We start from the raw sequence: 70,102 nt of genomic DNA, 5'->3' as shown, positions 1-70,102 counted from the left end.
GAGAGAGAGAGGGAGAGAGAGAGAGAGGGATGAGAGAGAGCGAGAGAGAGGGAGAGAGAGGAGAGGAGGAGAGCGGAGAGAGAGAGGAGAGAGAGAGAGAGGAGGGGGAGCGACGAGAGAGAGAGAGAGAGGAGAGAGAGGAGAGAGAGAGAGATGGAGAGAGAGAGAGAGGAGTGAGAGAGAGAGAGAGAAGAGGAGAGAGATGAGAGAGAGAGGAGAGAGGGAGAGAGAGAGAGAGAGAGAGAGGTGAGAGAGAGAGAGAGAGTGGAGAGAGAGAGAGGGGAGAGAGGGAGAGAGAGAGAGATAGAGAGAGAGGAGAGGAGAGAGAGAGAGAGAGAGAGAGAGAGAGGAGAGAGAGAGAGAGAGAGAGGAGAGAGAGAGAGAGAGAGGAGAGAGAGAGAGAGAGAGAGAGAGAGAGAGAGAGAGGAGAGAGAGAGAGAGAGAGAGGAGAGAGAGAGAGAGAGAGAGGAGAGAGAGAGAGAGAGAGAGGAGGAGAGAGAGGAGAGAGAGAGAGGAGAGAGAGAGAGAGAGAGAGAGAGAGAGAGAGAGAGAGAGAGAGAGAGAGAGAGAGAGAGAGAGAGAGAGAGACAAAGAAAAAAGGTATGTATCTTAAATATCAAATTTATATTTCAAAAAATTTACGTCTTTCAATCTCTTCATCTCTTTGTTTTATTTCCTTTTTATTTCATTATATGGGTTTTATATTATAGTATGATGATATCTTATTGACTTTCTGTCTTTCCGTTAATTTTGGACGAGCCTTGACTAGGCACGGCGATATTTAACGATTAATATTTGGATCTCAGAAGATTGGACGAACGAAATGGAAGATTACAAAATTGTAATTATAAACATTAATTAATTAATTGAGTTTTATTTAATCTTGCAAAACGTATATTTTGTGGGTGTAAAATAAGATTTCTTTTAATAATATTTATATTTTTTAAATAAATATATATATGGTATTCAGTACTAGAAGACGGTCAGAATGATCTACTGCTAAGAGCAGCACTAAATTATGAAATGGCGGAAGCTGCAAAGGCCAAAAAAAATCAAGACATGGAAAAGCGTGGTAATCAGCAAGAAGAAAGAGATATTAAAAATCAGACACAGAAGAAAAAGAACAAAAATAAGAAAATATAATATTAATTTGGAAAATTATAATGTAAAAGATTATTTGAGAAAAATAAATAAACTTTTTTAAACAATTAGTGTACAATTATTACAGTTTATAAATAAATAATTATAAGACATATATACAGACGTTAGGTACTTACATATATAGATAGGGATAGAAAGAACTAAAAAATGTAATTGAATTAGAAAAATTGCTAATAGTAAAGGAATTTACGAATCCTGTTAAAAAAAAATGTACGTGATTGCTCCAATTTCCGCAAACTTTGAGATATCAAGCTGAATTTCTTTTATGGATAATTTTTATGGATGATTTTTCGTTACCGATTTTTTGGAAACCGCGTTGGAAATTATTCAAATTTCGAGAAATAATAAGTATTAATTGACCGATTTTCTTAAAACCAGTGCCAACATTTTTTTAATTTTTGGAGAATAAGTTTAATTTTTCATTAATGGATAATTTTTTATTAATGGATCGATTTTCTTGAAACCGGTGCCAAAATTTTTCTAATTTTTGGTTGATGATTTTGATGAAATTGGTACCAAAAGATTACTAATTTTATGGGGATGGCTATTATGGGGTTAAAAATTGGTGGTTTTATGGGATTCTATTCGTGCTCTTAATTAATGGGTGAGTTTGGGGAGAGTTGAATAGATTTTTAGCCCGCGCGAAGCGCGGGCGAAAAATCTAGTATATTAATGATACATTGTAGGAGAGAGTGGGCACCCTTGAACCACGTTTTTTCAAATCACATTAAAAATTGTTTTTCATAACTTTATTATAATATAAATGAGATTATTCGATGTTTAATATAATAAAGTTTGTTTGTAAATGATTTAAAAAGTAAATTTTCAGAAATATTTTACAAAAATAATGATATTTCGAAATGCTGCGTTTGTCACAATGGCCTTCACGCGTGGGGTCGATTGAGCCATAGCGTAGGGTACACTGTGACATGTAATGTGAAAGGTAGGGTACCCTGTGACCCCTCCAGGGGGTGGGGGAGTCCTTCCGGAGCCTCTAGGGGCCCGGGGGAGCCCCCCACTACGGGTTTGGCGAACCCGGAGTGCCCGAGCACACCAGTACCGTAATCCACGGCGGTCCTACGGGTCCGTCGTGGACCGGGGAGTCCCTCCGGGGACTCGCGAGGGAGGCGCCCTCTATAAAAAGTTTGCTCGGACCGGACGGTGCCGTGAGGAAAGAGCCTAGGCTCTCCCAACCGTCCTAAGGGAAGGAAAACCCTGACAGAAAACCGGGGGACCGGCTGCTCCGCTAGGAGTCTGGGTCTGGCTTCGGCCACCCAGTCTCCAACAGCCGGTAGGGGATGGCGACCCTGACTTCAAACGCCCGGTCGGCCGGGACCGTTAGGGGCTTTTGGTGCTTCCACCGGCAACTGGGACGGGGTGGGCCTTCCTCCATCCATTGCACGCCGGTGCTCCGGCAGGATGGAAGACAATCTCACGGTCATTGCACGCCGGTGCTCCGGCGGACCGTGGGATTGCGGGCTCACCGGGGGCGGTCCGGGCCGCTCGGAATTGATCCGAGGTCGGGGCCGGGCAGCCCTGGGAGAGGAAACGCGTCGGGCCGCCAGGACGTTTCCTGGTTAGGGCCGGCGTTGTTCCCGCCGCCGGACATAAGTGCCGGCGGGGTGCCGTAAGGCCGCCGTTTGGCGATCCACTGGGAACATCCTGTGCCCTGTCCTCCTGTGGGCGGCGGGGGGCCACGCTCGGCCGGCTTCCTCGCTCGGCCCGGGGGGAGTACGGTGGGGGTTCCTGGGGACGCCATCAGCGTGACGAGTCGCCTGGGCCGCTCGGACGTACTCCGAGGCCGGGGCCAGGCGACCCGTGTGAGAGACCCGTCGGGCCGCTCGAAATTATTTCGAGGTCGGGGCCGGCGGGTCTAGCTGTCGGACGCAAGGGCCGGCAGCGTGAGGGAAGCTCGTCGGCGGGCGACCGCATCACTTGGGGGGGCTCCTGGGCCCTGGCCTCTCGCGGGCGGTTGGGCGGGGGGACCGGGATCGGGCGTAGCTCGGCCGGATCCGCCCGCTCGGTTTAGCGCGCGGGGGGTGTATGGTGGGGGCTTCCCCCTACCCTAAGTCCGTCGACGAGCAAAGGAGGGGTCGTCGGTGCGGAGGATACCTCGGCCGACGACCCAGAAACTTAAGCTGGCACCCCCGTCGGGAAGGGTGATGGAGGAGTTGCGGCCTCCTACACCCCGAACGGCGGGGGGGTCTTTGTCCCCGTGCGTGGCGGCGCCCTCCGCGGTGTCCCCGTTGTCGGAGGCGGGGAACCCCCGAAAACCCGCGGGCATTAGGCCCCTTGATGGGCCGTGCCTGCGGGCGTGTAAGGGGCTGGGACCGGCCCCAGATGCATATCCTGAGGCCATGGTGTAGCCTGCTCCCAGGGGGAACTCGGGGCCCGGCCGGCCCTATTGGGGTCGGTCGGTGAGGGCATGCCCTAGCAGGTGGAGCCGCGGAGGGTTTAGGGGACCATGATTCAATGGGTACCTATGATTCAAATGATTTACAAACGGAGCTAAGGGAGAAAGGAAGGGAGGGGGAAAACTTTCGTGGGCGAGAGTTTAGGAAAGATGTGGCGGAGCAGAGCGTCACTAAAGTGACGAAGGGCAAATCCTCTAGGACAACCAGAGGAAACGTGAAGGGACCAGCGAGCGCACGAGCGAAAGCCAGCCAGCTTCTGCAGAAACGGGCTTCCGCGGACGATCTCTCTACGAGCGAGGGCGAGGAGACCAGCCTCGCAGCTCGCATCCGTAAGAGAGACAAGAAGAATGACGATGCGTTGGCGGCGTCTAAGAAGTTTCTGGAGAGAACGAGCTCCGCAAATCCAGAGAAAAGGTCCAGATCCAACTCCAGGGACTCCCTATCTGAAGGGGATTCCTTCGTGGAGCGTACGGAAGAGGAGGACGACCCCACTGAGGAGATGACTGGTTCATCGATCAAGGAGGTGGGACAGATAAGAGGTGCGAAGAAACGAGTAAGACCCGTAACGACGGGCGAGTACGAGAAAAAGAAGACCCGGAGAGCAAGACGGGCTGCTGAATATGAAAAGCAGAGATTTCTCGACCTCAAAGACCCCTCTGTCCCGGCTAACCTTTCGAAGAAAAGAAAGGGCCGGGAAAAGGAATTATTGGAGGAACTACTTGAGGCCCCAACTGCTGATCTCCCGAACCGTATTCTCGAAGCTGTTCAGGTGGTGGACAAGATCTGGCTCACCGCTGGGAACCTTCGAGGTACGGATCAAGGTCTTTTGAAGGAGGCCGCAGCGACTATCACAGCGGCCACGACGCACATGGTCGGGAGACTAGGACAAGTCACCGGGATAGATATGAACGTCGAAATAGAGGAGCTCCGCCACCAAGTGGCAGCAGTTAAGAAGGAAAACGAGGTACTCAAGGCTCTTGTGGAAAAGGCGATGAATAAGAGGGAGGAATCCATGGAGGTGGAGTCTTACAACACTCCCATACCGGACCCCCCGGTTCTCGAAAAGAGGACGAGGAATGCAAACCGCAATAGGGTAATTCCCGACTCCTCTGGCGAAGAGGAGAAGGAAAGAGCAGAGGCCGAAGCCAGACGTCAACGCATCCTCGAGGAGATTGTACACGAGGGGATGCCGGCGGTGGTGAGACCAGCCATTGGTGGGAAGAAAACGGTGATAGAGGAGGTCGTACCACCGAAACGCACCGGACAAGTGGAACTGTCGCACGAAACGCTCGAGGAGAAATTAACGAGCAAATTCGAGCGAATGTTCGAGAACCTGGCTAGTAGGTTGCTCGCCAATCAAGCGATAATACCACATGCCACACAGCAAACGGTAGGCAAGGGCAGACAGCTGGTCGCCACTCAGGCGGTTCCCTCTGCTGCCAACAAGGGGAAACCAGCCGATAGCAAGCAGACCACGAGCGGAAAGGGCACGTCAAAGCCCATGTTCGCGGAGGTCGTGAAGGAGGGAGCTAGGAACAGCAGTGGTGTCAAGGGAGCCAAGGCTTCTGGCACCGCAAACACCAAGCAAGCCGGGAAAGCAACCCCTGCCACAAAGGTCCTGCCGAAGAAGGCCACCACAACAGATGGGTGGACTAAGGTGGGGAAGAATGGCAAGGCGGTAGGGAAGAAGGCAGAAGGTAAGGCTGCAGGCAATGGCGAAGCCCCAACGAGCAGGGGCAAACCGGCCGCAGCTAAGACAAATAAGCCAGTCAATCAGGCGAGTATAAATACGGAGACGAATAACACCCCCAAGAAAAGTAAGAAGAGATTGCCGCGTAACGCGGCAATCACGATTACAAGTTTGGAGGGGAACTACCACGACCTCCTGAATGAAGCCCGTACTAAAATAAACCCAGGTGAACTGGGTTTCACATCGGGCTTCAAACCGAGAAGAGCCCAGACCGGGGCTTTGATTATCGAAGTCCCCGGTCAGGATAGCGCAGCCAAGGCGGATCTGCTTGCGAACCATCTGGCTAAGGTATTCGAGGGACGCCCTGGGGTGAAGATAGCGAGACCCACGAAGACGGGCGAGGTAAGAATCCTCGATATAGCGGATTCAGCCACTCCGGAGGAGCTGGCGGCAGTCATGGCGAGAGTAGGAAGCTGCACGCCGGCGCAAATTCAAGTCGGCCCACTCACCAGAGGGCCGAATGGATTATATACGGCATGGGCAAGATGTCCAATGACGGCAATGAGCGCCATCCAGAAGTCAAGTAATAAACTGACGATTCATCGCTAGGGTGCAGCCGCTCGAGACACGCCCCCTACAATGCTTCAGGTGTCTTGAGGGGGGACACGTGCGAGCGGCATGCACCAGTGAAGTGGACCGTAGCACTCGGTGCTATCGGTGCGGAGACGACAACCATCGGGCCCGAGAATGCAGAGCCCCCCCCTCCCCCCCAAGTGCCCCATCTGTACAGATCTGGGGAAGCCGGCGGGGCACAGGGCGGGCGGTGAAGCTTGCTCTTCAGCGAGGAGAAAGAGCAGGCCGCCGCTAAGAAGCGCGGGAGTAAAGAAGCCGAACACGTCCTCCTCCCAGGCGGGAACAAGCAGGGGGACGGGAACAGAGTCGGTGTCTTCCAATCTCCGGCCGAGGGTCACTTCAATGGAAAGGGTGAACCTCAAGATCGAGAAGAAGAAGGCAGAGAAGAGAACGGCCTCAGTAGCCGTGGTGGGCAGCGGGGAAGCCGAGAAGAAGGAAGAACCCAAAGCCCAGAGAAAGAGGAGGAACAGAGAATGGGACACGGTGGTGCAGGCGAGCCAGCTGCAGCAACAACAGCCGCAGCAATTGGAACAGCCGCCGCCGCAACCTGTTCTTACGCAAGATCCTGCAAAGGTGCAGGAAGATGATGTGGAGATGACGGAGCTAACGGCAACGCAGCAATTGACCCCACTGCTGGTGCCAGTCCTCAATAGGTTGCCCGAGATCAACGGACAAGTAGTGACGGAGTTGCCGAAGGCAACAGAGTCTCCTAAGGGAGCAGGGGAAGAGAAGGAGAGGGAGGCCTTTGGAGATGACTTCTACTAATGGCTCCCCAGCGTATCTTACAGGCTAATTTGAATCGCGCCTCCGCCTCGCAGGACGTCTTTCTTCACACGATGGCGGAGCGGGGGTGCAGCCTGGGGGTGGCCGCCGAGCCGTACCGGGTGCCGCATAACCACGCGTTGTGGGCGGGTAGTCGGTGCGGCTTGGTGGCCATAACTTGAAGACAGACGCAGGATCCAGTCCCCTGCTCCAAATTTGGAGCGGGGGACGGTTATGTAGTTGTGAAATGGGGCCGTGTCTACGTGGCGGGAGTATACGTTTCTCCCAACGTGGACACGGCCTCGTTCGAGGGAGTGCTAGACAGTCTGAGGACCTGTCTAATGAGAATTCCACCCGCTCATAGAGAAATATTGGTGGCCGGGGATTTCAACGCCAAGTCGGCGTTGTGGGGCTCCCCGGCCGCCAATGCGAGGGGCGGGATACTCGTGGATTGGACGGCGGGCCTGGGGCTTACGTTGCTAAATTCCGGGAACGTACAAACCTGCGTGAGGTGGCAGGGGGGGGTCCATTATTGATTTAACGTGGGCCAGCCCCTCTTTCGCCCGCCGGGTCAGTGATTGGAGGGTGGCCGAGGAAATCGAGACATTGTCCGACCATCTATTTATAGAGATGAGTCTCTCGGCCACCCTCCCGGAAGTCCAGGCCCGCCGTAGGGAAGCGGAGCTTCGCTTCCCGAGATGGAGCGTGAAGAAACTCGACGAGGATCTCCTGAGAGCGTCGATCAACGCTTCGCTCTGGGTCGACGACCTCATAGCAATCGAGGACATGGATGAAGCGGCCGAGAAGATCGGGGAAATAATGAGGGCGGCGTGCGACGCTGCCATGCCCCGATCTCGGCCGCAACCAAGAAAGGCAGCTTACTAGTGGACGGAGGAAATCGCCGAGTTAAGGCGCTCCTCCGTCCACGCTAGGCGACGCTGACTTCGCGCCAGACAAAGAGGCGACCAGCGCCTATTGGATGAGACGGGAGTGGAGTATCGCTCCGCTAAGCAGCTCTACTCCCGGGCCATAAGAGTGGCCAAGGACAAGTCCTAGCAAGATCTCCTGAAGGCCCTGGATGAAGATTCGTGGGGGCGCCCGTATAAAATGGTCCTCAACAAGTTGAGGACCTGGGCGCCCCCGTTAACGGAGTCCATGGATCCCGAGTTTCTCGAGGAAGTGGTGAGCACCCTCTTCCCCGATGATCCCGGGGAGAGGATGCACGGAGGTCCCGCTCCACCCGTGGTGGAGTGGGGTGAGGAACTCGGTGTGTCCATGGACGAGATGAGAAAAGCCGCCAAGCGTTTTAAGGCGAACAAGGCACCAGGGCCGGACGGAGTGCCGGGCAAGGTATGGTCCTTGGTCACTGGGGAACTGGCCGAACGTTTATGCAAGATATATACTAAATGTCTCAAACAAGGCCGGTTCCCCAAGGCGTGGAAGCAAGCGAAGTTGGTCCTCCTCCCCAAACCGGGGAAGCCCGCGGACCAGCCATCGTCATATAGGCCAATTTGTTTGCTGGACAAAGTCGGTAAATTGTTCGAGCGAATTATCGCCGACCGACTCGTCCGGCACCTGTCCCGGAGAGGTGTGAATTTATCCGAGCACCAATACGGCTTCCGAGAGGGAAAGTCAACGATCGACGCAATTAAGCGCATCATGACCCTCTCGGAGGCCGCAACGGAGGCCGGCGGGGTGTTGTTGGGGGTAAGTTTTGACATCGCCAACGCTTTCAACACCCTGCCATGGCCGGTGATAAGGAAGGCACTGCGGTACCACGGCGTGCCCCCTTATCTAGTGGCCATATTGTTCGATTACCTCCGGGACAGGCAATTGGCCTACACGGACCAAGACGGAGTGGTCCGTGTCCGGCTGGTCGTGCGGGGAGTTCCGCAGGGGTCGGTCCTAGGACCACTCCTGTGGAACTTGGGATACGCCCACATTGTGGTGGAGGGAACCCGTGTCCCCGTGGAGGCGAGTATAAAGGTGCTCGGCCTCTGGTTGGACGGTACCTGGAGCTTTGGCGAGCACTTTGCTCGCACTACTCCAAAAACTTTGGGAGTAGCCAATAGTTTGGCGAGGCTAATGCCAAACATGGGAGGGGCGAGCGGGCGTGCTCGCCGGCTCTACGCCGCGACCGTGCACGCCGTGACACTCTACGGCGCCCCAATTTGGGTGTCCGCGGTAGAGGGCTCGGTCCGCTTAAGGGCGAAACTTCGTCAGGTCCAGCGGTCCATAGCCCAGAGGGTGTCACGTGCGTATTGCACGGTCTCCCATGCGGCGGCGACGCTCTTGGCAGGCCTCCTTCCACTGGAGCTTGCAGCCAGGCAGTGCGCCGAAGTCTATCGGCGTACAAAGGCGCTGCAAGCCAGGGGGGAGCCAATCCTGCCGAAAGCGCGCAGAGCCATAAAGCTCCAGGAAAGGACGGTCTTAGTCAGAAGATGGCGAGACTAGCTGGCAAACGCCGAATTTGGAAGAAGGACCGTCGATGCCGTCCGACCCTGCTTGGCTGATTGGCTGAGCAGTCGGAGACACGGGTTATCATATCACGTGGTACAGGTGCTTACCGGGCATGGTTGCTTTGGTAAGTACCTGTACCGAATAGGGAAAGAGGCCACAACTGAGTGCCACCACTGTGACGAGGTGGAGGACACGGCGGAGCACACGCTGGCTGAATGTCCAGCGTGGGCAACACAACGCCGTGTCCTACAGGGGGAGGTCGGGAATGACCTCTCCCTCCCGGCTGTAGTGGCGGCTACAGTCGGGAATCAAGAGAGATGGCGGGCATTGCTTGGCTATTGCGGCCAAGTAATGTCTCGCAAGGAGGAGGAGGAGAGGATCCGCCGCGGGGAGGTGGATCCTCCTCATTAAGCGACGGACCTCTCCTAACAAGATCATCACGGCGGACCAGGGGGGAGAATGGTAGTGGACCCTGTCCCCTTTAGGGGGATATTCCGTGCCCTGTCTCTCCGGTTCCGGTTCCGCCCGCAGCCTGATGACAAAGGGCCGCGCGGAGGAAAGGAGGCTCGGTGTCCTGGCGGGGTAACGGGCGCCGAGCATAACTTCCACAAATAGGGAGGAGTGGCGGAATGGGGTGGTGTCCACCCCGCTACACAAAGAGAATAGATGGCTCAAATGAGCCGATGAGAAATCATCGCGAAAGGAAGCCAAGATCGGCTTATCGCTGGAGCCGCCCCGGAAGTATTGATAGCCAGTTCCCGGGGTGTCTCCAAAACGCGGTGAAGGACACCAGCTGGGTTTTAGTAGGTAAGAATCCCACACTCCCCTCGCTCCTCTCCCCGGAGGGCGGAGGGGTCTTCCCCTCTCCAACATCAGAGGGGGGCTACTGGCCGAAACCTGACCCAAGGGTCAGGGATTCCAGTAACTTAGAAGATTTCCCAGCGTTAAAAAAAAGGGTACCCTGTGACACGTAGAAGAGATCTGTTTAAATCCTGTTTATTACAAATCTTTGGTCAATTGCACGTTATTAAATTGTAAATATAACATCTGTTTTGCGACTAGACTTATAATCTAAGACGTATAAGGTAAAAGTACCAATGACGGACCATGTCCTTTTACCTGGCCATTGACGGACATTTTATTTTTTATTAAGCTATACATAAAGAAAGAGAAATATTTTTACTGATTTATGTTATTTGGTTATTCAGTGTCTTATATAAAAAATTATGCCACTAAACATTTTGTTTAAAATATTTAAAAAATTGTTTGAAATATCGTAGTCAAATGCACCGTGAGTCTTCATAGATTCCTTAAAATATGGCTAAGGAATGTGTAATACTTGTTAAGATGATAATAATAATCATAATATTAGATATTTCTGCATAAATAAAGTTTCTATATAATCTTAAGAATATTTATAATAAATAAAAAATAAAAAATTGCTCATTTAAATTGTTTTTTCAATAAAAATTTACATGGCTATGAATCGGTAACGTGATAATCTTGCCTGCCCGAAAACTAGCCGGCTGTCCAGTTATTGGGCGAACTGTCATCTCAAGTGCTTACTTGTGTGTCCTAGTACCTAGCCGCAACACGCGCTCGAGTTTTTGTGCTTTGTTTTTAAGTTTTCTGTACGAAATTTGTAAGTATATTTATTTGTAAATATTACTTATAATGATAGTATACTAAATTGTATATTTTTTCTGTTTTATGCATTTCTTTCGTTCATTTTTATTGACTTGTAGTATACATAACCTCAAATTGTAAGTTATTTGCCTGTCTGCCTTTGGAACCAAGAAAAAATAACTTTTATCTGACAAATACTCTTGACAGATGTATGTCTAGTAGGTTTAACTTTTGTAAATGTTCTTTCACTTCTCTGAACTAATTCTTTAACTGTTGCTGATGCTCAATATATTGTCAAATTTTGAGCGATTCTTGGAGTCACATCTGGATGTCTACGACAAAAACTTTCCCTACCAGTGTCTGCCTGGTTTATTATCCTTGAAAGGAGACTCAGTGATATGTTTCTGCACGTACTGAAGATGTTGAGATTTTGTTACAGGGAAACCTCTTTGGCTGCAATAGAAAATCCAGTCAACTTCTTCAGTGTGTGCAGAAACTTATCACTGAGTCTTCTTTAAAGGATAATAAAGGAGACATCCAGATGTGACTCCAAGAATCGCTAAAAATTTGACAATGAATTGAGCATCAGCAACAGAAGATATTTTAAAGAATTAATTCAGATAAGTGAAAGAACATTTACAAAAGTTAAACCTACTGGACATCCATCTATCAAAAGTATTTGTTAGATAAAATTTATTTTTTCTTAGTTTCAAAGGCAGACAGTGTATTGGCTTATAAAGGATCAAAGTCTTTATAAAATTGTAGGTACATGATGATGAGAAAGAAAGCATAACTATTTTGTTTACAGTAAATGCTAAAGGTATTATATTACCACCTATGTTACCACTATAATTATGATCCTTTTCTGATAAAAGGACATCAGCAACTATTACAAATAGTCTGTTAAAATGTGTTGTATTAAACTTTTAAAGTTTTAAGTGAGTTAAATCTAATTATTAAATTAGTAGTAAAAATAAATTATTTATTAGATTGTAAAACCATTTTTTAATTAATAATAAGTAAATTTATTTATTTAAAACATTAATAATAAAAATAAATTATTTATTAGATTATAAAAACTTTTTTTAAGACTTTATATTTTCTAAAGCATTTCTTTATCTAATATTTTTATATTTTTAACTTTTCTAATGTTTTTTTATTAACTTATATATTATTTTCTTCTTGCTTTTGCTCTGCAAAATAAAATTCTTTTCATTAAAATTATTTTAATACACTTAAAAAGTCATGGCCAGTTACTAGGACCTCATAATTTGGACGCTGGGACAATCGCATTTTGGCTGGTCATGTATTGGTACATCGATGTCTACTACATTTTTATTTAATTTAAATAAAATACCGCAAAAAATATCACTTTTTTTACTCGTTTAAGCAGAAAATAGTTATAACTTTTTAAATAAAAAAGTTTTTTGTAGCATAAAATTAATTTTATGTATTAGATTTAAGATTTATTTTCTTCGTATCCTTAAATGGCCAGTTATTGGTACTTTTACCTTATATTATGCATTTCAAGTTTAACACGGGGAACGATACTTATATTCTATATTGTTTACTTATATTCTATATACTTATATTCTATATTCTATATTCTATATTACTGCTTAGCAGCAGTTTTTCGAGTCGTTTTTTTTTTTCGATGCAGCCTTAGGCTCAGTCTTAGATTTCGCAGTGAGCGCCGCACTCCTTTTACGCTTATTCTCCTCGATTAATTTTTTTTACGAGTTTGGCATTCATCTCTTCACATAGAGAGTTCTTAACAGGGCTGTCTGTTAATATTGCACTACGGACTCTCTTTCTGTTACCACCCTTTCGTGGTGCAGCTTTCGGAAACGGCTGTACATCCTGAGGTAAAACGAGGTTCTATTTGTTACTAGCTTTTACGCTATCAATTGCGCCTGGTCTAACTTCGCAAGGCATAGGGACTTCCGGGTTTGGTACCAAGACGTTACTAACACCAAGCGTCATGATTGGTAAATTAAGGTCGATCGGCCATCGAAGTATTTAATACAACGTCGTTGGAGTTTACAAGCTGAGCTTTATCATTAGACAATTCGATAACATCGAGATTAGGATCAATATTCCTGTTCAAAGAAAGATTAAGGTCGATCGGCTCCATCAAAGTATTTAATACAATAACGTTGTTGAAGTTTACAACCTGAGCTTTATCGTTAGGCAATTCGATAACATCAAGATTAGGATCAATATTCCTGTTCGAAGGAAGACCGGTATTTTCCGACGCAGTATCAGTAACCGCAGGATCGGGCTTATCCGTGACAGAAGAGCACAGGAAGTCGGAGTCTTTGAATACATTTCGATTCAATTTCCAAATACCGGTCGATTCAAATCCTTTCAAGCCGATTCAAAGCCGAAGGATAAGCGATTCCAAAAGTTCCGCCACTTCATAAATAGAAATTGTTTTGCCCGGATTACTGATCATCCACTCGTTACAAGCCACGTTAAAAGCACTTTTCAAGGACTTATAAACGGTACGGTCAAGTGGTTGCATTTTGTTAGAGATATGCGAAGGCAGAGTCAGAAGGATGATTGCGATTCGTGGTTATCAAGAATGAGTAGAACCTTTTTCTCTACAGACGCACGCGCGTATTTTTGAAAATGCTCCAAAACCTTAACAAACAATTGGCCATTCATCCAACCGCTTTTGGATGCTCCCCCGCTAGAGCCCGGCGGAACCCCTTTCAACATGTGCCCTTTGAAATGTACGCGCGGAAATACCATGTAAGGAGGAATCGAGTTCCCGTTAGCCGCAATAATACCACACGCCGTAACCAAAGTTCCCCGCTCACCCGATGTCACTTGGCCTACTTGTTTTTGTCCTTTAGGAGCGATAACATTGGGTGGATTGTGAACCGTCGATAGAGCAGTTTCATCTAAATTATAGATTGCAGCGGGAGATACTAGGTGCGCAACTAAGTTTCCGGGTTTCACACATAGATGGCACCAATAACACATGTACTCGACTTACATGTCTGAAGTTGTCTGAAGTTATAGCTTGGACATCTGTTAACAATAACCAGTCGTTATATAAACACATATCGCAACGCAAAAATATTTTTTCTAACAACGGAGATGTCGAGTTTTGTGCCAAATAAACAGCATTTGCGGGAAGCTTTGCTTTTCTGCTTTAACTTGAAAAAAAATGCAGCTGAAGCACGTCGTTTGCTTGAGGAGGCCTACGGCGAACATGCACCATCGAAAACTACCTGTGAAGATTGGTTTAAACGCTTCAGAAGTGGCGATTTCGACACTGAGGACAAGGAGCGCTCCGGAAGACCAAAAACAATTGAGGACGCCGATCTGCAAGCGTTATTGGATGAAGATGATACGCAAACACAAGATCAACTTGCGGAGGCATTAAACATGACTCACCAAGGTATTTCCAAACGTTTACATGCCATGGGAAAAATTCAAAAAGAAGGAAAATGGGTGCCGCATGAGTTGACTGAGAGACAGATGGAAAATCGAAGAGCCACTTCCGAAATTTTGCTTTTGCGGCATGAAAGAAAGAGTTTTCTTCATCGAATTGTTACTGGCGATGAGAAGTGGATATATTTAGAAAATCCCAAACGCAAAAAATCGTGGCTTTCACCTGGTGAAGAATCAACATCGACGGCACGGCCAAATCGTTTTGGAAAGAAGACAATGCTCTGCGTTTGGTGGGACCAGAAAGGAATCGTGTACTATAAGCTGCTGAAACCGGGCGAAACTGTCAATGGGCATCGCTACCGACAACAACTGATCAATTTAAACCATACATTGCTCGAAAAACGGCCAGAATGGGACACGAGACACGAACGAGTGATATTGCAGCACGACAACGCTCCGTGCCATCGCAGTTCCATCGTCCAGGACACCATCAAAACGCTGAAATGGGATCTGCTACCGCACCCGCCGTATTCGCCAGACCTGGCGCCTTCCGATTATCAATTGTTCCGGTCGATGGCGCATGGCTTGGCTGGGCTACACTTGACCAATTTCGAAGAAGTGCAAAATTGGTTGGATGAATGGTTTCGGTCCAAAGACGCGTCGTTTTATTGTCGCGGTATTCATGTATTGCCAGAGAGATGGCGAAAATGTATAGCTAGCGAGGGACGATACTTTGAATAAACCATTTTTTGTATTTCTCTTGAAATTTTCCATTTTTTATTGATTAAAAAAACCCGGAAACTTAGTTGCGCACCTAGTAAGTTAGCTCCGAGCTGTTTATACGCAGACGCTAAATTATCGAAAAAAGCGTTAACCGAAGTACGATTGAAACTAGTGGATCGAGCTAAGCTAGTTCCTTCGGGTTTCCTTAGCGAAAGCTGAGAATGCCTTTTCATAAAGCCATAATACCAGTCGACACCGGCAGACTGTTTTTCCTGCCAATTCCGTGGGCAGTCAAGCTTGTTCGCAACAACTAGCTGGTATGCTAATTGCATAACTTGCTTGCGAGTTAATCCATGATGCATTTGGGATGCAGTCATTAGGTATTCTTTCAGATTTTCTTCCATAATACGTGAGAAGATCACTTTTGTTGCGTAGTTCGGTGTGAGCCTCATGCATCTACGCTTCTCCGGTGCAGTCTCCTTATACTTTTTGACATAGCGTTGTGAAGTTGTTCGGTTTATGCCCAAGCTCTCTGCTGCAGCTCGAATACTCCACTCATCATCGACAACTTTGCGAATCCCCAGCTCCATCGTAGCGGCATCAACAGTCTGCCGGTCCGTTTTCTTCTTTTTCTGTCGCGGCATGTTTTTCAACGTAGTCTATTAACTCTTCTTTCTACAAAAAGGAAAAACCAAGACTGTGCTAGAGAACCAATTTATCAATAATCGTGTCATATTTGTTTCATCAGATGACCTAAGAAATTGAAAACTGAAAACAAAGTCCTATAACCTCACTTTTTGTCGTAGCAGAGATCAACGAATATTGCCTCACAGCGACTCGATTACATGTGATCTGTAACTAAAGGGTGAAAAAAAGAGAAAATGAAAATGTGGATATGATTATCGATGGAAATTATTTCATTTTATAGGAAAATTTAGGCACTAACATTTACTATTCCGCGATCAAAACACACTACTACACACTAAATTGATTGGCTACTGCATTGCTTTCTGCAGCGCGGCGTGCGTTTCTGCGTCCTGTATACGGGTTGTTCGTGGCCGATTCGATCCCGAAGAGGAACGTTCAAACGTCGACGGTTGAAGTTGAAAGTGTTGAAACGTTCGCCCGGTTCGCACTTTGCCATATTAGTATTGAAGTTGAAGAAGAACTGAAGAAGAAGAAGAAGCAAGAATAAGATAAGAAGTTTTACGGGTGAACCACGGCTTGTTTTTGGCATCGTTCTGGATCCTGTGTGTACTGTGTAAAAGCTATATCTCAGGCTATTTTTTTGGTATCGTTCTGGATCCTGTGTGTACTGTGTAAAAGCTATATCTCAGGCTATTTTGTTACAAGAAATAAGCACAAAAGGATATATAGATGCAACAAGGATATGAAATGGATAATTTACAAAAAGGTATTATAGTAAATATAACTGCAATTTATATTTTGATTGCGTGCATATATCGTAATAACAAAAGAAACCTAATCCGCGTAAAATTTTAATTTAATAATAATGTTTAACTGATAATACTATTTCGACATTTATTGAAAAATTATATTTATAGATCCTTATATTTTATAGATCCTACTGATCCTAGAAGAAAGCACACGATATATTTTAGAATAAATAATGAAAACCTGCCATTTCCAGTGGGAGGACTGACTGCATCTGAGTACATATCTTTAAAACGTATGTAAATAAAATTACACACATGCATAATTATTTTTAATTGCAGAAATATTATATTTATTTATTATTCCAGATAATGATGAGAAGGCGTATGTATATGTTCAAAATCTGATTAAATCCGGGGCAATCGAAGATGACAAAATAGAGGTACTATATAGATCAATAGATGATGTTGAGTAGTATGTATCAAATCTTTATAACTATATCAGTCATAATCAGTTGTTTATAAAAACATTTTGAAAAGAAAATTAATGTTATCTTTTCAAGTGATCCTGTTAACATTGACACCCAAACCAAACCACAATCGTCAAAAGATAAAGAGTCTGTGATGTCGGATGATTCGAAGAATACAGAGAAAACCAAACGTCAACCTGTAGCGGATTGTCAAAAAAAATCTGATTGTCTGAAAAATCTGAAAAATGTGACTCAATCAAATATATCTGTAACTAAAAAAGGAACGACACGGTATGTTTTTATTCTTTTCTTTTTCTGTGAAAATTGTCTTATCTTTTTTCAATAATTTGCAGGTCAAAACAAGCGAGTCGTGTTTGGGATTTTTTTGAAAGAGTAACTGATTTAATAACTCGTTGTACTGTGTGTGATAAAGTCTGTAGTCATCATGGAAATACAACAAATATGATACAACACTTGGAACGAAAACATTCAGTATTATGGTTTGCAAAAGTAACTCACAGAAAACGTAATTCTAATGATGCTAGTGATGATTCTGTACAAAGTACATCTGATACAGTTGATGAACCTAAAAAAATAAAACTTTGCGATAAGGTAAATCTAATTTATGCATAAAATAATAAAGTAAAAAAAAAATAAACGAGAATTTGAGTATAAGTAACTAAAATGTTTTACAGACAAAGCATACAAAAATCAAGGATGCATTCGAGAGAACAAACTCGTTTATGGGTATGTTTAGAATTAAACACATTTTTATATTTTATAAAAAGTTTTTTATAATGTAACAAAAATTTATTTTAATTATTTTAGATGGTGGACGACAAAGCTGATAAACTAACAAATGCTATTTTATATATGATTGCGGTTGATAAAAATGGCATTGACGACAGTTGAAAATAAGGGTTTTCAATGGGTAATGAAAACAGCTGTGCCCCTTTATAAGTTGCCGAGCAGAAGAACAATAACTAGATTGATAGAAGCCCGATATGGATTATTGAAAGAAGGTTTTATCATTAGAGTTGAAAAAAAGCTATTTGTTATAGCCTCACTTGCGATAATTGGACGGATAATGCTAATCAAAGTTATCTCGGTGTTACTATACACTATTTAACAGAAGAAATCGAAATGAAAACTGGTTGTATTGGTGTTTTTCCCTTGCATAAAAATCATACTGCTGAATATCTGGCTGATTCTTTAAATACAGTTATTGAACAATTTCAATTAGATCGTTCAAAGATTACAGCAATTATTACAGACAGCGCAGCAAATATCAAACTTGCAATAGAGAAGACAATAGGAAAGCACAGATAGTTATCTTGTTTTGCACACATTTTGTCTCATATAGTACCGGATGCGCTAATCAGTATTCCTCATGCACAAGAAATTATTAATAAAGTAAAGAGGATTGTTACAATTGTAAGAAGAAGTGTTGTTGCATCTGATCAATTGAAAAGCTTGCAAATACGTGACGGAAAAACCGAAAGAACTGTATTAAAATTAATACAAGATGTAGCCACTCGTTGGAATTCCACACTTTATATGTTAAACAGATTTCTTGAGCTTGAACAATATATATATATATCCAGCAATATGTAAGTGTGATAATCCTCCAGATATGTTAAAACGTGACGAAATTCAAATATTAAAAGATGTAGTATCACTTATGAAACCGATTGAAAACGTTATTGTTGAAGTTAGTGGAGATTCATATCCAACTTGCAGTGTCATTATACCTTTAGTGCATTGTATGAAATCCGCAATCTATTATACTAAACCTACTACAAGGATCGGAATTGAATTCAAAGAAAAACTTGAAGATGCAATTGAAAATCGATGCAAAAATTTTGAAAATAATGAAATAATGAGCATTTCTACCATACTTGATCCTCGGTTTAAGAAATTACATTTTGAAAAAGCTTTAGCTGCGGCAAATGCGATATCCCAAATTGAGTCGTTATTACAAAAAAATAAAATTCGACAAAATATGACTGAGAAATTGAATGCTGGCATGGTTGATAAAGATTGTGATAACTTATGGAGTTTTCATGATCATCTAGTATCAAAAAATAATACTAATGAAGATTTGAGCGAATTAAGACAGTATTTAAGCCAACCAGTCGTTGAACGTAAGAGCAATCCTCTCCAATACTGGAAATCGGTAAAACATGCTTTTCCGATGTTGTATGAGCAAGCAATAAAGTATGTTAGTGTCCTTGGCACTTCAGTACCATCAGAAAGAATCTTTTCTCAAGCTGGTGATATAAAAACCGATGAACGAAGCAGATTAACCGGTGAGCATTTAAATATGTTGTTATTTCTTAGTTCGCTTGCTTTTGATGATTGGGGATTGGAATAAATTACTTTATTTTCAATACTTGGTATCTTACTTTGTGCTTGTATCTTATCTTTTGTATGTTATGTATACATACCTTTATATCTCACTTTTGTATCTTACCTTGAAACCTACTAAATACGTACTTTATATTTTATACCTTATATTGTAACCTACTAAATACCTACTTTATATTTTATATCTTACTTTGTAACCTACTAAATACCTACTTTATTTCTTACCTTGTAACCTGGTGAAATGATTGTACTATGCGTCGGTATATATCGTTTTTTTATTAAAATAAAGAACGATAAAATACAGTAACAAATATTTTATCTTCTTATCTTTTTTAATCTTTTTCTATTTCAATTTATTTATACACAGTAACAAAACAATGTAAATATGTGATAATGTTTGTACCTTGTAATAATATGCATGTGATTGAGTGAATGATATAAAAACAACAGAAAACTTTTTATTTTGATTAATAAAATTGTAATATTTTCAGCGATATTTTCAGCGATACCACTGGACAGTATGCATTTAAAAAAATATATACAATGCGGATTTAATAAAGAAAACTATCTAATGTAACTAAAACAAAAAAAATTAATATTTTAAGATTTAAAAAAATTAATTTAACCTTTACAGGGGATGGGAATGGGGAGCCACTATAGTGGCGCTGCTGAAACTGTCACATCAAAGGCAAGAAGAAATACAGTGAATTACAATAAACTTTACTCAAGGAAAAGCTGTAATATTTTAAAAATAGACCCCCTCCCCCTAAAGATTAAAAAGTAATTTAAAAAAATAAAACGATTAATCGATTCCTCGATTCTTTTATATATATATATATATATATATATATATATATATATATATATATAATCGATGTTTCTGCAATTTCTTTTCTTTTAATCGATTTTTGAAATATCGATTTGTTTTTTAACATCGCCCATCCCTACCCCTCGATCGCTCCGCTCGGCGCCTCTCGACGTCCATTCCCCCACTCTCGCCCCTCTCACGGACTGACGTCGTGTCTCACGGCGCTCGTACGCGTGATCCTATCTCAAGTTCGCATTCCCGAGTGTTTACCGTTCTCGGTCGATCATTTTTGTACGCATTCCTATATATTCACCTCGGCTGTGTTGATCTGCGGAAATTTCCGCTCGCTGCCGGTCGCACATTCCCGATCCCGCACATTCTTCAAATCCCGATGTTATACATAATTAATTTTCGCGAATCGAACGTTCCCTACGCTTCACACTCTATAATCTCACGTCCGATTTGCGATGCGAAACTCGGTTTACAATGTTCTCGGCTTTCGCTGTCCCTGAACTTGTGGTCGTTACCTCCGGATCTTAAAACTAAATTGCGGTCGATGCGCTTTCGCATACCGGTTCTCTGGGGCGTCCTAAGTCGATATCTACTCGCATCCTTCGCGTCCGATCCCCGGCTCCGTAGTTTCCGGTCCCGGTGTCGGCCGTCGACGGGAATGCCTCCGGCGTGTTCGTCGGCCTCTCCTGAACATGTTTCCGTCGCTACTTCTCGGAGAAGTCGTCGGGTTCGCGTCTTCGCGAGCCCCGGTTTGGACTTTGACGCCGACCCCTTGGTATCGTTCTGGGGACCCCCCTCGGTCCTCCCGTGAGGTCTCTCCCCGTACAAATTGTCGGCTCGCGTTTTCGCGGGCCCCAGTGCGGGCCTCGACGCCGACCTATGCGCGACGCTTATTGGGGTGTCCTTGACCTGTTAGGGTTCCGACTTCTCGCGGAAGTCGTCGGGTTCGCGTTTATTCGACCCGGTGGTCGGATTACTCCGCGGACCTCTCGGCGCGCTTATTACGAACATTCTACATGTGCTCGTGCCGTCATTCACCGGCGCTACCCTTTGGCTCGCGTATTCGCGGGCCGCTATCATATTCGCGTTCCCGGATAGGCGTTGTGCGTTCCCCGATTTCCTGAGATGACTCGCGGTACTTGTATTGCGCAAAACCAAAAGAAATTACTTTACCGTCGGTGAAATTCTAACGTCGGTCAAACTAATGACGCACATTAATTACTAGATTGCAAAAGCCTCTAACTGTAATGAACGTGGTTAACTCGCACTTGTATGAAACGGATATCTGGCTAATATGACGCGCAACTTAATCTATTTATTCTCTATACGTTGTGCGCATCTCTATTTATGTACATGTTGACGGGGAAAGGAAGGAGAAATTTGAGTCAGAGTATTCGGGTAAATCATGAATATATTTCAATATTTTATCAGGTGAGGGAATTATGTGACATCTCGCATCACTACGCTCGCACCTAATCTTATATTCGTGCCCGCCGTCATCGCACTGCCGCTCTCGTTTGTCATTCACTACCACAACTCGGAGGGATGACGTTCCGTAATCACACTCCTTATAACAGCGCAATCAACTATCACGCGAGGGTTCTTGCCTTACGGCGCACGCCCCTTTACCCATCGGGAGAATTAAACATTTATCCTTCCACACAATATATTCTCTCGACCCGGATCTCGCTATTCAACTCGGTACAACTAAAGAGATTCGCGCTTGTATCTTCCTTCGATGCTTGAAGGGTGAGGCTAGTACATTTAGCAAACAATAATTTGAGTATCACGAGGGCAGAAACATTCGATCCGAACAGTATTCTGTGTCTAAATCTATACGTAATCCCGTGGGTCGTCGTTGGGAGATGTAATCGGCCAAAGTAATCGTACTTGTACGTACCACGCAATGCAAAATGTTAAATAACGGAAAGGAAAGAAACCATAACGAAGTCCATCAATGAAAAGAAAGGCACCATTACGGAATGCCATGCGTTACCCCGCAAAAGGAAAAGAACTACCCTAATTTCTTTTATTCCTACGGCCCGCTGGCCGCCACCATTACCCATCGCATGGGTACGTCGCTGTCTCTACTCGCCTTTATCCATCGCTTCGCCCTCGCTCGGCTGAGCGCCATCTCCGTCCGTTTCGCCGCTCCCCTTGGGCCTGCTGTCCTCCAGTCTTGTCACGCACACGACCGGTATGGTCCCGTGGTAAGTCGCGCTGATCCTGGGTTGCTGCCGGGGGGAGGTTGCACCTAGGGTTGCTGCAGCTGACGGCTGCACGGTCCCAAACCTTTTACAATTAGCCAACTCATCTCTTATCCGCATACATAAAAATTAACATCACATTTAACACAGACTTATCCGCATAAACACGTGGCGTTTTTCAGGGACGTACCCAACCCTTTACAAAGCTCCTTCTTGCCCCGACCTGATCATTGCGGCCTTTTACATTTTTTTTTCCCTCCCTCCCTTCCTCGCCTTCTTCCTTCCCCTCTCCCCCCTCTCGACCCCCTACCCTACCCAGCCCTCCCTACCCTTATTTCTCCTCCCATTTCCCTTCATCCTCATTCCACACAATCTCCTTTCCTTCCACCCAAATTCTCCTGTTTTCCACCCTTGTTCTCCTACCCCTTTCTCTCTCCTCCTTTGCCTTCTCCAGCAACCTCCACCTCGCTTTTCTCTCCTCCATGGACAGGTCCTCGTCTACTCCTATCCCCCACCTCTGCCTAAATTCTCCATACCTCCCTAACAGCTCCGCTCTCTCTTTCTCATCCTCCATCTCCACAATCAACACCTCTCTCCCTCCCTCCCCTCTCCTTTCCCAAACCCTTCTGATCTTTGGTACCTTGCCCAGCACCTTCTCCGCCACCCTTTCCATCAGACCCCTCCTTTTTTTGCATCCCTCCCATCCAACCCCCTCCAAACCACATTCCTCTTCCTTTTCTCTCTTTGCTCCCTCTCCTCCTCCAACCTCTTTACCTTCTCTTTCAGCATCCTTGTCTTCTCACCCTCTTCGCTCTCTCCTCTCTCTGCCTCCTTCTGTGTCCCTCTCCCTTTCCTCTTACATTCTACCCTCTCCACCTCCTCCATCTCCCTCCATCTCTGTTCCTCCCCCAGGTCAGCCCCTCCTCTTGCCCCCGCCGCCCTTACTCTTCTTCTTGCCTCCTCCTCCACCCATCTTCCGATCATCTCCCCTCTGTCCCATACTATCCTCCTCTCTTCTTCTCCGCTTTCGTTAACCCCCTTCAACGCCTTCCTTTCTTCTGCTGCAGCTTCCTCCGCCTTTTCACCTCTTCATCCTGCGACCTCTCTTCTCATCTCCTCCTTCCACCACTCTGCCTCACTACTATTTCCCTCTTCCGTCTTGCTTCCCGGCTCGCTCCTTTCACCCGTGCTCTCCTGCCTTCTCTCCTCGGTACTCCCCGCTCCTTCTACCCCCCTTCCCTTCTCTCTAGCACCCTTCTGATCCTCCCTAACTCCTCTGCAATCGTGCTCAGCACCCTCATCAGACCCTCCGACTCCTCCATCTCCCCGCTCTCCCCTCTGCCGCCTTCTCTTCACCCTCCTGATTTCTTCTCAGCTGCGCCCCCTCTCCTTTCCCCGCTCCTGCTTCACCTCTTCAGTCTTTTACCTCGTCCCTCCGCTCTCCTCTCTTCCCTCCGTCCGCTCTTCTATCTCCCTTCACGTACCTCCTCCTCTTGTTCACCTTTCACCTTTGCCCGCTCCTTCTCTTCCTTTCTCCCGCTTGTCTTTACCCTCTTTATTGCTTCACTGCTTTCTTACTTTTCTCGCTGCCGTTTCACACTTTCTCCTCTCTCTGCTGTCACCACGTGCATCGCCGCGCGCTCGCTACGCTCCGTCCGTCGCCCCCGCCTCTCTCGATCTCTCGATCTCCAACAATCGACCCTCTATCGTTGGCGTGTTGACGCGCGTTGCGCGTTCGCCCATTGTCTCTCGCGCCATCTCCTTCTTCACCGGTACCCCCTCTCTCTTCCTTACCGGCCCGCTCCGCACGCTAGTCCCGCCACCAGTCCCGCCGCCCTGCAGTGGTGCCAACCTACCCTTTTGGGGCAGTCGGCATCCCGCTCCGGGCCGGACCGCCAGTGATGTCCGCTTCCACCGTTCTCCTCGCCAGCCAACCAACGTGCCACGCGTCACCACTCCGACCGGTTAGACCCTGCTCCTTGCCACCTCTCCCTCTCTCGATTCTCTCTCCTCTTCCGTCTGCCCCCTTCTCTTCCTGCTCCTCGTTCTAACCTCCAAACTTGCTCCAACTAACTCCTGTCACCACTCTCAAACCACGCCATCCTCGACTCCTCCTCCACTTCCTCACTCTCCTCTGGGCCTCCTCCACCATCTCCTCCACACTGCTCACTTTACGTGCCCTTATCTTCTCTCTAAACTCTTATCTCTCTCCACTCACGCTCGGAGCCAACCGTCCGCTCTGCCCTCCTTTTAACAAGTAGTAATAGATATAGTTATGTATTTGTATATTAACATTTCTTGATATTTTTTTTAGACATCAATGTAATTTGCATTTGTTGACATTTTTAGGGACATCGATATGAGGCAAAGCAGAAAGCTTTAGCCTTAACTTTATATAAGACAGACGATGGGAAAGCGTGCTTATTTGCGTTTGTGGGATGTTTTTCCGCAAATCCCATCGAGACAAACTTTGCAATTGGCACTTGAAAAGATACCTCTGACCGCTGGATTAAACCCTTTCATCCTGCGACATTTGGAGAATATTTCTCTTGAAATGTCTGCTAAGGACAAAGTGTGCATCCTAATGTGGGACGAGGTATCCATACAATCCAATGTCACCTATGATATCCGAAGGGATATCATATGTGGCCTTGAGGATTGGGGCAACAATCGCACAAGTAAAGTTGCAGACCACGTTTTAGTGTTTATGCTACGTGGATTACACACAGGCTGGAAGATGCCTGTTTCTTACAACTTTTGCGCGAAAGCTACGAACACAGCGCAACTAATGAGATGCATAAAAGAGCATATTCATAAGATTACAAAAGCAGGCTTTGTCATCGTTGCCACCGTCTGTGACCAAGGTTCACCCAACGTAGCCGCTATTAAGGAATTATTGTTACGGACGGATATGAAACGAAACTTTGAAAAAAGAAAGCAAGGTAAATTATTATACAATATTTTTTGTAATAGTATAGCAGACACATGCTTAATACATGATGTGTTAACAAAATTAATGGTTGTTATTAACAGCTCAAACTTTTGAAGTGGGAAACGTTGAGATTGTTCCGTTATTCGATCCTCCGCACCTTATTAAAAGTATAAGGAACAACCTTTTGACAAAGGATCTCACGATAAACTGTGACGAAAAAAAAAACGCATAACATCGTGGGATGTGACTAAAACAGCGTGGATAATGGATAAGAAGCTGAATACGAAAGAACATATTCTGGAGGATAAAATTAAGAAAATGCGTGTAAAATATCCCACAAGTACTGAGTGGAATGGTTGCAAGCTGTATTGAGACGTTTTACAAGATCTAAATGTAAGTATTGTAATAATTACACAGAGAAAAGATACATCACTTTAATATAAAAATAAAGGACTCACAGCTGAAGATAGATACTGAAGAAGGAATTACCACAGCAGAAACAGTGCTTTTTTTAAATGATCTGTTTGATTCAGTGAACGGTAGTAAAGTGAGTGAGAATGATCTACGTTCCCCAGTGACAGAAGACAGTGCCCATCATGCATTCTGGACGGACGCAAAAAATCGACTTCGGAAAATGTGCTACGTACATAAGGTAACACACGAAAGTATATCAGTGCCATCTTTGAAAAATTGGTCGTTTACTATCAACGGGTTTGAAAAAATTTGGAAAATAGTACAATCAGTGTTCGGTTTTCAAATTCTAAAAACGCGGTATTGTAATCAAGATCCGATTGAAAATTTATTTGAACAGATTAGAAGTCATGCGGTTCGTAATATTAATCCAACACCTCGACAATTTCAAGATTCATTCATAACTTTACTACTAAGCAACATGAAATCAGTGTCAATTATTCACGGTAATTGTGAAACCGCGGAAGACTCTTTCATGTTGTTTTCCTTAGAAAAGTGTTTAAAGGGAGATCTTGTAAATGCTGAGGTGTGTGATGTTGTTCGCAACAACAGTGGTGATGACAAACCGCATGAAATGTTTAGTGATATAGTTGTTTGCGAAGAATCTAGTTTAGCATATTTCTCGGAACATTTAAGTAAAATTATTGTTGCCATAACAAAAAAATTTAACGATTGCGAAGAATGTCATGAGAGTTTAAGAAATAGTGAATTTCCAATTGTTGCGAGGCAAATAGTATGTAGGATAAATAAATTGTTAGAGACGCGATCCCATCGGCAAAACATTCTCAAGGTACTGTTAGAACATTTTGAAAATTGGAACATTAACGTAGACTGGCATGAGTGCATGGAACATCATAACAACATTTTTAAAACAATAGTACGTGTGATTGCTGTAAATATTTTAACATGACGGTGCAAGCAAAAGAACAATTTAATACATAGTGCAAATGACGATTTTAGTGATGACTTACTTCATGTTGAGAACATTAAAAAAATCAAAAAAGAGCGTGAAGCGTATAAACTTGAAAAAGATAAAAGAAAACAGCTGCTAAGTAATTATAAACATCAAGTAAAAAAGAAAAAAATACAAAAGTTAATGTAATAATTACAAAGAAAAATTTATTCTGTGATGTGTGTGTGTGTGTGTGTGTGTATTATTTGTATGTACCTTTGTATATTTTATTATATTATTATGTAACATGTATGATATGTAGTATTAAGTATGTATGTATGTGTCAGTGGACCGCTCGACGTTTTCGCGATGCGCGCCGTGGAAAGTACAAATGAGTACACAAATTATTCCTCCGTTTTCTCGACGTCGATCAAAAGTGGGTTACACTGGACTTCGCACTCGCGATTTCGCACTCGCTACATGTATCGCGTGCGAGTTATGATGGCTCACTGCCGTCCCGGACGGAGCAGGCGAGGGATCGCGGCCGGAGCTTCGCGTCGAGGAATTCGGTGACGTGAGAAACGCTCGTTGGCTCCAAATCGTCTATTGGTCGCGGTGCTTGCGATCACGCGAGAAACACCTGTGCCGTTTGCTCGAAAACACACAAAAAAGGGGGGGAGGAAACCGTCGCGATTTGGAGCCTTTCAAGCGTTCTCGAATAATGCTTGCTGTCTCGTCGAAGTTCGAGAATTTTCAGCTCGCATTTATTCAATTCTCAACATGCCGCCCGCCTCGCATTCGACGGAATGCGAAACGAACGGGGGTTGACAAGGTCGCATAGAGGAGCGTGGGAACGTCTTGGTTCAAAGCGTTACATACAATATATACATTTGAGAACTTAACCTATTTTTACAATGTCCTTAAATCTAATGAAAAACGAACGAGCTTAATTCTAACGGGATTCCGCGGTTCCCGGCGGACTGATAGACGCGGGCAACCGACAGATCTGGGTTATTGGTCGTTTTAGCTCGGAATTGGCGGTGCGTAATGTGACGACGCGAACGCGACCGTCAAGTCCGGGATGGACCTGCTGAATCCTTGCGAGTTCCCACTTTGAAGGAGGGAGTAGGTTACTCTTAAGTAAAACTAACTCGTCAACCTTCGGATTATCGTGAGATTCGGTCCATTTCACGCGCTGTTGCAATGAATGTAAATAGTCCGACGACCAAGAACGCCAGATCTGTTCGAGCATTAATTGTACGTGTTGCCATCGCGACAACCGATTCGCATTGATTTCGAGGACGGATTCCTCCGGTACGCTCGTGAGCGGTCGGCCGATAAGGAAATGACCAGGTGTCAAAGCGGTATAATCGGACGGATCGTCGCTAAGTGGAGAGATCGGTCGCGAGTTCAAGCAAGCCTCTATCTTACATAAAAGCGTAACGAATTCGGAGCGAGACAGAGTGCGAGCACCAGTCACTCGCCTGAGATGGTGCTTAAAGCTCTTCACTCCCAAAGCCCGCCGAAATGTGGTGCCGCAGGGGGCACGAAATGCCACCGTACGCCGTCGTTAGCGAGAATTTCCTTAAGGGAGGGGTTGTTCACAAGCGCGCGGAAGCTGCGTTGGAGCTCGCGGTCAGCACCCACAAAATTCGTGCCATTATCGCTGTACATGTCCGATGGCAGTCCGCGGCGACTGACAAACCGTTGAAATGCCGCGAGGAATCCATCGGTGGAGTAATCCTCCACACTTTTGAGGTGGATCGCCTTAGTGGCGAGACAAACGAACACCGCGACGTAGTGTTTGCTCCCCTTTTGGCCGCGACCGACAACGGTGGTAATGTTCATAGGTCCGGCGTAATCTATGCCCGTGTGAGAGAACGGAGGAGCAGGATTTACTCGGGGACTCGGGAGATCACCCATTAATTGCGTCGGAGTTTTCGCGGAATGTCGAACGCATGTAACACATTTATGAATGTGAGATTTGATCATGCTTCGCGCGGAAATTAACCAATAATTTTGACGGAGACATCTAAGCGTGAGTTTAGTCCCTCCATGGAGAGAGCGTCGGTGTGCTTGATCGATCAAAAGTTCGGCAATATGATGTCTAGCAAGTATGACGGGGTGTCGCTCATTGTAACTCAGCGCGGAGTTTTTGAGCCGCCCGCCAAGCCGGATTAATTTATCTTTCCCGATAAAGGGGTGGAGAGAGCGTAAGGAACTTGATCGCGATACAGCGGCGTGAGCGTTCAAAGCCTTCAAGTCATCCGAAAAACAAGTCGCTTGTGCCGATCGAAGCCAAAAGACGGAGGCTTCGTGAATCTCCTCTGCGGTCAAGGGAGACTTGACGATCACCGAAGAGGCGACTTTATTTTTTAAGTTCCGAACGAAACGCCGAATGTACGCGGTAATACGAAGAAGTCGGATCCAGCTCGAGCAGGAGGTGGGCAGATCCCACTCAGGAGCTGAATCGACGAGATGAACGGTAGCTTTACGCGCTTCGGAAGATACCGTTTGTAAAATGTCCTTTTCAGTCGGAGTCGGGGGGATCGGCCACGAGGCCGTGGTCGAGCTAAGCCACCGGGGCCCCGACCACCATAATTCATGATTGACGAGATCGGCGGCAGTAAAGCCGCGCGACGCGCAGTCGGCAGGATTTTCCTGGGAGCGAACATGTTGCCAACGTACGGTCGGAAGGCGCGTCTGCACCTCGGAGACGCGGTTCGCGACATAGGAATTCCAGCGGGATGGATGTTGTAGAAGCCAAGCTAATACGATTTGGGAATCAGTCCATCCAAATAAGAGAGCTCGCATCAAGCCCGTGGTGTTTCTTACCCATTCTATCAATCGAATTAATAGAACGACGGCGTTAAGTTCCAAGCGTGGAACGCTAACGGTTTTCAATGGCGCGACTTTCGTTTAAGCCGCGAGGAGGATGACTTGAATGTTAGAGGGAGAATGCACGATTCGGAGGAAAACTACCGCGGCGTAAGCGCGAGTGGAGGCGTCCGCGAAGCCGTGCAATTCAACATCGATTTTATCTTGACGCATCCCTGTCCATCGAGGAATGCGTATTTTGCTAATATTAGGCAAGTCTGAAACGTAATTGATCCACTGATGCAGAAGATCATCGGGGATGGGAGCATCCCAATCAATTTTACGGAGCCAGAGCTCCTGCATCAACATCTTGGCCGCGATGACTATCGGTGACGCCCAGCCGAGGGGGTCATACAGCTTTGCAATAAACGATAAAACGGAGCGCTTAGTATGAACTGTCACGGCGTATGGCGAAATTACGAAACGAAACGAGTCATCGCGCGGAGACCAAGACAGGCCGAGGACCTTGAGCGTGTCATCGTGGTTGATCGGATAGTCCGAGGATTCCCGTTGGTCCTCTGGAATATCCGTCAAAAGTTCGGCTGAATTCGCGGCCCATTTTCGCAGGGGGAAACATCCGCGATTCATTATGCCCACGAGTTGCTTGCGCTTCTCGAGCAGAGACAGAAGGTCGTCTGCTCCGAAAAGAACATCATCGACGTAGGTCGACTCTTCGATTATATGGACCGCGTCGGGGAAGTCTTTACCTTCGTCGCGAGCTAATTGGATAAGGGAGCGCTGTGCGAGAAAAGGCGAAGGTTTTTGCCCGTAGGTCACGGTGAGTAAGCGGTAAAGCCGAATCAACAGACTGTCGGGGGGGCGCCAAAGAATTCGTTGATAGTCCGCGTCATCCCGATGCACGAGTATTTGTCGGAACATTTTAGCAATGTCAGCCATGTACACGTACCGAAAGAGTCGCCAGCGCAGGATTATCGCGGCGATGTCTTGTTGAAGTTTAGGTCCCGCCATTAGAAAATCATTGAGCGAGGTTTTGTCGGTCGATTCGCTAGAGGCATTAAACACGACGCGTAACTGGGTCGTTGTACTCGATTCGCGTAAAACAAAATGATGCGGGATGTATATCGGGGGGTAAGGGGGGCGCTCGTCCGCCCGCACCGACTCCATGTGCCCCATCGATTCGTATTCTCTTAAAAAATCGTGATACTGCGCGGCGATTTCTGGTTTCCGCGCGAGTCGGCGCTCCATATTGGAGTACAGGAAGGAAGCCTTTCGGAATGTGTCGCCGACGCGAGGGGGGCCGTTTTTGAACGGCAAACGCACAATGTAGCGTCCTTGTGAATCGCGAGAATGAGTCGTCGCAAAATGCTTCTCGCAACGTTCGTCCTCTTCGGTGAGAGGAGTTCGAGAGGGGATACGTTCGTCCTCCCAAAAACTTTGAATTAAGGAATTCGTATCCTCGCAGGATACGCAACTCAGGACAGAAGCGGACTCTCCGGCCGGGCGCGCAGGGCCGGCGGGACCGGAGAGGATCCATCCGAAAATTGTAAGCTGGCCCGTCGGAGTGCCGACCGGGCCCTGACGTAGACCGTCGAGTAGCAGAGACCCGTATAAATCCGCGCCGATTAATACATGAATCGGGTGATTACATGAGGGATCAGGATCTGCTAAAGGTAAATCGCGTAGATGTGGCCACATTGCGGCCGGCTTCTGTTGAGAGGCTGTATAAGAAGTGATTCTTTGATATACGTAACCCGAGAAGGGAAATATCGGTCCCTGTTTGTCGCAGGGCGCGAGAGCAAGATTAACTTGTGACCGCGCGACTCCATTAAATTTTTCTCCAAAACAATGTATCTTCAACGCGGCACGATGACGCCTGGTTCGCATCGTCTGACAAAGAGATTCTGATATGAAACTGTATGTCGAGCCTTGATCTAGTAGTGCACGTACTTTAAATGTGCGGCCCTCGATTGTACTTAAACTAACATACGCAGTGGCGAGAAGTACATGAGGCGGTTGTTTCACAAATCTCGAGTAGCATGCACGTTTTGAACGAACGCTGAGGGCGCGGCCGGTGACTCGGAGGCAGCGGCGACTGACACAGCTGACGGAGCTGAGGACGGCGAATTAATCGCGGAAAGCGTACTTTTAGTACCAGTTTCCGTACCCTCGCGGTGAAGCAGCGAATGGTGAGCTTGGTGGCATTGATTGCACCGTCCTTTACTCGGACAATTGTTTGAAAAATGCTCGGTTCTCAAACAATTAAAGCAACATTTATGCTGTCGCGCGGCGAGTCGACGCTGCTCGACCGACAGACTTAGAAATTTATTACACTTTGCAAGACCGTGGTTTCCGGAACAACGGACGCATTTGACGGGCGAAACCGTATTCACCGAAGCACGAGCTCTATTACCGCGCGCACTATTTGACGCAGATTCGGATTGCGAAGGGTAATCCGCGAGACCGCGAATGCGAAGAGTCATGAAGTCATGAATCTCTTTATACGTAGGGTACGCATCCGTGTTGCCTCGTTTAAGATTCCATTCATTGCGCGTTCGCGGACTGAACTTTTGCGAGATAATATAAACTAGGAGGTCGTCCCACATATCGACCGGACGATCGAGATTCGTTAACGCGGCGAGAGATGCGGACACACTATCGCGAAGTTTTTTCAACTCGGTCACGTTCTCGTTTTTCATTTTCGGTAAGTCGGCGAACGAATGGATATGCGCGTGAATAATCGCGTTGCGGTTGTCGTATTCGTCGGTAAGAAGTAGCCACGCTGCCTCGTAGTTCGCGTCAGAAATTTGAATGTTATTAATCAACGACGCGGCCTCGCCGGAGAGGCTCGCTTTCAGATAATGTAACTTTTGCGTTCTTGTCAACGATTCACTGTTTGCTACAAGAGACTCGAAGATTCCGCGAAAATTCTCCCATTCAGCGAAAGCACCAGAAAAGTTCGGAAGCGAGATACGAGGCAGATGCAATGACACTCCGGAGTGCGCGTCGCGATAAGAAGACTCGTTACCTCGATACGGCGCGCTCGGGGCGTCGCTACTTAATTTACCGATGACCTCGTGGAGGTGGTCCGTCGCGTCGAGGTAGGCGTCCTCGGCGGCAAGAAATTCCTCGTCCTTGAAGTAGTGGGTCGACTTCTTCTCCTCCGCCGTAGCCGTCTGCAGCAGCTGGACATGGAGGGCTTGCACCTTTTCCCAGAGACCCTCCAAATTTGTCAGTCTCCCCTTCGTCTTAGGGAGAGTGACCTGAGCCTTGGAAGCTTTTTGAAGTTAATCAGCGACCGTCGTAGCTGGTCAATCGCATTGCCTTGAGCAATGAGTAGATTTTCGAGATCCGAAGACATGTTGAGCAGATGTCTGGATCGTGTAGAAATCTTTCAGACACTTGCGTGTCAATCTTCTTGTCGAGCGAAGACGCTCGTGTGCGACTCCGCGGCGAGTAGCAGGGCGATACTCGCGGGAGGCAGGGACGTCTGGCACGTCTCGGTGCGACTCCGCGGCGAGTAGCAGGGCGATACTCGCGGGAGGCAAGGACGTCTGGCACGTCTCGGTGGTCGACTCCGCGGCGAGTAGCAGGGCGATACTCGCGGGAGGCAGGGACGTCTGGCACGTCTCGGTGCGACTCCGCGGCGAGTAGCAGGGCGATACTCGCGGGAGGCAGGGACGTCTGGCACGTCTCGGTGTGCGACTCCGTGGCGAGTAGCAGGTACTCGCGGGAGGCAGGGACGTCTGGCACGTCTCGGTGTGCGACTCCGCGGCGAGTAGCAGGTACTCGCGGGAGGCAGGGACGTATAGCACGTCGCAAAGCAGGGCGCCGTCGGGCGGCGGATGCGTATCGCAAGGAGCACGATACGTTTGCTGGAGATCCCGCAGGAGCCTCCGAAGCACTTCACAAAATCACAAGGCACCTATCTTTAGGAGAGCGGGTGTGGTGCGCTCAATGTTCGGAGTGAGCCACGGAGTCGAGAACGCGTAGGCGGCGAACTCCGTTTTCGAGCGAGTCGAGCGGGCGCGCCGATTCGTCAATCTCGGCGTAGCACAACGCGAGCACTTTTGAGGCGGTCGAACTGTCTATGCCGGTCTTTTATGTCGATCCGGCTCGAAGGACCATTAAATGTCAGTGGACCGCTCGACGTTTTCGCGATGCGCGCCGTGGAAAGTACAAATGAGTACACAAATTATTCCTCCGTTTTCTCGACGTCGATCAAAAGTGGGTTACACTGGACTTCGCACTCGCGATTTCGCACTCGCTACATGTATCGCGTGCGAGTTATGATGGCTCACTGCCGTCCCGGACGGAGCAGGCGAGGGATCGCGGCCGGAGCTTCGCGTCGAGGAATTCGGTGACGTGAGAAACGCTCGTTGGCTCCAAATCGTCTATTGGTCGCGGTGCTTGCGATCACGCGAGAAACACCTGTGCCGTTTGCTCGAAAACACACAAAAAAAGGGGGGGAGGAAACCGTCGCGATTTGGAGCCTTTCAAGCGTTCTCGAATAATGCTTGCTGTCTCGTCGAAGTTCGAGAATTTTCAGCTCGCATTTATTCAATTCTCAACAGTATGTATTATGTATGATGTATTATTATGTATGTATGATTATGTATTATGTATGATTATGTATTATGTATGATATGTATTATTATGTATGTATGTATTATGTATGATATGTATTATTATGTATGTATGTATATATATACCTAAAAAAAACCAAGTGGTAGTATAATTAATTTTAAATTTAAAAATAAATTAAATCTATTCTAACCTAGGTGGTAGTAGCTTTAATTTTTCTTAACAAAATTATTATATTACAAAATTGTTACTTTATTCAAGCCAAGTGATATCTACCTCGAAAAAACCTAAGTAACAAGTGGTATCTATTTTAAAAAATATATGTGAAATCTTTTAATACTGCGCCTATTACAAAGAGAGAATATATATATATACATATATACCTTAATAAAATTATTATTATATCACAAAATTGCGTTACCAAACTCAATCCAAGTGATACGTATACCAACCTAAGTGGTAGTAGCCTTATTTCTCCTTAACAAAATTATATCACAAAATTGCGTTACTTAATTCAACCTAAGTGATATGTTATTTCAAAAAAATATATCAAATCTTTAAATTGCGCCAACTACAAAGAGAATATATATGTTACGGGCAATTTGATAAATTGGGCATTATGCATAATGGCCGGGCAATATGCATAATTCCCAATTTGTTCGGTCAAAATGATTAATAGAGAAGAATTAATCAAATTGCCCGGTCATTATGCATATTTCCCAATGCTAAATGGTCATTTTGATAAATCACCTTATTTGAGTTAATTTTCCCGGCAATCTTAAGCCCCTTGCACAATAGACGATAGCGATAGCGATAGCGACAGCGACAATGTTGCCAACAAAGGTATAACCTACATAGGTTAGATGACGCGCTTTAAAAGTATTTAACTGTTTAAAGCGCGTCACTAACCTATGTACAAGTTTAGCGACAGAATAGTTGCTTTTTTCAAAGTCATCAGAAAATTTTTTCCACCGAAAGAGAATACAACCGACAATAAGTAATAATTAATCCGTATTTGATAAATAAAAAAACCAAATATCCGAGTTTAGTGTTTTTTTCTTATTTTCTTAACGATATCTTAACAAATTCTAGCGACCCCCAAATTTTATCAACAGTTTTGGATTCGAGGGGCAAAAATACACAGAATTTACCTCTTTTCAATTGATTTCTCGTTGGGGCCCTAATTGTAGACATTTACCGAAAGTTGAAATTACAGACAGACTGCCATTCTTTTTAGAAAGATATTTTAATATGTTAATCACATTTCCCACTTGTCTGTGGGCATTATGCATAATGACCGGTCAGTTTGATTAATTTGAACATTTTGGCTTTTATTATTCAAATGTCCCGAAAGAAGCGGGAATTATGCATATTGCCCGGCCATTATGCATAATGACCGAATTAATCAAATTGCCCGTAACATATATATTGCTTTGAAAAATAATTGTTGTGCTACTTAAAAAAAAATAAAACTCAAGTGGTACGTATCTTTGTATTCCCATTCAAGTGTCTTCCCGTTCCAATCCAAGCTTTAATTTTTTTTATAATATTACAAAGAATCATTTTAATCACAAAAAATTAAAGAGATAACAGTATAAAATAAAAATATTTAATTAAAATAAAATAAATAAATTTTTCTTGTAAAAAAAACTTGGCGCTGCTTTTTTACTCCTGTCGCATTCTTCCCTAAATTATGTTTATTGTTTTTTTATTCAATCAAAAAGTACTTACAAGGGGAACACCAAACATGGCCCCCTCCGATTCCGGCGAGTCTAACATATGTTGTAGTCCTACCCTCCCACTAATTCATGGTAAAGCGATACGACCCAACTCTCAAGCATTTATTATTTTAACAGAGAAATTAATATGTTTTAATTACAACATTTATTATATTTACAAATTATTTAATTAATTTATTTGCTTTGCAATAAAAGTTGTGTAATTGTAAATTATTTAATTATAAGTTTTACTATGCAATAAACATTTAATTAAAATTTATGTATTATACAATAAACATATTTAAATTTATTTTTTACTTTTGCCACGATTTTTATTTTTGTATCAGCAACGAATTTTGACTACAGAGAAAGTTTCCTTCTTGGTACGGGTATCTGCTATTGTGTAATCTGATATACGCGCTACCTGAGAACTTGTTTTCTTTGTGTGGCTGGGGTTGTTGAAAGGTTAGGTTAGGTCGTTAGACCGTTGAGTTCATTCAAATCGAGCAAGAGCTAGCGTTCGGAACATACAGCGTGTAGTGCAAAAAGTGAAAAAATATTGTCAGAAAAATGCAAGAGCCAAGTACTAGTGAAAGTGTAGAACAGAATATATCGGATTCAAACTCGGAAGCAGAGAGCCTTGGGAAGGATGATGATATGAAAAATAACTTGACTAACGCTCTTATATATTGTAAGAGTTTGCTGGAAGCAGAAAATCTGCTAACAAATACACCACCAGCACAAATATCGCACGCTTCTATCGCTATGGGCGAAGCAATTTTTAATGAAATTATGTTTATGTTGGACGATCGCAAAATAATAATAGATGAAGATCTAATAGGTGCCGAAGATATTGACATTGACAATGCAGAAGAATATGAGGAGGTATGTTTGAATTTTTGCTAATATTTTTTGTGTTTTTTTATTTCTTGAGTCAGCGTAATAGATAAAAATAATATAGCATGCAATGCAATTCCTTTGCTTATAGTGTATACCTCGTGAAAGTCCAGAATTCCAGCCAGAATTGCCATTTTCTCGTGATTATGAACATATACCATTATCGTATAAAGAAAAAGCAGTTGCTCTTGCCGAGATGCATCCGCAATGGACTTTAAAAACTTTACAGAGGCAAGGTTGCCATAAGTTAAAAAATAAAAAAATGCTGCGTATATGGAAAGAAGATGTTAAACGAGGAGGAACAAAAATTGACAAATGGAAATACATTGAAACGCAAACATTCGAACACTTTACAGAAGCAAGACAGTGTCTTGAGCAGGTATAATTTTGGAAAATATTTATATTATAAAATATTAATATTATCAAATAACGATTTTAGAAAAGTACATTAACATCAATTTTTAGATAACAACAAGAACTCTACAGCAATGGGCGATGGCGACAGCTTTTCCATTATTAAATGATAATTTCAGTTTTTCTGCCAGCTCTAGTTGGACCGATAGATTCAAACAGAAGTATAAAATTCGGCAAAGGAAAATAACCAGATACATAAGCAACAGAGATCACGCAACCTTGGAAGAAACTTTGGAGGCAGCAGAACGATTTCAAACACAAACGAGGGCAATTATGCCCGAATTTGATTGTAATTTCATTATTAATACGGATCAGACGGGATGTCAGTACCAAATTCCATATAATAGATCGCTTGCACCAAAAGGCTCAAAGACCGTCCTTATCAAAAAGAAAAGCTTGCATAATATTTCTCATTCGTATACTGCACAATACGCCATAACTGCATCGGGCAAAATGTTACCTGTGGTTTTCTTGTGCATGCAGGAATCGACAGGAAAATTTGGTCCGACGGTGCAAAAAAAAGTAGATACATTAATAAGCGAATATAAAAACGTTTTTGTTTCGTGTTCAAAGTCGGGCAAATTAACAAAACATATATATACCGACTATTTAAAATATTGTTTGTCTCCGTATGTTGTAGACAATAAATTTTTGTTATTGATAGACTCGTGGGGAGGTCAAACTGATTTAACGTTGTATGATGATATTTTCGAAGATGAAACAAATAGAGCATCGTGTACTGTTAAGGTGATTCCTCCGAAATGCACCCCTCTTTGTCAGCCGTGCGATGTATATTTTTATCGACAGGTAAAAAATTTTATAAAGCGATTGCAAAATTGTTCATTTTTATTACAACAGCAGCGAGAAATCGGTACTCGCGAGGACGCAATAAAAATACATTCGCTGCTGTTACATCAATTGAGCGCTCACGTTTTTCAACCGATGCTTTTATATGCTTGGTACGCATCAAAATTAATAGAAGAGAGGCCAATATTTTTAAATATAAATGATATTTGTTTTCCCATAACAGTAGTAAAAAAATTGTGCATCTGCAAAAGTGTAGGTTTTATTCAATGTGCTCATTGTAAAAAGATATTATGTTTTGAATGTTTTTATGATAAATACCATCCTAAAACATGTAATCTGTCTCATTGTGAATCTGATTCCGAAGTTGAATAATAAATTTTGATTATTAGAAATAAAATTTTTATGAGTTTTATACATAAAAACAGTCTAATTTTTTTTTGGCTTCCTTTGCATTTTACCTTTCTATCGTACAGTAGTATTAAATGTTTATTGCATAGTAAAACTTATAATTAAATAATTTACAATTACACAACTTTTATTGCAAAGCAAATAAATTAATTAAATAATTTGTAAATATAATAAATGTTGTAATTAAAACATATTAATTTCTCTGTTAAAATAATAAATGCTTGAGAGTTGGGTCGTATCGCTTTACCATGAATTAGTGGGAGGGTAGGACTACAACATATGTTAGACTCGCCGGAATCGGAGGGGGCCATGTTTGGTGTTCCCCTTGTTAGTACTAATGTTTAAATTTTAATGTTTAATTTTCGAAGTCTAGCAGCCATTTCCAAAAATGTATAAAAGCGTGAATCTTCCGCCTCCAATTCGGAGAGTGGAGCGAGCCAAGAAAACTTACATATCTTATACTTGTTCCATCCTCTCACATAAGACACTTGTATCGTGAAGTTCTGCAATAAATACCATACTTTTATATCACTAAGAAAAATAAAAAGATTATTGAATGCCTACCTTCAACGGATTCGAGGAGCCACAACCCACATCGCCGAGGACAGCTAATTATCCTGGGGTTTTACCTCCTTAACCGCAGAAGAAGAACCCATCAACGGAGGCGTTCTGCCGGATTGCGTAGCATCGCATCACCAGGACGTTACAGCAGGCAAAACTCGTATTTACCAGAACGGGTTTTCGTAGTTACGCAGGGGGTCCGACCTGGGTTGCCACATTGGGCGGTTTTTGCCGACTTTTCTCTTGGAGCTTGCCATCTGACTCCGTAATATTCTTTAAAATTTTATATGGCTTTTATTAATGGAGTAACAAAATTTTGTCTTATATAAAAGTTGTTGTATACGATCTGGAGTATGAATTAAAAATATTTGTTGATTGGTTAATAATTTGTTTGTAATTGTTTATAACAAAGGTTCTTGAAAAATGCTAATAAAGTAATTGTTATTTTAATGCGGTAGTTTTCTATAAGTATAAGAGAATGTGTTCCTATAATTGTTTTATCTTCAACTATTTGTTTTCATTTTTATTTTAATTTATTTATTGCGAATCTATATGGTTATCCTCGTCTTACTCATTGTGAAACTCATATAAGACCGGTATTAAACTATCCTAGTCTTTTGTACAGAAGTCGTATGCTAATTTAATTCATGGAGAGGAAGTATTAAACTATCCTTGTCTTTACGTACGTGGCATAAGTCTGTCTCTCTCAGATTCGTGTGTGTGTGTGAAGCGAGTATTCAATTTTCAATCTCGTTTGTTAATTTAATTAATTTAGATAGAAAATCGGGGTTAACGCTATTGACGTTTGAGGGTATAAGAGATTCCATTTCTAGCATAATATTTAGGTGTCAAAATTTTTGTTCGAAAATGAAATTTGTCATAGCCAAAATGTATAAAAGGCTAAGAATATTAATATAGAAGTAGTTCGGTCTTCCTAAGTTTGAATGGTAAAAAGTTTAAAATGGCGGACATGAAACTTTACTAATTAATAACTCGAAAACGGTAAGAGATAGAGAGATGGGGTTTCTTTTATCGTATTCAGGTAATTGAGGACCTTATTTTAGGGTGTTTAAAATTTTTGTATTTTATGGATTTCCGTAAATTTTAATTATATCTCGAAATTGAGAAGAGATACGAAATGGCGGTTTTTGTTAGGTTATTTGACGTGTTCTGCTGAGTGACTGTAGTGATTTTATTGATTATTTTTAATTATAATATTATGATAAATTTTATTGTTAATTTGTTTATTTTAAGAGATGCAAAAATAATTTATATACAAAAGTTGTTTGACCTTTCATGAGGGTTCCAATAGTCATATTTATTAGGTCTGATAATAACACGCTTTAATTGTTTATAATAATTATGTTTGAAAAACCCTAATAAAATAATTATTATTTTGACGTGATAATGTTCTTTAGGCACAAAAGTTATATTCTTATAATTGGTTTGCCTCTAATTGATTTATATTTTATTTCAATTTTATTAATACATCCATATAGAACATACGTTTCTTTCCGTTAGATTCGTGAGTCAAACTGAATTTACATTACATAAAGGATCTTATAAAGCCTGTATTAGCAATGAATAGCAATGAGTAGTTAACTTTATAGATTCTGGGGAATTTAACAAGTAGTTGTCCAAAAGTTTATAGTGTAATTTATGAAAATGGGGCTTAGCATGTGGAGGCGGCTTTAGGCGGCCATCTTCTATAGGCTCAGCCATGTGTCAGCTGTTTTATGTAACTCGTGTGTTGTGACAGTTTGGTTAAAGGGTGATTATATATTCTTGTAATGTTTTTAGATGCGGCATAAGGATAATGGAGAAGAAAAGTTTTATCCGGCGAAAATATATACCGGTGGTGCATCGTGAGATGTGACATCTCCCTCCTTAGGGAAGTTCGGTCCCCGAACTTCTTTATAATTTATGTTTATATTATAGAGAATGTGGGTAATATAGGTGATAAAAAAAAAGATAAATACGTTTATATTGACTCCCCTCAGGGTTGCAAGGCGTTTTGTAGGGACGACTCTATTACAGTCATGCGGCAGGCGAAACAACCAATCGCGCGTCTAGTTTGTATCAACATTTTATAACATCGGCCGCAGTGTAGATTCGTGTGTACAAACGTTCGCGAAATGATGTGTAGTTGACGCCATACGGCGTCCCCCTTATGGAAAAATACACTCAACTTTTGGTGTTAATCGTTAAAAAAACACCATAGAAAAACTCTTAAAGTTGGGTGTGATTTCGGACCGCCAATTGAAGGTTAACCATCATTTGAAGGTTAATCTTCAATTGGCGGTCGAAATCACACCCAACTTTAAGGGTTTTTCTTTGAATGATAGTTAACCTTCAAGTGATAGTTAACCTTCAATTAATGGTTAATCCTTAAAAATGACGGTATAAACCCTAAAAATATAAACCCTCAAATGAAAGTAACAAATATGGCGTCCCAATGAGAATCTCTTAAGGGCTCCGCTTGCTGAACCGGACTCCTCGCCTCGATCCTCCCTCTCGGACGCTAGCTGCCACAGCTCTCCCTTTCCTGGCGGTGAGCTCTCCCTGGTGATCCGACTCTCGCTCGGTTGGTCTCCAGAACACGCGCTGCAACGATCAATCCGTCAAGAAAAAGGTAACGGACTCGACACGTTCAAAGAAACGCAAGCAAGTGCGGCCATGACACCTAACGAGTGAAGAAGGAGGCGGAGGCTCTTTGAGAGTGGCGACTCGCGCGTCGCGCCATCTAATGTGAAACGATCGGGCGTTGTAAAACGCGAAAAGAATTCCAGCGCAATATCTGAACAAATTATTTAATTTTTAATAAGTCCAATTATTAATATTTATTTTCATAATTGAACTTATTTTTTATTTTGATAAATGTAAATACAAATATCTTATTGTATTAATATTTAATATTAATAATTTAATTAGTTGCTTAATTTAACTTCTTGTTTAATAAATGAGCAGATGTAGTACTGAAAATGTACCTATTATATAATATTTTAATTTTCAAAATTGTCAAATTACAAACAGGAATTTTGTTGTGACTTTTACAGTTATAAAGTAACTATTTAATAGAAATGGGAGCCTAAAAAAATTAAATTTGTAACGCAATTATTATAATGCTCAAATAATAAAATATTTACATTATTCATGTCTGCCAATACAATATAATTTTTTATTTATATTGCATTCTATATAATGACAATGTTATTACATATTTGACAGGCAAATCAAAATAGCTTCGAATCGATATCGAAATGATGAAATATCGATGTCTTAACAGAAAATACATAATTTGCCTGTTTAAAGTCTGGCGCGATGAATGTATGTCACAAATATATAATCTCTTCTTTTAAAAAATGTCATATAGCACAAACATCGAAACAAGCTTCAAATTTCGAACATTATTTCGATATGACGTAATATCGATTATTTCGACGTCAATTAGACGTCGATTCGATGGGTCATTTCTCGCTGGGTAGGGCCTAAGTCAAATTTTTTAAATAAAAACCCCTATTTTTTATTGTACCATCTTTCTCTATTAATTAATTTGAACAACTTTTGTTTGAAAAATTCTTTTATTTGCCTAATACTTTTTGAGATATTCAAGGAAAACTTGGTAACTTTTTCAATATTTAGCTTATGATATCTTGATAATTGTTTGCCAGAGGAAAAAGTGGTATAGAGGACTTTTTGACTTGATTTTGTCTTAAGAATATGCTGTTGCAATAGCACTCCAATTTTTTTAAATATTTGTAAACACTCCAAGAAGATGCATACACAAATATTTAAAAAAAATTGGAGTATACTATTGCAACAGCACATTTTTGAAATAAAATTAAGTTAAAAAGTCCTCTGTACCACTTTTTTCTCTGGCAAACAATTATCAAGATATTACAAGCTAAATATATATTAGAAAAGTTACCAAGTTTTCCTTGAATATCTCAAAAAGTATTATATATTATATAAAAGTATTATCTAAAAAAATGGTACAATAAAAAATAGGGGTTTTCATTTAAAAAATTTGACTTAGGCCCTATTGGGCCCTATTGGGCTCAATACAGGCCCTGCCGCAACTTTTGTGTTGTGGTGCATAGCATTGATTGGTTGATCAGAAAGTTTTTATAAGATAGTAACATTGGTAAAATGGTAACATTGGGCGCGTTCAGCAAACAAAGCAGACCAGTAAGCGCTCAGTAATTCTATAATATGATTGGTTCTTGCCTTTAGTTCTTCACTAGATTTAAAGGCTTTCGCACACGAATTGCCATAATAACCATAAACATATAACGTAAACATAAGCTGAAGAACCAATCAGTATATTGTTATTGCTTTAACTTTATGTATTCTAGAAGACGATAGAAATGAGCCGTAAGCAGAAGTAAGTAAGATTTCAACCGGTTGAAATTATTTTTCGCACACCTTGGACCAGAAAAATGGTGTTTCATCGTGACGAAGGATTTTTTGTCAACATCACTAGACGGTTTGGACGGAAGACTACGTTATTATTGAAGTCTTGGATAAAGATCAAACTCAAGGCTATCTCCGCCAATCAACAACTAAGATTTTTGCTTCGCTGTCGAAGATTTGATGTCTTACCTCCACACTTACACCGGCAGCAGTTAAATATCGAATTACATAGTAATAGGGTAAAACACGAGTTTACTCTTTTCAAGAAGCGCATACAGACAAAATTCCTCAATTTTAAAATTAATGATACTAACGTTAATTTATGTTTTTTGCGTTCCAAAATTACTAGAGTGGAGAGCCAACTCCGTGCGCTCCTGCCTGGTCATGTCGTCAACAACTTTTTCTATGCTAACAACGATCATTTTCATACTTATGACCAAAAAATACAAAGAAAACTTATTAATAAATTTAACTCAGTTATAGCTACGCAAAACCCAGTTATTAATTCGTTAATGAACTTTGATCACAAAAAATGGATTATTAATATTAGCAACAAACAAATCCCGGACAGAGTGCTGAGGTTTCTTAGTCTTGGCGACAGGTTCGCTCTACCAATTGACAATAATGACCGGAGGGATCGCATGGATTCGGTTGTTAACGTAATTAAAAATTTTGAATTCAATGTTTACCAGATTTCTGACGATATTGTTGACGAAGCGCGCAACCGTATTTCGAATTCGTTGTTTAAGTTCTTGCGGACTAATAAGCATAAAAATTGTATAGAGAAGTTTATATTGCAAGAATTTAGATTTTGTAAAAGGTTTCTCCGCAACAACGATGATGTCTTTGTTACTAAAGCAGACAAGGGCCAAGTTACCGTGATCATGGAAAAAAGTACGTACGTTAATAAAATGACTGACTTACTTAATGACAGTTCCACGTACAAAAAATTAAAAAGTAATCCTATAAGAAAAATAACATCTAAAATCAACGAAGTGGCAAAGTCTTGGTTTAGCATGGGCATCATCAATGAGCAAGTTTTTAGACATTTGAATTGCACTAATGGGAATCTCCCGCGCAGTTACGGGCTCCCGAAGATTCATAAAATTGGCTCACCATTACGTATAATAGTTTCCACTTTAGGCAGTCCGCTCTATAATATTGCCAGTCGTTTGCACAACACTCTAGAAAAATCTGTTCCTAAACCTGAATCATATGTTAAGGATAGTTGGTCCTTTGTGGAATTGATTAGAGGAGTAAGAGTGGGGGATGGTGACGTTTTAATTTTGTTAGATGTCACTTCTCTTTTCACTAACGTACCTAAAGATCTTGTTTTGAAAGCGATTGAAGAGAGATGGAATTACATCACCACAAAGACTGATCTTAGCCTCCCACAATTCTTGAGTGCTGTAGACTTAATCCTCAGTTCTACCAGTTTTATGTTCAACGGCCAATTTTACGAACAGATCTTCGGAAGCCCGATGGGGTCTCCTCTCTCTCCTATCTTGGCTGACATGGTCATGGAGGATTTAGAGAAGCACTGTATACAGCGGCTTAATTTCAGGATATCCTTTTTCAAACGATATGTAGACGATATTTTCGCGGTTGTTCCCGAGTCGGGTATTAGGGAATTATTAGATAGTTTCAACAATTACCACGATAGACTGAAATTCACTTATAAAATGGAAAGCAATGGTAAATTGAGTTTCCTTGATACCACGGTTATTCGCGAGGGAGACTCATTGCTCACGAATTGGTTCCGTAAACCAACTTTCTCGGGCCGGTATATAAACTATTTCTCAAACCATCCTATGAAATATAAAATTAACATGGTAAGGAATTTGGTTGATCGAGCGATTCTTTTGTCCGATGCGCGGTTTCACAATTCTAACATTAGTGAGATAAAAAAGATCCTTATAAATAATTGTTACCCGAAGAAAGTTGTTGATAAATATGTTAATGTCCGGCTTGGCGAATTGCGAAATCGTAACAACAACGATCCTGTCAGTAGCGAAGTGGCCCAAGATCCTCGAAGGTGCATTACTGTACCTTACGTAAAGGGCCTTAGCGAGAACATTAGCCGTACAATGCGAGACATGAACTTTAGAGTTCTTCACACCATCCCGAAGAGATTGGATTCTGTCATTAGGAAGGGTTAAGATGGGTTGCCGAATTTCAGTCAGACCGAGTTAGTTTATAAGATTGATTGTGCAAATTGTAATGCGGTATATATTGGCCAGACAAAAAGGCATTTAGAAACACGCATCAAAGAACATCGATGTGATATTAGGAAAAATGTAGACAATCATTCGGTTGTGAGCAAACACCGTCTTGCACACAATCATGATTTCAAGTGGCAGCATCCGAAAATTTTACACAAAGAAAAACAATTCAAAAAAAGAGAAATATCGGAAATGTTTTTCATTAAAAAACATGATTGCACAATCAATTTACAAAACGATACTGAGAGCCTACCATCTATTTATAACCGTGTCATTGGTATTACTTAGTCGGCCCTGCACATTCGGTTCTGCTCGTTTTCCCACCAGAGCGCTGTTTGCCATTCGCGGATTACGTTAACAACTTCATTTCGACTTTGACCGTTTTACTGTTCGGACGTTGTACCTCGATATGGCTAGTGACGTCTTGATTGCGCCGTTTGTTTTGGAGCGCATAAGAATTGTAAGCTTTTAACTAGTTTTACAGTGTTAACTGATTTTATTGTTTTTGACTAACGCGATATTACTGATTTTGTAGAGTTTTTCTATTGTTAAATGTATTTTTCTCTCTTTTGTTTAGTTTTGCGTTTGTCTTGACGTTGTCAGGACACCACGTCAACGATGCAATTAATTTCGTTATGCGGATCGGTGTAACTTGAATTAAAGCACTTGATAAGGACCGGAATTCGGTCGAAACGTCGTGCAATTTTGTATCAATTGGCCAGTTGGGTCGAAATAAAACGACTTATTTTTAAAATGACTCATTCATCGTGTGTTACTTGTTGACAAATTAGAAATGTTAATTAATTGACATTATACTTTACATTTATCAGACAAAGAGAAAACGCCGTAATCGGTCAGAACTGGATCTCAATTGCCCAAATAATATAATATTAATTTTTTGAGTGACTTTAAGTACAATTCTTTGCCCTGGTAAATCACGCGCCGTTACTTTCGGACATAACGCAGTCTTAACCAAAGCCAGAATGGTACAATCACATAATTAAATTAATATCAATTTAATCAAATTATAATATACACAAGAAAATTCGGAATGAACAAATATATACATATATCCCGTAATTTTCGCGTGTTCATTCCGAATTTTATTCTACGTATCCTATCCTATATATATATAGGATAACGGTTTCTGCTGATTGGCTAGCATTCGAATAAACGATAGTTATTTCAATTTAAGAGAAATATCGTTTTGAATATTTTACTTGTTAGTATTATAGTTTCTTGTTTAATACATTTAATGTAACTCTTACGAAGTGTGTATTAATACATTTTATTTTGAATTGTATCAACATTTCAATAATTAAAATAAACTCTTATTTTTTAAGTTATATTAACACATAATATTAATTAATTTAACTTAAATTATGCGTAATTAAAACATTTAATTTTAGTAAATTTAATTATTTTGTATGTCAAAGTTTATAATATTTAATTTTTAAATAACATACATAAAGTGTTAAGTTATTACGTTGACATAAATGTAACACATAAAAATGTTAAGAAAATAACAACAGCTGTTTTATGTTAATTAAAATATTTACAATTATACATTGTCATATTTATAAATTTCATATTGCTAACATTAATATTATAAAAATAAACGAACAATAATATTAAAAGAAATGTGTTATGTAAGATAATAGTCAAATTCAATTATATTATAAACTATTTTATTATTATCATGGTTCTAGTAATGATATTGTCACTGCGAAGTTAAGAAACATATATAAAATGCGCTCGAATGAATTAATGTATTATTTTAGGAAATTTAAATCGCTCGCAGGTTAGACTATATGCTTTTCCTATTTTCTACTGGGATCGCTAAGAAAATTAACTCTTTGATTCATTTAAACATTTTTAATAAATCTTAACATTTTCTGCAATGCATACATTTATTGCAACTCGAACAAACATAATTTTCTTTATTTTTATTTGTTTATTTCTTCCACGATTCCTCCCTCGTGACTTCGTTTGCGTTGCTGTGCTCTGATGCAATACTGCTGGTTCTTTATTTTCCTCGGTTTGTGTGGCCTTGTCGATTCCCTTCCAAACGATGGATCTTTGCGGAGAGGACGGAAGAGGAGAAATAATGCGCGGAACCTCAAATACCTCCAAGAGCTTTTCTGTCGAAGTTTCTGGAGATGAGGGCGGAAGATGAGAGGAAAAACGAGGGATCTTGAACTTTTTAAGAAGATCCTCTGCCTCTGGCTTTGGTGTGGAAAATGCTGGAAAGAAGGATTTTTTAATCTCAGGAGTAACCAAAAGAATTGGTCTGCTGGCACCAAGAATTGGTGAATGCTTGACCGAGCGTCCTGCGCCGAATAGCGACTTTGCGCTTAGGTTTATGTTACCTTTGGTCGTCGGTGTCTGGGCACCGGAGGTTAGAGTATCGTCGAGAAGAGGAAGTGATCTCGACTTGGAGCTATGAGAGCTTCCTTTTCGGTGACTAGCTCCAGAGGATGGATCGATTACGATAACCTTCCTCGCTGATTTTTCCTCCACACGACTAGCGCTGGGAGGTGGCTGCTGAATCTTTCTCGGAGGATTCGGGAATAGATCCGTGTGTCCAGCACCGGGAATAGACCGAGCGTCGTTTGCGGGACTGTCGCTCAGGATCACCTTTCTCCTCTTGGTATAGAGGCTCAAAGGGAGAGGCTGAGTCCTGCGTCGCTCTGTCGAGCTCTTGACCATCACTTCCTCGGCGAGCCGGGAAGGGTGCTGGGTTTTATTGGAGCGTGGCGTGGTGAGGCTAGCTCTACTGCATCAGCCGGTTGCTCTCAATCAACCAAATTTTCTCTGCGTTGGCTCTCCTTTTATACCCGAGAAAATCGGCGGCGAGCATCAACAACGGTGGTTGCTAGGATACTTGCGTCTCGTGAAACTCGCAAGCGATCTGAATTTCTCGCTTTCCGATAACTTGAATCTCGCTGCGTTTAATGTCTTGAACATGCTTTTTGTACATCGTAAATATTAACCTGCTTGCTGTCACCACGTGTCAACGGAGCAGAGGTTACCCTGGAGGCTGGTGGCTGACCACCACAAATATTATTAAGTTTATTTGTTTAATTTATGAATATAAGTCACTATGTACCTACACAATATAATCCCAAGATTTATTATAAGAAAGATTTATAGAAGTAGTATTCTCACAGTTCTTACTTTTAAATTTATCCTGTAAAAAAAGGAATTTGTCTGATAGGCAATCCATCTATACAATGCATGTTTCTTTAAATTTTTATTTAATAAAGCTTATAATGTTTAAATCATGTAATTCTCATGTGTGAATCAAGTATAATTTAATTAAGAAACAATAATATTATGTCAAGTAATATTTTATGTTATTACATTGTATACGTAATACATTCAAATTCTCTTTTTATAATAATAAAATTTAAAGATACATTATAGAAAATTATGTGTTTGTATCCCTTGTTACACATGAAATACTTTATACCTATGACATACTGACAAACTTAAGTGCAGATGACTATTTTGTTGTTAAAATTATAGGCAATACGCCGGGCACGCCAAGGATGCTGCTGGAGATTATGTCCATCTTCGATTGTTGTCTCTGCTTATTATCGATGTAACTAAACTCTTTTCAATTTCTGCACCTCTCGTTACGCTATCTATTGTATTCTATATTTTCACCTTATCATGCCGTTGTATTTCATACATTTTAAATGTCTTCTGCATCATACATTAGGTCTACTGCAATTTTGAGAGATAGTTTATAAAATATTGTATTCCTTTAATTCACGCACAAAATATATATCTTGCGAAATATTACTTACTTTAATAAATGTACTTGGAATAATACTTTGATTTCACTTCTTTTTCAGGCTGTTATATTTATTTTTTGTGTTTTTTAAATAATATTACTTGTTCTAATATATATACTTGGAATAATACTTTGATTTCACTTCTTTTTCATGCCATTATATTTATTTTTTTTGTGTTATATATATATGTTTTTATATAAAAAATGTTTTACCGTGATGCAACAGGTGCGTCAGTTGTTGCAGCAGTTATTGCAGGGACAAAGGGAGCAGCACCAACAAATAACACAGCTGCAATTGCAACAACAAAAGCAGCAGCAGCAACAACAGCAGCAGCCGCGTTTGCAACAGCAACAACAGGAGCAGCAACAGCAGCAGCAGCAGCAGCAGCAGCCGCATCCGCGTCCGCAACAGCAACAACAGGAGCAGCAACAGCAGCAGCAGCAGCAGCAGCAGCAGCAGCAGCAGCAGCAGCAACAGCAGCAGCAGCAGCAGCAGCAACAACAACAGCAGCAGCCACAACAATTGCAGCAATTGCAATGGCAGCAGCAACAGCAGCAGCTGCAACAATTACAGCAGCCACTGCGACCGCGCACTTCGCACGAGCGACAAGCAGCGAGACAGAATCCGCGGCAGGCGCGTCCCCAGGGGAAAGTACGGGGCGCACGGGTAAACGGGGCGACCGGAGCAGACAGGGGCGCTTACGCGGAGATCGAACCACGACATTCTCCAGGAATAAAGGTGCAGAGGAGCAGTAGCCGGACCTGGGACACGCGACTACAGGGTCGGCGTCGTCGGCGGAGCATCAGCTCCAAAAGGGGACTTTTTCCCCAGGAACAAAGTCCCGTATTCATCTCTCGAGAACCTGGGACACCCGCCTATAGGGTCGGCGTCAACGGCCGACAACCAGAAACGCACCCGGACGGCCTCTCCAGGGGTGCGTTCAGATTCCCCACCCGGGTGCCCCAAGCCATCCAAGCGCCGTTCAGATTCTTTCTATTTCACCCAGGTGGCGTCCGAGTGTATCGTTCAGATTCCCCGCCAACACACCCGGGTGAGGGGAGAAAGCACTCTGTCTCTGACACAGGGTGCCAGCGGGTAGATTTTGCCGCCGAGAGAAAAGTGCGCGAATAGCAAACTGAACTCTGAAGTGAGGAAGGGTGCTTAATTTTACAATATGAATCGCAAGCTCCTGGTCACGGAGAATGGTTCTCCACTTATTGAGAATAACAAACTGGTCGTATGGAACGATGATGGTAAGTTGTTTACTGATGTGATTTTATTAACGTTCTGAACAACAGGAGGTTATGGTGAATGGTTTCTTCATCTGGGCCACATTCGACATAAGTCCAAGTTTATGTCAACGTACAAAGAAATTCGTTACGTACTTAACGTAACGTAGCTTGTACGGTAGACTTATGCAATTCTTTGTCAATCTTCAAATGATTTATTTTTCTTTATTTCAACAGATAATTGTCCAGTGTACCTTGATTTAACACCTGAAAATCTAGCATCTTTCAATCTGCGTGTTGAAATAAATTCCTCAGGCAAGTTATTGGTTTTACTAACTTCTGTTTTACTAAATATTGTATGTGAGACTATTTTATTCGACGAATCTTTAAAGATACATAATATATTGGTTGTATTTTTTATGCGACCCAGCTGGCCAAGTTTATTATATTCAATTAATATTAAATAATAAATTTCAATTAAATAGTGAATTAAATATTAATAAACTTGGCCAGCTGGATCGATATAAGAAATACAACCAGTTGTTTTTAATTGTTTTCTGATTTAATAACTTATTTCTCAAATAATATATTTATTGGTAAACAGGTGAGACTTCAGTGCCAGAAACAGAACTGTTGTTCAATGAACAGCCTGTTGTAAATTCTGAAGAAAATAAAAAGTCAACAGTTAACATCTCTGGCAAGAAAGGTACGCATTTTTTTATATTGTAATTTTTTTCTTCTTATGCACTTTGTCTGCTTTATTCATTACCAATTCTTTTTTTTTGCCACAGGTGCAGCGTCATGGAAGGATGATTATGCCGTTAAAACTCTCATTGACGAATGGAGAGGACATGAGAGCTATTTCAAGAGCACTACCATTACTAACAAAAAAGTCTGGGAAATGATAGCTAGCAAGTTAAAAAAAGAGAACCCATTCTGGAACTATACCGGACAGCAATGTGAAGACAAATTTAAGGACCTTAGAAAACACTATGTAAAAGCTAGGGATCAGAATGAGAAGGGCAGTGGTCTTCCAGTTGCTACATGCAAGTTTTATAACAAAATGGATGATGTTCTTGGCGATAAGCCAGCTGTGAAGCCTGTGTCCATAGCTTCAACACTAAAGAGGCGTAATGAATTTGATACTCAGAACTGTTCAAGTGCATCTTCTGTACTCATAGGCAGCAGTGAAGGCGACAGTGAGAATGGATGTATTTCTACTCCTAAATCTAAAAAAAAGAAAAGTATTACTGAAAGAAACATCGAAAGACTACTTACCATAAGAACAGAGGAATCTAAGAAAAAAGAAGAGGCGCAACAGAAGAGGCACACTGAGCGTATGGAGCGACAGGATCGTGCCATTGAGGTTTATCAAAGTGCAATGAACCGACTCCTGGAGAAGTTATAGGAGTTGTAAGTGGTGTATAGTTTTTCTCTGTTTTGACAATGTGCATTACTTTCTTTAATTCTTTTCTTGTTTTTTGTTGTAGAGTTCCATATTATTGAAGCACTTGACACTTCCGTTGGCTACTAGAGAGACCAAGAAGGTTTATGACCAAAGATTAAATTAATGTATGATTTCGTTATTTGATACAGTTCTCCAGCTAGTCTGAGATGATTTCCGTTCATTGTGCAATTTTTGTTTTGTTTCTAATTTGCATTTACTTTTAATAGTACTCTTATTATTATTTAGTAGTATTCTTTTTTTTCTATATTAATCTTTAATAGTTTAAGTACTTCAGTCTCTTAAGTTGTAAAAAATCAAACTCACATAATTGTGTGAAGTTAATTGTATATAATTATGGAAGGGTTTGATTTTTTAAGGATTGGTCCTACCTCAAATATTTTTAAGATTTTTTTTAAATATTGTCAGCTTATGTACCTCCTATATTTTTATGTTAAAGGTATAAAAGAATTTAGACATGATTTAATAGTAAGAATGTAGGATATTAATTATCATACAAAAGATATAAGAGTTACATGTTTTTGTGATTGATGCTACCTCAAGTATTATTGGGGTTATTAGATTCATGGCATATGTTGTCAATTCAGGTATTTAATGTGATTTAATGATTAAAGACTGAGAAACACTTTGAGTTATGTTAAGGATTGTGACGTTGCAGTTTCGCTGCCTCGTTGCAGCGCCCCGCCGCCGTCACAAGGCGCGGGTTTCGCGACCTTTCACGCCCGAGGACGGTTCAACGAATCGATGCGAGATCTCCAGGGGCATATTAGTCATTGCGTTACGATATACTGATCCCTTTTATTTTGTATTATTGCGTGGCGCCTCACCGAGCTGAGACTGGAGTTCCTGAGAGGATACAGAGGAAGCGGACGCGGAGTCGACGAGAAGGATAACGGCGAGAGCTCGGACGACGGAAAGCGGATCGAAGCGACCCGCGGGCCGCCGAAAGCGACGGAGCGCAGGAACACGCGCGCGGCGCGTGAAACAGCGGCGGGCGGACCCATAATGGCAGGGCCCCGGGACGCCGGGGCAAAAATCAGCCCATCTGTCCTCCTTACACTGCTGACCGGATTCCGGGATGGATGGCCACCATTCCCGAACCGGTGCGGGAAGGAACACGGAGGCAGACACGTCCCGTCCGCCGCCGGGAAGAATCCCGGAAAAGTTGCCGCGCGAGCGAAGGGCCGTTTAGCGCCCCGCGGAAAGCCGTAATTCACGGCCCTACGCACGAATCCGCCGCGAGCCTGCGAGCTCACCCCTCATTGGTCCGCGCTCCAACGTCGCGGGGCCGCGTACGCCCGGGGTGGGGTGCGCTATCGATTCCGCCATCGAGCGAAATTTCGGGAGCATTCGTAAATCGTCCTCGGTGATCGACGCACGTCGAAAGTCAAATCGCGGTATTGCCTCAACGTTAAGTCGCATTCCGGAGCCGAGTACGACGTCCGGCCGCTATCTCTTTCGACCCTTGGGACGACGGCGAGGACCCTCGGAAGAGAATCGGCCTACGGTGAGGTTGCCTCGGTAACATATTATGTAAAGCCACGACACCGCTCCCCGGGTCGCGCTCTCGCTCGGGAAAATTCGCGATAATTAGCGTATTCGCCGACAAGGCGTATTTAGCGATCGATAGCGAGAGCGAGGGGCACCGGAATGGTCTCGTGGCCGTGGGATCGCGATCGAAGTATACGAACCTCTGGAGATCGCGGTAGGCGCGTCGATGACGACGTTCGATATCGCGAATGCGCCATTTCTCGCGCCCTTCACGTCCACGATCGCGTGTCTCGTTAGGCGTAGTATTTCGCCCGGTCGAGCCTTAGATTCCGTACGCGTAACTAATGGCGTCAGAGGGATATTCGCGTTGGTGTAATTGCGTTACTCACGATTCGCGTTCGGACATTTAGACTATCCTCGCGATATCGGCTGCGTTGAGAGATTATTCGCGGAAGGTTGTGGTTCGCCTTAAGATACCATTCGCGTCGACCTAATGTTGCGTCTCGTTATCCCTCGCGGTAATTCCGTATCTTTCTCGCGTTAATTCGAGTATTTCGCGTTATGCCGAGTGTCTCGGCGCATCATGGTTCGCGTCGGACGATCGCTGACGATCGCGTGTGTTGCGTTTGATCAGAATCACTGGCGTAATCTCAGTTCTTGCGTTAGGATAAATCGGTCATTTCGCGTTCGTTATAATATTGCTCGCGGTACTTCCGTATATTTTCTCGCGTTAGTTTAGTATTTCGCGTTTCGTCGAGCGCCCCGGCGCCTTATTCTTCGCGTGAGGATATCCCTGGCGATATCACATGTTGCGTTCGTTCCTTCTTACGTTGGGACGTTACTCGCGTCGCGTTCGTTGCGTTAGTTTAAGATTATTCTGTGCGTTAGCTTAAGATTACTCTTTGCGTTAGTTTAAGATATTTGGCGACAGAATCCCGGCACGGGTTTGGAAACTTGCGTTCACGCGCTCCAAGCGTGGCGCATTATCATTTCGCGGTATTTCGCGCTATTATTTCGCGTTTATTTCCGTTATGTCGTAGTCCGTCGTAATTTGTACCGATACTTTATGTTATTTGCCCGCGAAATATTCTACTATTATTAGCTGCGAAATTATATGATCTCGAGGATTTTGTAAGTTTAGTTTTCCTCGCGCGTATACTGAGTTAACGTAATTTTCCGTTTATTTCTGGCGTCCGCGTTATCATATTTTGTATTCGAAATTTGACGCCCGCGTTATCTACCACCTGCTATTTGCTTTTGTTTTGAAAGCCCCATTGGCATTTACTGTTCATCCGGGGATCATTACAGAATAAATGTTATTCTTTATTTGTTAATGGCTTGAGTTACGACATTCGTTATTAATTAGGCGTCACCCCGCCGAATACTGCGCTGCCCTTCATCAACCCCGCCCTGCTATTAGGTCGAGCTAGCCATTCCCTCGCACACCGACTTATTCGTTTTGCGTCTCGTTTTTGGTTTCTCGCGATTTCGCGGACGCGAATTTACGCGTCTGGCGCCCAACAAGAGAATCGCTTCGTGAAGTGTCGGAGGTGCGAGAGAATCACCGGAGAGGCCTATCATCCCGCTCTCCTTTCCCCTTTTGATCCGGCACACGTCCCGGACCGCTCCGGGAGTGAAAAAGTCGTGACAGGATATATATATTTTTTATAATATATAATTTTAAATATATAAGTTCTAAGGATATATATTTTCCAAGTAAAATGACATGATTGAAAATAAATACAGTTCTATCACAAATATTTATGCTTTGATTCAATTACTTTAGTTTCCATCAAGAAACCTTGTTTACTGACAAAATAATACATGATTAGAAGTGTTACATTACTATACTAAACTAAACAAGCGTTGCAAGATAATTTCTTTTTGCCACACCACCAGCATCATCTTCATCTGCCACTGGGTCTTGAACAGCATGGACTTCATTTTCCTGGCCTTCTATGATGTATTCTTCTATGTTTTCATCAAGTTTTTCGAGGCAGATGTTGTGAAGAACTGTGCAAGCAATTATCACAAAGGGGATCATGTCCGTTCTATTCATGTCCAGATACTTCAGCCTCCGAAATCTTCCTTTTAACAATGCAAAAGCTCGTTCAATGACTTGCCTAACTTTAGACAGTATGTCGTTGAACCTTTTTGAGCCTGCAAAGGAAAATGTTCTGAATAATTTCATGGTTTGGATATGCAGCAAAAAAATTAAAAAAATGTTTACCATGTGAGGAAGACTAGAAAATGAAAAACTAATATGATTGTATAGATACAAGCACCGAAGATCCAAACAAAGTATTAGCGTACGGTGTACCGGGAAATCTCAGTTGCGCACGGAATAATTCGGACACAGCAGGTTGAAAGAATCGGACACAATAAGAACCCATAGCGGTTAGAATCGGATACAATGCTAATCGGACACAATTTCACATGGGTTTGTAATTTTCTGCGCAAATCGAGATCTACACATATCGACCGGTGCTTTCAATCATTGACGAGATCTATAACTGTACAATTACACATAGGTTTACAACTTTCCGCACGAAGCGAAGTTTGCTTCACCTCGTCGATAGAAATTGTGTCCGATTGGCCTTGTGTCCGATTCCAACCGCTGTTTGTCCGTTTCTTATTATGTCCGATTAATTCAACCTGCTGTGTCCGATTTGTTCTGTGCGTAACTGGGACTCATTCGTATGTACTCACCGCTGTAAGATTACCACGATCACGAAAAGCAGAAATACACCAACGCAAGACAGGGTAAGCTTTGTCACCAATAATGTATTCCTCGTTAGGAAAATATAATTGTCTATCCCTCTGTACTTCTGACCAAAGATCAGAATTCCTAAACACCCTTATGTCACCGACAGATCCTGGGTAACCGGTAAAGCAATCCAGAAACACCAACTCAGAGTCGCATATAGCCTGAAGTATAACAGCATAGTTTTTCTTGTACGTCTTGTAGGACAGAGAGTCTTTCTGAAAAAGAATCATGGCAAGTTTAAGCATATCCGGTATTCAGAGATAACAATGTTATTTTAATTTCAAACCTGCTCAACAAATTTTACGCATAAAATCATGTTATGATTAGAATATTGGAAAAACTCATCAAAAGAAATATTTGCATTGTCTTTTAAACTAAAAAACTTACATGTGGCTGCTTTATGGAAATGTGAGTACCATCCACAGCTCCAATTATGTCAGGTAGCACTGACAACCTCTGAAATTTCTCTTTCAATGTTGCTAATCTGTCTCCTCTTGGCCACTGTACGACATCTCCAGCGATGTCGTTCAAGGCTTGTACAACTCTCATAAAACTGACACTCAGTGAGCTTTTGCCCATATCAAATCTTTCCCCTACAGACCTGAAACAAATATACTTATTTACAGGCAAAGTTCATACTTCATACTCACATAGTTCTAATTTTCTTGGTCGTAAATCACATATCAACATGATACACTTTAAAACCTGTAATTGCATAGTTTTCATTGTCTCTTTAGAAAAATATTTTAAGAGAAACTTACTTGTAGGAGTCTGGTGTAGCCAACAACCAAAGGGTTGCAAGCAATTGCTTCCTGACTGGAATGGGAGGTTTCACACCAATATTTCCTTGCAAAGTTGGTGCCAATCTCTGTTCGAGCCGATTGTACGTTGTAGGTGTTATGCGAAAATGCTGTCTGAACTGTTCATGATAAAATTGTGGGATTGTACGTTCTATATAATCTAAAATTCTTACAGGTTTACGTTGGGGTCCTCGCAACTGCAAATGTATTCGCATATCCAACTCATCGTCAGAGGCATCACTATCATTACTGCTGTCACTATCACTTTCCATTATCTCTTGTAAAAAATTATTGCTAATAGTCACAGCCAATGCTACAATTCCTCGGCGATCCATCTTTAAGGTTAGGTATTTGTTAGACGTTTTGTTTGTGTGGCGCCTTCATACGAATCATACGGCCCCCAGGTGCGTTCAGATTCTCCAGCCTACCGAGGCCACCCGACAGTAGCTCCTCCCACTCCCGGTCCACCCTACCCTCACCCTCAGAAAGAGAGATCTGAACGCACCCCAGGAAGTCGGTCCGGAAACCTGTTCGGGGGCATCTCCAAAGAGGTGCGCATAGGTCGGCGTCAACGGCCGACACTCAAAGTGCACACAGACGACTTCTCCAGGAAGTCGGTCCGGAAACCTGTTCGGGGGCATCTCCAAAAAGGTGCGCACAGGTCGGCGTCAACGGCCGACACCTAAAAGTGCACACGGACGTCTTCTCCAGGAAGTCGGTCCGGAAATATCATCAGAGGGGCACCTCAAAAAAGGTGCGCACGGGTCGGCGTCAACGGCCCACAACCCAGAATACACCCGGACATCTTCTACAGGGAATCGATCTGGAATCATCATCGGGGACGTCTCCGAGGCGGTGCGCACGGGTCGGCGTCAACGGCACCACGAAGAAGAAGGTGAAAACCTGGTGCAGCGGTACCGAAGGAAGGGGACCTCCACATGGTAACTGCGCGTGGAAATTTCCACCCGGGAGCGTCCGAAAGGGGGGCACGGGGACAAGCGTGATAATCACGCGCGGCGATATGGGAGCGCGTGCGAAAACAAACAAAAACCGAAAGAGAAAGTTGTGACGTCACGGCGAACGACGAAAACAACCCGAGAGTAGGGATGGTTCGGCATGGTGGGGAGCCAGCGCGAGATAGGCGGCTCGAGGCAGTCTCTCGAGTATCGGCTTAGCGAACGGACGTGTCTCATAGTAGTTCCGCGTAACGCAAAGATAGAGTACGACGATAGCGGTAGCAAATACTTAACAATCGGGAACTCCCGCGTAATTGCGCGTTAAACGCTCACTCAACAATAGTGAGAGGTACAACGATACCAATTAACATAAATAATCCGGTTCGAACGGATATAACGGCGGCGACCATAAGTGCGTGTCGAGTATACTACTATCGCGGACATCGAGTCTCGCGACTACGAGATATTGTACGAACGGCGTTGTTTGTTATATTTAAACAACCGAGATCAACAAATTCGGCGATTGTTAATCCATAAAGCGCGATCCACACCGAAGCGTGGCGACACCGTGGTAAACTTACTTTATGTAATTGTGAGGCGACTTGTAACATGGATACATCGATCTGGAATTAAAGAATAGTGAATTATAAAACAAAGTCTCAAGATTAATTATATAATTAGTGATACTTACCTTCTACTTACCTTGTCCCTTGGCGATGATCCCTCGTTGTCCAGCGGCGATCCGGTATGCGATGTGAAGCGAGGATCCGGAGACGATCAGCAGCAGCGACGATCCATCCTGGGCGGGGCCTGCAACAGAAGAAGAGTATTAGCACATAATTAATATAAATTATCGAGACGTACCTTTATCCAGTATGCGAATAGGCGAGGATCTGGAGACGGGTAGCAGCAACGGTGGTCCATCAGGGGCATCAGTCTGAAAGAAAGGAATATATTAGCGTCTTGTTAAGAGTCGGGGCGTTGATACGAAATTACCTTCTCGGTAGTCAGAGGTAAAACCGAGTTGCGACCGTTAGATGGGAAGATAGCCGCGAGAATCGGGCCGAACTCGTGCCGTCCGGTCACACCACAACAGGAACAACAGCAGCAGCTGCAACAATTGCAGCCTCAACAACGAAATAATTGTATGTTATTTATTTATTATGAATACAATTATGCACATAATTATATTTAATGTTTGTTATTTGTATTTCTCTCTTTGTCTTAGATTTTCGCCGAGGCACAGGACGTGGCCGCGGACGGGCCCGTTGGTATATGCAACGGGGCCTAGGGTCAAGAAGCTACCGAGGTGGTCGAGGTGGTCAAGGACCATGTATAAAAAATTATTATTTATCTTAAATCTTAATCATTATTGTATTATAAAAATAAAATTATATAAATAGTTAATATGAATTAAAATAATCTTAAAAATTTTTTTTACCCTTCATATTCTCAAATTATTTCTTTATTTTTTTTAAGTTTTAATATTATGTTTACAATATTTTTATTATGTTTTCGATTTTATATCTTACAAATTATCCCTTTCTATTCGTTATTATTCTGTCTTAATACCTTTAATAATTTTTTTTCTTTTTTATTTCGTTTGTTTATTCTTCACTATTTTTTAGTGTATTAATTGTATATTTAATTGGTCAAAACATTATTTTTTATTCTTCTTTGTCTTCTTTTTTGCATTTTTTCATCTCTGTCTTTTCGTTTCTTATTTTAATTATTTTGATTATACATATACATAAATGTTTATTATTTTCTTATTTTTATTGACCTATTAGAACACCGTGACCGCCGGGGCACGAAGCCCTCGGGCACGCGCTCCGCCTAACCGAGTAAGTAAGGAAACGATGATTATTATAATTATTAATTATTTATATTGTATATTTTTTAAAATAATTACATTGTAATGGTTGTTTCAGGGATAAAAGTAAAATTTTTTATGGTAATCTTTCTATATTTTTCCGTATTTTATTTTCTAATTAATTTCTTATTATCCTTTTATAGATATAGTACAATTGTCAATTATATTTATTGGACAAAATAACGCAATACAGATATATAGTTCATACCTACGCAAAATTATTTCATCGCTTTTACATAAATCCTTTCTGTTTTATTTGTTTTTTCTTAAAATATTCGTATAGTGACTTAACTAGTGTAGTAATTTTAGATATATTTTGCTGTATCTTTTGGCAACTATGTCTATTTCTGTCAACTTTTGATAGAAAATAATGCAATATACATATATAACTATAAGTAATATAAGTAATACATTATTCTATGCGTAAATATGTTGATATCAATTTATGAAATATAAATTAATTTAATACTTTGACAATTGCATAAATCATTTAGTTTTATTGTTTAAAAAAAACCATTAATTACATCGTTCTAAAAAGAAAATGTATGCATCTTTACTGCAACGAGGCCACTGCTTACGCAAAATCGTTTCGTCACTAACATAGATCCATTCTGATTTATTTGTTTTTCCGACTCGTAACATATTTGTATAGTGACCTGTCTGTACATTATTTCCATGATGATATATAGCACTACACACTCTGTATAATCCGTCTCCAATGGATATTTTAGCAGAAGGTACACACAAGGCAACATTGTAATATTATACTTAGTAATTTTGGATATACCTTTATTGCTATCATAAGAAAATAATATCAATTGTAATACAATTATTTGTTTAGCAGAATATAAATTATGTTTAATATTTAATTGACCTTTTTTTTACACATTTCGCACGTTCCTTCAATGGACGACCAATTTGAGAAATTGCGTTTTATTAAACTTTCCAAATCTAAATTTTATGCGAAGATGTGGGAATCATAAGTGTTCCTATTAAATTTTGTTCTAATTTTGTCTTTGTATAATTACATTTTACGCAATAAATAGTAGTAGAAAGATCGTGTTCTATATTGTCTCTGAGAATTGTAATTTTTTCACAAAGTATTGTTAAAAATTCCGCAGCATCTTGTTGTATATTTAATGAAAATGGTTTGCCAAGAAAGTGTCTAATATCGATAGAATTTAACACATTTTTATCACCAATGTAATCATTAATTAAAGTTTTCATTACATTTGTATCATCATATTTCAATAATAATTTTCTAATAATATTATTGTCCACTCTTAAAAAAGGCGTGTTAAGTCGATAGTCGAATTTATTGTTGCCTTTTTACCGCGATGCTGATTGGTTATCTCGATTGATTGCCGCGCCGTAGCTTGCTTCATCCCGTGAGGGACTGTCATCGCGGAGTGTGTTTTGACAGTTTGAACGTTAGCGTATTGTCGTGTGAGTATAATAGTGTAACGTAGTAAAAATCAAATAATAGTAGTTAAAAGTTAAGTTATAATAAAAAGTATAAAATTTAAAAAGCTAAATAACGCGCGCGCAGCGCGCGTCTGTTAACGGTTGTCATCGAAAAATTTTCAGATAAGTTTTAGATAAATTCTATATAATGTTTTTATTATAATTTTTAGTATTTTATTATTTTACATAAGATACTTTGTGTTATCTTCTTATTTCAGTTATTAACGGTTTTCATAAATGTTGCTAACAATGTGTTTTGTGTACAAATGTTTTGTGCATACAACAGTAGTAAAATTACTACTATATAAGGTTATATAAAGATACGTATAAAGAGAGAGAAATATATGCATGGCCGGCAATCTTGAAACCTGATGACGTTTGAGAATATTGAAAAAAGACAGCATATATACGCACGTGTGCGCTCAGTGCAGACAGTGTGTGCAAATTGAAAAGTGTCAAAAAAGAGAAAGAAAGAGAAGTAGACAGGGAGAAAAAGTGAGAGGTAAGCCTTAAAATAATAATTGAACTTATATTATACGTAACACGTCTATGATGAAGTTGATGATAGAGCGTTCGTTCGTAATTTTTTCTTTGTGATTAGATATTACAAAGTTAAAGATGATGAACAAGAGAAAAAGAAGGAGACAAAGAAAAAAAGAGAGAAAGATGGAGGAAAACAGAAGAAAGTAAGTTTTAAAAAAATAATTAAACTTATATTGTGCGTAAATCGTCGACGATATAAAGATGGTGATAGTAATTGTGTTAGTAATTGTGTGTTAGTAATTTTTTGTTCTCTGTAATTAGATATGACAAAGTTGAGGATGACAAATAAGAGAAAAAGAAGAAAAGTCGAGAGGGACAGAGAGAAAGGAAAAGAAGAAGAAGAAGAAAAAGAAAGAGATATTTGATTTGATATATATTTAATATGCCCAAGCATAGGCTGGAGGGCAAAGATACAAAATGGCAAGATAACGACATAAAAATATCTGTAAGAACTAGCATACATAAACAATAATTTTAAGAGAGAGAGAGAGAGAGAGAGAGAGAGAGAGAGAGAGAGAGAGAGAGAGAGAGAGAGAGAGAGAGAGAGAGAGGAGAGAGAGAGAGAGAGAGAGAGAGAGAGAGAGAGAGAGAGAGAGAGAGAGAGAGAGAGAGAGAGAGAGAGAGAGAGAGAGAGAGAGAGAGAGAGAGAGAGGAAAAGAGAGGCAAAGCCTTAAAATAATAATTAGACTTATATTATGCATAATTCGTCTACGATGAAGATGATAATAGCGTGATATTACAAAGTTAAAAATGATTAACAAGAGGAGAAGAAGTAGACAGAGAAAGAAAAAGATAAGGAGAAAAAAAGAAAAAGAAGGAAACAGAGAAAGAGAAAGAGAGAAGGAGGTATGCCTTCAAATAATAATTAAACTTATATTGTACGTAACTCGTCGACGATTAATATTGTGATAGCGTGTTTCTTCATAATTTTTTTTCTCCGTGATTAGATGTGTTTGACAAAGTTAAAGATGACGAACAAGAGAGGGAAAAAGTAGAAGACACAGACAGAGAGAGGGGAAGAGAGGGGGAGAGAGGGGGAGAGAGGGGAGAGGAGAGAGAGAGAAGTTGAGAATTTACCTTTGTAATCAAAGAGATAATAGGCATATTAAAAATTTCGTATATAATGAGTTATATGTATAGTTTCTCTCTTTCATTTTTTGAAGCTTTCAATTAATTATTAAAGGGTATTTCCCATTATAATAGTCGAAATGCCCTCACTTCGCTTTTCGAAAAAAACCTATTGGAACTTATTTGTAAACTAAAAAGAATAACTTCTATCACCCTGCCCGCCTCCCCCTCCTCCCTCTCCTTCCTAGGGTGGCTAAAAACCCCTTTTCTTGTACATTAATTTTTTTTTCGAAAACCTCCTGCTAAAAAAATCTGTAAAAATTTGAGTATATATAGGAGACATACACCAAAATATACCTAAATTTTTTCAGATTTTCTCAAGGTCATCTTCAAGGTAAAAAAAATTCCGAAAAATTTTAAATCGTTATAACATTAAAACAAAAAACCATACATCAAATTTTATTTTTTTTTAAATACGTATTCTAATTTGTTCTAAATATACCGATTTTTTTAAGTTTCTGTAGGTGCGCCGTCTTCAAAAATGCGAAAAACTGTATTTTTTAGGTTATTTTGCCTTCTATCTCGGGAACGCCGAGGTCGAAATATCTGAAAAAATTTGGGTATAAAAGGGCCATACACCAAAATATACCCAAATTTTTTTAGATTTTTTGAAGGTCATCTTCAAGGTCAAAAAAATTCAAAATAATTCAAAACCGTTATATTTTTAAAGCTAGGAGGGCGGCAACCCCAGATTTTTTTGAAAAAGAAAAGTAAAGTAACGATTATTTGTCAAACTTTTGAAAAAAAAGTGGCAGTTCCCAGTTTTTTGCCTTTCTAAACTTTCTTTTCGACACGAGGAAAGAAAAAGCCTAGAAATAAGTTTGTTTCAGATTGATTCCATATTGTACTGGCTGGAGATAATAAAAGTAATATAAAACAATACAAATATAAAGAACAAAATAATAGAGGCACAGGCAGAAACATGGTGGAAGGAAAACAGGTGTGCTCTTGCGCATCCTTCTCTAATAACCAATGAGTGCGTTGGAACAAGCGGGAGACATTGATGATATTGGTCACGTATATAAAGAATATCTATTATATCCAACATAGCGCTCGCTTGTTCCAGTCCTGCGCATCCCTCTACCGAGCACACCTTGTTTCCTTTCACCATGGGCAGAAAGATACTTCGTAACCTCAGGGTTCGTTCCGAGTTGCGCATGAAACGCATAGACTGCATTACTGTTGCATAGCGCTTCGAAATCGTTCCGTTTTGTCAATGCGCATGAAGCGCTTTAGTAATTCGGAACGGTTGTCTGCCCGCTCTGCGCACTAATGCGAATTGAAAAGGGATCAACGCCGTTCTAATCAATGGCTCCTGCCTCATTCGTATGATGTTAGCCGACGACTGACACTTTTTTAAAAAAATTAGTGACATGTTTTTAAAAAAATGTGAAATCGATTGTATTTCGTTTGTAGATTATTGTAGTGCATTTACTTTCGTTTGTTAGTTTATAATTAATTTTTAATTAATTATTTAATTGTAGACCATAAAACTAGCCGACATGTATCATAAAATTAAAAAAATAGATGTGGAATCGATTGTATTTCGTTTGTAGATTATTATTGTAGTGCATTCATTTTTGTTTGTTAGTCCATAATTATATTTTAATTAAATATTTGAAGTGTCAGTCGCGGCGGCTAACATCATATGATACATCAACATACTATAAAATAAAAAAAGCTCGTTTGTAGTTAATTGTATTTTGTTTGTAGAGTTTTGTAGTCTCTTTAAATTGTTTATAATTAATAAATACATTTGTTGAACTATGTAGCAGAGGGCAAATCTATCGCAGCAACGAGGGCAATTGATTGTCGGATAGCTACATAGTTCGACAAATGTATTTATTATAAACAATTATTTATTAATTATAAACAATTATTTATTAATTATAAACAATTTAAAGAGACTACAAAACTTTTTAACTTTACTACATTTAAAAATATTTTAAAAATTTTTTCTATATTTTTTAAAAAATAATTTTGCAACTCCATTTAAATACAAAATAATAAAGTACAATAAAATTATATTTTGTTAACTTGGTCAGCGACCTTTCAATTCGGGACTAAATATCGATCAAAAATATACATAGGTAAAATCTAATAAAATTAAAAGTTCATATAACTTTATGTAGGGTTTAGAGAAATGGGAGTACTTTAAAGAGATAGGCTTAAATATGGAATAAATGAGATTGTAAGTAAATGCGAGAACAAAATGTTTATGCAATCAAATACAATTTATTTTGTGGTTTAACATAGTTTGTTCTCTCATTTACCTAACGATTTTACTTATCCTACTATATGAACGTATGTAATAATTGTCAGATATCTCTATGCAACGTACTCAAAATGTTTTGCAAAACATCTCAGAGATGGTAGCAAAATCTCTAGGAGATGTCTATGCAACCTTTCATAAAGGTCTTTGTGACAAAATAGCGGACATTTTCACTATCTAATTGTAAGACATATATGAGACATTTGTGGGATCTTTTTTGTAACGCTTTGCGAAGGTCTCTGAAAGGTATTTGTTGAGTTTTCTGCTGTGTGGGAAGGTTTAGAAAGGCAAAAAACTGGGAACTGCCACTTTTTTTTTCAAAAGTTTGAACAAATAATCGTTACTTTACTTTTCTTTTTCAAAATAATCTGGGGATTGCCGCCCTCCTAGCTTTGAAAATATAACGGTTTTGAATTATTTTGAATTTTTTTGACCTTGAAGATGACCTTCAAAAAATCTAAAACAATTTGGGTATATTTTGGTGTATGGCCCCTTTATACCCAAATTTTTTCAGATATTTCGACATTGGCGTTCCCGAGATAGAAGGCAAAATAACCTAAAAAATACAGTTTTTCGCATTTTTGAAGACGGCGCACCGACAGAAACTTAAAAAAATCGGTTGGTATATTTAGAACAAATTAGAATACGTATTTAAAAAAAATAAAATTCGATGTATGGTTTTTTGTTTTAATGTTATAATGATTTAAAATTTTTCGGAATTTTTTTTACCTTGAAGATGACCTTGAGAAAATCTGAAAAAATTTAGGTATATTTTGGTGTATGTCTCTTATATACTCAAATTTTTACAGATTTTTTAGCAGGAGGTTTTCGAGAAAAAAATTAATGTACAAGAAAAGGGGTTTTTAGCCACCCTAGGAAGGAGAGGGAGGAGGGGGAGGCGGACAGGGTGATAGAAGTTATTCTTTTTAGTTTACAAATAAGTTCCAATAGGTTTTTTTCGAAAAGCGGAGTGAGGGCATTTCGACTATTATAATGGAAATACCCTTTATTTTTCGAGACTTTAAATTAATTATTAAAAATGTATTTATATCTTTGCGAGACATAAAATCAATTTAAATAAAAAGATTTGTTTGTATAAAGTCATTTAAAAGTCATGTTGTTATACAACGTTACATTTTTCATGCATTGTATTCAAGCATTTAAACATTTAAATATTTTAGCATTTACTGCTACGTCAACAAAGATTTCTCTTTTCCTTTTGAATGTATTCAAGATTATTTTCCAGATAAGTTTTATAAAACGTTTTTACTTTTTTTATAATTTTTATTATTCTTAATTTTTTAAGAATGATACTTTGTGTTATATTTTATTTTCAGTGAGAAGTATTTGTTTCCTACCTGTTAACATTGCTTATAACATGTTTTGTGTACAACATATACAAATGTTTTACGATACTGTATAAGGTTATATCTTATATATAGATGGGTCTACGACATAATATGAGATTTAAAGTATTTGGATAAAAAAAAAGAAAAGAGTGAAATAACGAAAGAAGGAAGGAAAAAAAAGTTTAAAAGAAAGAAGGAAAGAGGAAGAGAATAGGAGAGTGAATAAACATGGGCAAAAGATGAAAGAATTGACTGATCCGCTTACTGCTTAAGTTATACTGCTTACGTTCTGTATTTTTCTGTGTGAGCCTTACTTGTGCCAAATTTTTATTGAAGAGGTTAAGAATATTATTTAATAAAGTAAATAAGTCTGTTTGTTATTGTATTTATAGACAAATTAGTATATGGTTCTTTACGATATGTATATATGTATTGCTAATTACTTTGATGTACCACATCATGGATATTATATTATTCATCTGCATTACAGTATTGATTGTCTTCGAAAAGAACAAGATATAATGGATGATTAAGTGTAAAAGGTAAAACTTGCAGTAGCGGTAGAAATTAATAAAAGAGGTAATTTTTAATATCTTGAAATATAAATATATTAAAGTTAGATGCATAGATAATTAAATTTATGAACTTTACAATAGTTTTATAAAATGTATATGGTAATACTTATAATTGATTATAATTTTATGTACAGTTGTAAATATAAAAAAAAAGGAATTAAAAATAGATACTACTAATTTTAAATTTTTGCAAAGTCAATATGCTATCCTTTTTCGATATTATTATAAATTACATATTAGCACGTTGAAGTTAAAGGATATATAAAAACTAATTAGTATATTAGATTATATTAATTTATAGTATAATTATTCTCTCTTTCATATTTTACAGTACATATTTTATGGAAGAGAAAAAGGACAAGAAAAATGAATAAGGATGTTTTAAAAAGTAACAGAACAAATTGAGATTTCATATTTCATGAAACAAATACCCCAGGCATTTCAAACTCCCGCGCAGGGTAAATACATTCTAAAGGCTCAGTCACAATGAGAAAAATAAGGAATAAGATAAAGGAATAAGGAATAAGGCATGTTGCATCTCACTTTAATGTACATGTACTGAAGTGAGATGCGACATTCCCTTATTCCTTATTCCTTTATCTTATTCCTTATTTTTCTCATTGTGACTGAGCCCTTAGAGAATGTATCTCGTACTATTGTCACGGAGATTCTCAAGTATCACAAGTTGTGTGCACGGTGGTTGTCTAGGATGCTAGGTGCCTATAGGGTGCCTAGGATTTCAGATCTTAAACCATCCCTCATATAGCCCTGACCTTGCTCCCTCTGATTATCATTGTGTTTGGATTGAAAAGAGTCGAAAAAGGCAGAGAGAAAGAAAGAGAAGACAGAGAGAAAAAGTGAGAGATAAAAAGAGAGAGGTAAGCCTTAAAATAATAATTAAACTTATATTGTGCATAACTCGTTTACGATGAAGATGATGATAGCGTGTTTGTTCGTAATTTTTTACTCTTTCTGATTAGATATTACAAAGTTAAAGATGATGAAGAAGAGGAAAAGAAGGAGACAAAGAAAGAGAGAGATAAAGAGAGAAAAAGAGAAAGAGGGGGAGAGAGAAAGAGAGAGAGGGAGAAGGAAGAGACGAGTAAGCCTTAAAATAATAATTAAACATATATTGTACGTAACTCGTCGACGATGACACAGGTGATAGCGTGTGGGTTCGTAATTTTTTTTTGTTCTCCGTAATTAGATATGACGAAGATAAAGATGACAAACGAAAGGAAAAAAAGAAGAGTCGAGAGAGACAAAAAAAAAGAAAAAAAGGAAACAGAGAAAGAGAGAGAGAGAGAGAGAGAGAGAGAGAGAGGGGGGGTAGAGAGGGGGAGAGAGGGGGGGAGAGAGAGAGAGAGAGAGAGAGAGAGAGAGAGAATGAGAGAGAGGTAAGCCTTAAAATAATAATTAAACTTATATTGTGTGCAACTTGTCTACGATGAAGATGATGATAGCGTGTTTGTTCGTGACTTTGTTATTCTTTGCGATTAGATATTGCATATATAATTAAAGATAATGAACAAGAAGAAAAGAAAGAGAAAAAGAGAGAAAAATAGAAAGAGAGGCAGGTAAGCCTTAAAATAATAATTAAACTTATATTGTGTGTAACTCGTCGACGATTAAGGGCCAGTTCCACAAACGTCGGTTAACTCTTAACCTCAGGTTAACTTATCCTTTGTTTTTTTCTAACGTCCCCCTTAGAAAGAGACGAAGAGTGAGTTAACCTAAGGTTAAGAGTTAACCGACGTTTGTGGAACTGGCCCTAAGTTGGTGATAACATGTTTCTTCGTAATGATTTTTCTCCGTGATTAGATGTGATGATAAAGTTAAAGATGACGAACAAGAGGTAAAGCAGGAGACAGAAAAAGAGAGGGAGAGAGAGAGAGAGAGAGAGAGAGAGAGAGAGAGAGAGAGAGAGAGAGAGAGAGAGAGAGAGAGAGAGAGAGAGAGGGAGAGGGAGGGAGGTAAGCTTTAAAATAATAATTAAACTTATATTGTACGTAATTCGTCGACGATGAAGATGGTGATAGCGTGTGTGTTCGTAATTTCTTCGTTCTCCATGATTGGATATGACAAAGTTAAAGATGACAACTAAAAGAAAAAGAATAAAAGTCGAGAGAGACAGAGAGAAAGAAAAAGAAAGAAACAGAGAGAACGAGAGAGAGAGAGAGAGAGAGAGAGAGAGAGAGAGAGAGAGAGAGAGAGAGAGAGAGAGAGAGAGAGAGAGAGAGAGAGAGAGAGAGAGAGAGAGAGAGAGTTAAGAATTCAATTTCGATATCAAAGAGATAAGAAGCATGTTAAAAATTTTGTATATAAAAATTGTACGTATTTTTTTCGAGGTTTTTAATTAATTATTAAAAGTGTATTTATATCGTTGCAAAAAACATGAAATTAATTTAAATAAAGATTTTTCTGTACAAAGTCATTTGAAAGTCATATTGTTATGTATATACCGTTGAATTTTTCTTAATATGTTATTATTAAAGAGCAATAGTGTTGCAAATGTTTTGTGTAATGATATAGAAAAAAAGCTAAATGGCGCGCGCGTAGCGCGCGCTTGTAATGTTCTAGTGTGAAACAAATATTAAATATTGCAAAACCACATTTGCATAGCACGACACATTATCTTTATTTAAAAAGCCTTTAACCGATGATAGTGATACATGTCCTGCTGTTGGCGAATTTTTATGTTTTCCGGGCGTAACTCCGGTTCGCCAATTGGCGTAAGATGCCGGGTCGACCCCGACAGGGATCCGACGTGCGGTTTAAATGAGACACTTGATTTGGGAGGAATGCACAAATATCGTTTAATTGTCAGGTTAATACAAATGCTGGTTGCCGCGCTCTCATTTGAGCACGACACTCGGCGCGCACGTGATTCGATGAGCGCTGATCACGTGATACGAAAGTGTTCGTAGAGCGCGGAGGCGATGGCAATTAAGACGCGCAATGTAGCTTGCACGCGATGAACGCACTTGAGGCGTTATACAGCAGTCGCATTTGTTCGTAACACAAGACGCGAGAATGTTCACAAAAGTCGGCTCGATCACGATGATCGAGCGCACAATGGCGAGGCACGCAGGGTGACTTATACGCGA

The 70,102-nt window shown here is 41.2% G+C and overlaps 2 protein-coding genes, 1 long non-coding RNA gene and 1 pseudogene across 3 annotated transcripts; 2 read left to right on the top strand and 2 right to left on the bottom strand.

Annotated features, from left to right (window-relative positions):
* Positions 1-29,343: 29,343 nt before the first annotated feature.
* On the bottom strand, positions 29,344-32,620 carry LOC139782974 (uncharacterized). The gene is made up of 3 exons (XM_071722075.1): positions 32,584-32,620; positions 32,327-32,536; positions 29,344-30,980 (listed from the first exon to the last, which is right to left on the bottom strand). The coding sequence occupies exons 1-3, from the start codon at positions 32,618-32,620 to the stop codon at positions 29,344-29,346; spliced, it is 1,884 nt and encodes a 627-aa protein (XP_071578176.1).
* Positions 32,621-51,213: 18,593 nt separating this feature from the next.
* On the top strand, positions 51,214-51,720 carry LOC139782975 (uncharacterized; annotated as a pseudogene).
* Positions 51,721-55,123: 3,403 nt separating this feature from the next.
* Positions 55,124-57,107, bottom strand: LOC139782969 (uncharacterized). Its single transcript, XM_071722070.1, has 4 exons — positions 56,797-57,107; positions 56,423-56,636; positions 55,974-56,250; positions 55,124-55,428 (listed from the first exon to the last, which is right to left on the bottom strand). Exons 1-4 carry the CDS (start codon positions 57,105-57,107, stop codon positions 55,124-55,126), a joined length of 1,107 nt encoding a protein of 368 aa, XP_071578171.1.
* Positions 57,108-67,695: 10,588 nt separating this feature from the next.
* On the top strand, positions 67,696-68,055 carry LOC139782977 (uncharacterized). Its single transcript, XR_011721077.1, has 2 exons — positions 67,696-67,873; positions 67,976-68,055. It is a non-coding gene; the product is annotated as an uncharacterized lncRNA (long non-coding RNA).
* The last annotated feature ends 2,047 nt before the right edge of the window (positions 68,056-70,102 follow it).

Source organism: Temnothorax nylanderi, unplaced genomic scaffold (assembly GCF_030848795.1).
Source record: "Temnothorax nylanderi isolate EJ_2023f unplaced genomic scaffold, tnyl_v1.0 TNYL_tig0457_pilon, whole genome shotgun sequence".
Lineage (NCBI taxonomy): Eukaryota > Metazoa > Arthropoda > Insecta > Hymenoptera > Formicidae > Temnothorax > Temnothorax nylanderi.
The sequence above is the reverse complement of the archived record's forward strand: the minus strand, read 5'-3'. Positions and strand labels throughout refer to the sequence as shown.

Excerpts from the sequence above, each read along its gene's own strand:
- LOC139782974 (XM_071722075.1), bottom strand. The coding sequence starts at position 32,620 with ATGTCTTCGGATCTCGAAAATCTACTCATTGCTCAAG. Across the intron at positions 32,537-32,583 it reads AAATCTACTCATTGCTCAAG|CTTCCAAGGCTCAGGTCACT; the intron begins GCAATGCGATTG and ends AACTTCAAAAAG. Across the intron at positions 30,981-32,326 it reads CCACCTCCACGAGGTCATCG|CCTCTCAACAGAAGCCGGCC; the intron begins GTAAATTAAGTA and ends CTTCTTATACAG.
- LOC139782969 (XM_071722070.1), bottom strand. The coding sequence starts at position 57,107 with ATGGAAAGTGATAGTGACAGCAGTAATGATAGTGATGCCTCTGACGAT. Across the intron at positions 56,251-56,422 it reads TTTCCATAAAGCAGCCACAT|AAAGACTCTCTGTCCTACAA; the intron begins GTAAGTTTTTTA and ends ATTCTTTTTCAG. Across the intron at positions 55,429-55,973 it reads TGGTAATCTTACAGCGGTGA|GCTCAAAAAGGTTCAACGAC; the intron begins GTACATACGAAT and ends TTTCCTTTGCAG.